We start from the raw sequence: 58,673 nt of genomic DNA, 5'->3' as shown, positions 1-58,673 counted from the left end.
ACAACGAAATGCATTTAGCATCTCCCTGGAAGAGCGACATAGCAAACGATTTGAATAAATAATAATAAGTGTCCGGGGGGGGGGGGGGTGATTGGCAGTCACCGAGGTACGTTGTTGAGTAGAGTGACAGCCGCCGGAAAGAAGCTGTTCCTCGACCTGCTGGTTCGGCAACAAAGAGACCTGTAGCGCCTCCCGGATGGTAGGAGGGTAAACAGTCCATGGTTGGGGTGAGAGCAGTCCTTGGCGATGCTGAGCACCCTCCGCAGACAGCGCTTGCTTTGGACAGACTCAATGGCGGGGAGCGAGGAACCGGTGATGCGTTGGGCAATTTTCACCACCCTCTGCAATGCCTTCCGGTCGGAGACAGAGCAGTTGCCATACCATACTGTGAAGCAGTTGGTAAGGATGCTCTCGATGGTGCAGCGGTAGAAGTTCACCAGGATCTGAGGAGACAGATGGACCTTCTTCAGTCTCCTCAGGAAGAAGAGACGCTGATGAGCCTTCTTGATCAGAGTAGAGGTATTGTGGGTCCAAGAGAGGTCATCGGAGATGTTGACTCCCAGGAACCTGAAGCTAGAAACACGTTCCACCTCCGTCCCGTTAATGTGGATGGGGGTGTGCGTGCCGCCTCTGGACTTCCTGAAGTCTACAATGAGCTCCTTGGTCTTCTTGGAGTTAAGGGCCAGGTTGTTGTCAGCGCACCATGCTGCTAAGTGCTGGACCTCCTCCCTGTGACGTTTCTGTGAACTCTCTGTGAAGTTTAGAGAAAGGAGGAACAACCTCCTTCAAACATACAATATTGTTTCATGGCTCAACAACAGATGCATGGAAGAAGCTATTTACCCCTGACTGGGATGTCTGAAGTGAGAGCTCAGAATTTTGAAATGAAGGGTCAGCCATATGGGATGGCAATGAGAATTTATTTCTTCACCTAGAAAAAAATTAATCCTTAAAATTTGCCACACAGAAAAATAGTGGAGACCATCACCAAGTATATTGAATGGGGTGAGTTGTGGGAATCTGGGACTGAGTAACTGATCAGCCACAATCTTATTAAATGGTCGAACTGGTACAAGGAACCTACTCCTACTTCTGTGTCTTCTGCTCACTTAACTGATTAAAGTATTTACTCTTGTAATATGGGAACTGTCTTCATGCTGTGCCTTTTTCACTGGTTAAAACTGCAACCCATCCAACTTCATCACGTACCGTTTTGGTCTCCTAATCTGAGGAAAGACATTCTTGCCATAGTACAGAGAAGGTTCACCAAACTGATTCCTGGGATGTCAGGACTTTCATATGAAGAAAGACTGGATAGACTTGGCTTGTACTCGCTAGAATTTAGAAGATTGAGGGGGGGATCTTATAGAAACTTACAAAATTCTTAAGGGGTTGGACAGGTTAGATGCAGGAAGATTGTTCCCGATTTTGGGGAAGTCCAGAACAAGGGGTCACAGTTTAAGGATAAAAGGGAAATCTTTTAGGACTGAGATGAGAAAAACATTTTTTACACAGAGAGTGGTGAATCTCTGGAATTCTCTGCCACAGAAGGTAGTTGAGGCCTGTTCATTGGCTATATTTAAGAGGGAGTTAGATGTGGCCCTTGTGGCTAAAGGGATCAGAGGGTATGGAGAGAAGGCAGGTACAGGATACTGAGTTGGATGATCAGCCATGATCATATTGAATGGCGATGCAGGCCCGGGTTCCTCTGGTTGGAGCGGGGCTGGGCTAGAGTTGCTGCTGGCTGTGAGTCTCGGGGATCTCCGTGCTTGCAGTCGGTGTCCCGTTGGTCCTGACGTCTCTGGCCACCCCCCTGGACTGGAGCTGAGACTGGGAACTGTACCGCCCTTGCCCCCTCCCTCTGCAACTGCAAACAACCCCACAGTTCCCAGTCTCAGCTCCTGTACAGGGGGGTGGCCGGAGACGTCACAGCCCGAGCTGCGCCGCCTTATCCGCATGTGTTGGGGGGGGGGGGGGGGGGGGGGGGGAGAAACGGACAAGTTGTCATGCACACTTGTCATTGGGCAGCCAGGGAATTTGTGTTCCCTCCCCCCCCACCCATGTTTTAAAAGCGATTCCGCCCATGCGGCCAGGTGGTATCCAATTCAGGTTGGAAGAAATGTGCTATTAAATCAATAGATGTACTCAGGGCATATCACAAGGACCCTTTCTCCTCCACCACCATGGAACTCGGAGAGATCCTGTTGAACACAGTCGGGGAGGACCGAAGGCAAGTCTGGAAGGAGTTGATAGAAAACACCAACATGACCAATAACAGCAGGAAGGCATGGGCCACAATCCGCCGCCTCGGTGAAGATCATACCACACCGCCCACGCTCACAACAGTCACAGACCTAAGACTTTTGCCTCCATCACAGTGAGGAGATGCTGGGTGGACTCACTGTGGTGGATGTTAATATGTGTTTATTGTTGTTTTATTGTATTGTATTATATGTATGACTGCTGCAATTTCGTTCAGACTTCGGTCTGAATGACAATAAAAGGCTATCTATCTATCTAGTTGCAGCACAGCTGGTGGCAAACGGTCGTAGCCAAAATCGGCGCAGACCCACAGGAGAATACCGCTGGACAGCAGTAACAGACCGCCTACAACCAGCCAGCGCCCTCACCAAGCCCTTCGACCTAGAAGAACTCGAAGCTGCAATGAGCATGCTGAAACCTGGGAAAGCAGCAGGAATCGATGATGTACTGACGGAAATGATACAGCACCTTGGACATAAAGCAAAGACCTGGTTCCTAGCAATGCTGAACTCATGCATGGCACAGAAAACAACCCCACCTGTATGGAGAAAGGCCAAGACTCGCAATTCCCAAACCTGGAAAGGACCCATCATCCCCAAAGAGCTACAGACCTATTTCCCTCCTCTGCATCACCTACAAGCTCTACGAGAGGCTACTACTCCAACGCCTTATGCCACTTATAGACTCCAAGCTTACTAAAGATCAAGCTGGCTTCCGCCCTGGCCGCTCCTGTGCCGGGCAGCTACTGAACCTCACCCAACACATTGAGGACGGTTTTGAGTGCAAACTCATCACCGGAGCAGCTTTCATAGATCTCACCGCTGCCTACGACACTGTCCAGCACCGCACCATGATCAGGAAACTGTTTGACATGACTGGTGACCTCGACCTGTGCCAAGTCATCAAAAGCCTTCTCAACAACAGGCGCTTCTTCGTTCAACTAAACGACAAGAAGAGCAAATGGAAAGCCCAAAAGAATGGCCTACCACAAGGCAGCATACTGGTCCACCTCCTCTTCACCATCTACACCAACGACCAACCACTTCCCCCACAATGCCGCCGCTTCATCTATGCTGATGACCTCTGCATCACCACCCAACAGGAGAACTTCCAGAAGATCGAGTCTGTCCTGGAAAGCGCCCTCCAAGAGATGACAACCTACTACAATAACAACCACCTGAAACCCAACCCATCAAAAACCCAACTATGCAGCTTCCATCTTAAAAATCGAGATGCAGGAAAACAACTGAGCGTCTCATGGGATGGCCACAAACTCCAACCACCTCCACCCCGTGTACCTCGGAGTCACACTCGACAGGACACTCTCTTTCAAAACCCACCTTCAGAACACCAAAGCCAAGGTCAACACTCGCAACAACACCCTGCACCAACTGGTAAACTCAAAGTGGGGCGCTGATCCACCAACCATCCGTGCAACTGCCCTAGCCCTGTGCTTCTCCACAGCTGAATACGCGTGCTCAAGCTGGAGCCGCTCCCACCACACCAAACTGGTTGACACAGCCCTCAACGACACCTGCCGCATTATCACGGGATGCATAAAGACAACGCCAGACCCGTGCCTCTACGCCCTAGCTGGTATTGCGCCCCCCCCCCCATATCAGACGATCCATCGTAGCCCAAGACGAGCGGAGAGCACAGGAGATCGATACCAGGCACCCCTTGCACGGACACACAGCACCTCCACCCCGACTGAAATTTAGAGCCAGTTTCTTGCAGATAATCCCACCTCTCCAGACAACCAAAGAAACAGCAAGGACCAACATCTGGAAAGATGAATGGAACCAGCTCAACACACGAGCCCACGACTGGATGGAGAGAGGAATCACTCCGACTGAATGCCTCGCCAGCGGGCACGACCTCCCGTGGCCAACCTGGAAGACCCTCAACAGATTAAGTGTGGAGCAGGGGAGGTGCAAAGCACTTATGAAAGCATGGAACTACCAGGCAGAAGACACATGCAGCTGTGGAGCAGTACAATGTCCCACCTACTGGAGTGTGACGACGCCCCCCAGTGCAGCCCCCAGGACCTGGCTGAACCGACCCGACCAGCTGTGACCTGCGCCAGATACTGGCAGAATGACATCTGAGATTGCAACGGAGTCGAAGAAGAAGAATAGAAGTACTGATCACAGGAGAGCAAATATCAGCAGAATATCTGGAAGAGATTTTCAATGGAAAGCGAGGCGATTGCAAATTCACTTCCATCCAGTATTAATATGCTTTTTTGACACCGTCTACGAACTTTCTCTGATGAGGAAAATAATGTATTATAACTTTCCACGTGAGCCATACGTGGGAAGGACTGAAACTACTGTTTTTGGTTCCTGTCAAAATAAATCTGCTCGTGGGTCAGCCAGGGAATTGCCCAAAGCACAGACTGCAGACATAAAACCACATACTTCTATTTCTAATATTCCCCATTTCCACTCCCACCCTTGCATAGCAACAAACAGGATCTTCAGCCTTTGACCAAGTTGCCCAATCACAACGCCCTCCATAATGTTTGGGACATAGACCCATCATTTATTTATTTGCCTCTGTACTCTATGATTTGAGATTTATAATAGAATGTGGTTAAGGTGAACCTTGTCAGATTTTAATAAAGCCCATTGTTATACATGTTGGTTTCACCATGTAGAAATTACAGCAGTGTTCATACATAGTCCTCCCACCCCCCCTCCCTTTCAGGGCACCATAATGTTTAGGACACAGTAATGTCATGTAAATGAAAGTAGTCATGTTTAGTATTTTGTTGCATATCCTTTATATGCAATGACTGCTTGAAGTCTGCAATTCATGGACATCACCAGTTGCTGGGTGTCTTCTCTGGTGATTTGCCAGGCCGGTATTGCAGCCATCTTTAGCTTATGGTTATTTTGGGCTAGTCCCCTTCGTTTTCTCTTCAGCATATGAAAGGCATTTGTTTGAACTTGAGCAGATAGGATGTGTCCATATATTTCAGAATGATAAGTGAGCCAGTACCTTCAGCAGCCATACATGCCCAGGCCATGTTTCACAGATGAGGTGGTATGCTTTGGATCTTGGGTAATTCTTTCTCTCCTCCATACTTTGCTCTTGCAATCACTCTGATACAAGTTAATCTTCGTCTCATCTGTCCACAAGACCTTTTTACAGAACTGTGGTTGCTCTTTTAAGTACTTCTTGGCAAACTGTAACTGGCCATCCTATTTTTGTGGCTAACCAGTGGTTTGCATCTTGCAGTGCAGCCTCTGTATTTCATTTTGGAAGCCCCCCCCCCCCATCTTCCACTTTCCCTCCCACCCTTCCTCCCCCTCTCTATTCCTCCTTCCTTTTTTCTTCCCTCCCCTAACAGTCTGTGGCCATAGCACTATGTATAAAGCCCATAGCGCTCCAGCTGGCCATTTTTAGAACCCATAACGCTGTTCATTAAATTTCCATGCATTAAACTGACAGCGCTGTTTAAACCTGGAGCGGGACAGGCAGATCAAAGCTTAACAAAAAATCTTGAAACTTAATATACTAATAGATTTAATCTGCTATAATTTTTAGAGGTACAGTATGACTTTTTATATCCTTGCATTTAAGCAGCAAGATGAAACAGGAAGTCGGGCTGATTTTTTAAAAATCCGCATTTTACAAAGCAAATCCGTACATCCGTATTCTGATCGCATTTCCGCACAAAATACAGAAAATCTGTACTACTTGGCAGCTCTGTTAGATCCTTCCACTGTAACACCCTTCAAATTAACCAGGTTGTTGTCAATTAAACAGAATAGGAAGAAATTGGGTCGCAGTTCATTGTGGCCACTTTTTTAAAACAAAATCCCGAAGGTACAGACGTATTAATAGAATAACTTCTGAAACCATACAAGAATGTGTTAACTGTAAACAAATTTTATTGAACTTTCATCCAGATAAAATTGCACAAACATCAATTTAGGCTTTCAAACACACAGGAATAAGAAGTGTTCCAGGTCAGTAAACCTCATTCTTTGGTGCAGAGGCTGGGTCTTACAATTCAGAGGTAAATTATATAATAGGGAGGAAAAAAATTACCCGTCACCTTACTGTAAAGACAAGCCCAAGAGGAATTTTCCTTTAAAATGAACTTTTTTTTGGTAGTCGAGGACCCCATTTTCCCCTCTCCTATAAGCAGTGGTAACCACCAATGAACATTAAATGCTGGGTTGTTGCACAACAGTAACTTAAACAATACTGCTTGGACATCTTTAAATACAGAAACAGGCTCTGTTATTTTGAGGCACTTGTCTAAGTTTGAGAAAAGGGCCTTTGACCACTTGCACCAGACATTTTAATGCTATCCCCTTAATCTGGAACAGACTACAGTTAAAATTAGAACAGAGGCAATAAGCAAAATCACATCTTACACAAATCAATAGAACTTTTGCTTTTTTATGCAGCTCTGCCTCGAAAATAATGAGCCTGGAACTTAGTTTCACTGTTTTTAGAAAACAGCGAAAACTTGTTAAGCTATATATTACGTCTTCTCAACCAGGATTTCTGGATCTTGGACCAGACACTTAAATTCTCAAGAATAAATTTTGAAAAAAGTCTGCTTAACTAGTGGTTTGAAACCCAGTTTCAGAATATAAAAAAAAAACTTAAGCACTTCATAAAATCAGTCCACAAAAACAAAATTTGTCTAAACAAACAGCATATCAGGTGCTCCCATTAACAACTGGAGTCACATCTTGTCAATGAAAAAGTCAACTCTTGTCTACATTATAACATTATCCAACTATCAGGTGTGTGAAATGGGTTATTAAATTCCAGATCAGTTTTGAGACAACAGTAGCATGGGCTACTAAAAGGACAAATCCTGCAAAGACTAAATTGGACCTACTCCAAGTGCTCCACTCACCAAATTTCTATTCTGCAGGCATATTTGTGGATTATGAACAACCTCTACAGCCTGTAACCCAACTGGTTCCCAAATCTACCTTATCTGAGCATCCTCTCTGCCAAGCATGGCACTGCCACCTCACAACCAGCAATTAACCTACACTTTAGGTATAAACAAACCACATTCAATAGAGAAAGGAAAACTGGTGGCTACTATGTTATCCACTCAATAATATCAAATGAGAAACTCCATACTTCGACAGAAATCTCACCCATTGAAAAAGGCTGCGTCAAAGTGTCCTTATATAGTAATGAACTGGCACATGGAGCATTAAGCAGAGCCAATTAGAAAATTGGTTATCCAACATCAAATTTTCCTGCTGTTTCTCTTTGATGTCATTGAGTTCATAGAAAAATAGCAAAATGACCTTTCACACAGTAAATGATTTACCAAGAAATTAAATTTAAATTATTAGTGGGAAGAAGGAGCAATGCTGAAATTGTAAACACCCATTTTTTTGGAAAATATTTCCTGAAGTTGAACTTCAGCTACTGTCAAACCAAGTGAAGACACAGCAAACAGAATGAGAATTTCTAAACTGTGGCAAAAGGAGGTAACCTAGCTAGACTAGTAAAATCTTTTACACCAACCAGTATTCAATTACTACTTTGTTCTACACTTTGTTTAAGCAGCTGATTCATGGGTTCCATTAAAATCCCAGTATAAAAAAAATGCACAATAGCCCCCGGTGCAAGCTGTTCACCCAATGGCAGGTGAGCCAACTGGGTTCCAATATGAGGTAGTTTGAAGCTGCCGCAGAAAGAACTACCGAGGTAGACAAAAGCCATTACCTGACAAGGCACGAGAACCACATCTTGCATCCCCAAAACCTTCAGAGGATAGGGTCACTTCCCTGAGAATTATGTATCATTTAGACCCTAGCCTCTAAATTATTGGCTTCTTAGGGTTCTGCAAGTTGATGTTTTGTTTAGACTATGAGGTAAGATACTGTGCCTGATTAAGTTGAAGAATTGTGAACATAATCCATTAAGCATTTTCAGTCAATTTTCTCTGCATTTGCTTGTAAGGCTGTGCGAAGTGTTTTGTGAATTCTCAAGCTAATAGACTAAGGAGGTTTGTACAAAATTGGAAAGTGATGTCATTTTGAAAACTCCCAAACCTTAAATCATACAATTCAAAGTGTATACATATCCAGATCAAGATCATATTAAGTTACCAACTGGACAACAAGACATTTAAGTCAAATAAGAATAAAGAGTTATTTAGGGGAAAAAAGGGAACTTCATCACCCCTGAATCCAACCTTTAACTAGCAGTTTTGCATCTGGAAAAGGTCCCCCAATCTTTCATATTACATATGGTCCCACTAAAACTATGTTCAAGAGACTAATTCAAAAGCAAATTAGAACTGAAAAGCCATTCCATCAAATATATTCTTATGACTTCATAGGGAACAACATGATCAGATAGATCACACTTTACATTAGCAAAGATTCCCCCAAGCAAAGTACAGTACTGGATAAAATGTGTTACTCCATTACTGCAGACTTCACTTTGAATTCTGCTTCACATGAATTAACTCACAGTATCAAAAGAAATAATTTAAATGGGAACAACCTATTTTGTTTTCAGAAGGTAAAATTTGTTTTGAAGATTGTGGATCACTGCTACCCCAACATAAGTCAATAATATGGTACATTAACAAACTGATGAATTATACGTTATTTTGGTGCTTAACGGCAGCAGGATTACCTTTTAAAAGCACCCCAGATGGGGGTGTCAAGTGTGTGCTTGTATCTTTAAATTTGTGCTAAGGAAAAGAAATGCCTTCAAGAGATTTTAAGGCAGTCCACCCAAAGTTGCAACTGCATAAATCTCAAAGCCAGAGTACAGTATTCAAAATACAATAACTAGATTTAGTAGGGTTTGAATTCTAAAGACAATACTTATTTCATATTTCAAAGAGTTGGAGAGCTTTAAAGATTTCAAATTAATGGGGTTCCTTAACAGTTTTGCGTGAATCATTAACCACTGCTCATGAACAAATTCCTATTGTGTAAAATAAAAGCCATTCTACACTACAACAGCTAACCACAATATATCAAACCAACTGTTACAGTCCATCTGAAGCAGCACATTAGCCAGTTTCATCTTTAAGGCTAAACTGATCCATTAGGGAGATCACAATTATGTAGAACACCCACATTTATAAATAGCTTTTGGATCACATGAATTATGAAGCATTTTCCAATCTTACTGAAGATCAGCCAAAAGTAATCATTCTCCATACTTGGGAACAAACAGAACCTAAAGTCACTGCCCCATCATAATAAATTGGCCACTATTTTGTTAATCACCATTCCCCCCACCATCACCAATTATTCCAACAAATAGTCAACATAGCTTTGAGTAGGGATAAAATTGCTCTGTATTTTTAGACCCTATGGTTTAGAACTCAAAACAACTTTTCCCCCCGAAGTTCTCCCAATAGTTCATTGTTGCTATTGACTGTGCTCAGCAATGCAAATTCCTTCTGGGCCAACCCCACGTTTTGATAAGCAGCCTTAGGAGCTGAACTTCAGCAAAGTACCAAAAGCAAACATTGTCACAAATGAGCACACCTCATTTTTAAACAAAAACAATTATACAAAAAAGTGAATATTTAGAATCCCTAGCCTTCGTGGATTTTAAACTACTGGACCCTTTCCTCCCCATTCATGGCGGCAGGAATGGAATATACATTTTTTGCAAACAGCAGAGGTACAAATAACAGCAGGAAGATGGCTTTAAAGATTTTTTCAAAATCTGTGCCTGTAACAGTGAATACCAAAACCAGTAAGGCAGATGATCTAATGGAGCATCCTAGCATGTCAGATGAAACTGGCCATGTTAAAATTATACAATTTTGGTTGTTAACTTTTTTTAAACAAATATTTTGTGAAATGCCTGTTTATATGCTGCAGTTCCAGACTGTATAAATACTGATCTTTTTAAACTAAAATCTGAATTGAAGGCTGTACTGGAAATTTGCATAAACTTAATTTAAAAGAGTTTTAAAGAGACATGGTCTCATCTCTAAACTAACAGGCTGCTTTTGGACTACAGAGAAAATAAGAGATTCAGAGATGGAATTAAATCTATTGAACTATCCTTGCTCCTATACTAAAGCAGATATATATATATATATATGATAAATATATATATTCTCAACTATTAGCTACAACCAAAAATCTGCCACAGTATTCATACAGCATTGTTACAATCAGTAATTCAGCCAGTCCTTGTGGGTCTTCATTTTTCAATTGCTTCAGCATATGACAAAATCATTATGCTCATGCTGAAAAGAATCAAACTATTTTCTACTAAAGGACAGAATAATACAAACCACGTTCTCTAAATCCCACCAGTAAACAACTGATCAGCTCTTCTCAAAATAAACCAGAAATATTGCAAAAAGCACAATTACGTCCAAACACAATTGCTCAATGATGGATTGGATGATTGAAGATTTTCCCATTGAGAAAGCCTGGTATTGAGAACAGTTTAGAGAGTCAAATTAGGTGCATGCTTAACCTTTGCCCACAGCATTGGTAACAGCACATGTATTAAAGCAGTCTTGCACCAAGCAACACCAGTGGGCTTTCCCCCCCAGAAATCATTTTTCACCCAATCTCAATTAGGACTAAACAAGAGCCAAGAAAAAGCTTTTTTTTTTTTTTTAAACCAGCCAATTCTCACTTCCAATGCAAAGTAATACTGCCTCCAAGACCAAATACAGCCTACTAATAGAGTAGGAAATAGATTTCATAAAGGTACCTGAGATAGCAGTAGAGGTAAATATATTTTGATTATCCCAGGTGCCATAAATATAGTTTGATCTTCAGGGTATCAAATGACAACTCCATTTTTTTTTATATACAACACCCCAAATAAACACTAAGAACCCTCAAGAGCTTCTATGTGCATCAGGCCAAATAACATTACACCCTAACAACAACAAAAAGAGGTATTTAGTTTACATTCAGGTGGAGTGTAGGGTTACATTCAGAAAGTGTAGGGCTAAACATACAAGATGTTCAATATTGAATAATCCCTGAAAACAAAATGTATGCAGGTAGACAGCCAAAGCCTTTATCAGTCACCCACAATTGGCCACTTTTAGGCTATACAAGTGGCCAATAGTCTTCCTACCTGAGAGATTTTCATTAAATAAAGCTACAGGACAACTTTAATACTAAGAAACAAGTCTTTGGATTCAGATCATAAAGGCACCAAATGCCTGGACACATTTGCACAGTTCCATGGAAATATCCAAACATTAGTCAGCCCAACATCTGCAGGCAGTGAGGTAGGTCTGCTATAAATTTATGTAGTTTTGAAGTAGTCTCACAGCTCAAGCTCACACTTTTACCAACATGAGGTAGATGACTGCAGCACAGGAAAAAAAACAAACTGTCTTCTATAGGGAAAACAATTAAGACATTGTCCCTGAGCAACAAATCCACAATATAGAAAAACAAGAACACAGCATTATTAAAATAAGAGGATACGATTGTTGCCAAAGTCGACGACCACTATCAGTCCATCTGGCATTAGGGCTATTCCAGATGGACGATCCATCTGCCCAAAGCCACTGCCTTGGGTCCCAAACTTGCACAGGAAGTTGCCATTTGGTTCAAAGATCTGAATGCGATGATTCCTGGAATCGGCTACAATTATGCGGCCTTCTTGGTCAATAGCCACACCCTGAGGGCGAAGGAACTGTCCATTACTTGTGCCTTCAGAACCAAGGAAGCGTGCTGACTGGAAGTCAGGGTGGATCACCAGCAGCCGATGATTGTTGAAATCTGTTACCACAAGGTGTCCTTCATGGTTAAAGGCCACACCACGGGGAGAATCAAAGTGCTTCCACAATGCCCCCTCAAAGCCATATTTACTTACAAAGTTCCCATCTGGGCCAAAAAGCTGAACTCTGTGATTGCGAGTATCAGACACCAGAATCTTTCCATCAGTATTGACTGCAACATCCCAAGGATAGTTGAATTGACCATTCTTGCTGCCTTTCTCCCCAAATTTAAGGATGAATTGCCCATCAAAGGTGAAAACCTGAATGCGGTGGTTGTCCTTATCGGCCACTATGATCCGACAATTCTGATCACAGGCAACTCCAGCAGGACGATCAAATTGTCCAGGTCTAGAACCCGCCGTTCCAAACTTATGGTGGTAGGTTCCACTCGGTGTGAACACCTGGACACGGTTATTGCTGCGATCAGCAATGACAATATAACCCTCTTTGTTGACACAGACGCCCCATGGACGACAAAGCTGCCCATCTTCATCCCCTTCTCCACCAAAAGAGCAAATCGGAAGCCCAATTCCCGTGTAGTTGCGACCCGCTTTGACAATTACACGAAAGGGGCTATTCTCAATATGCTGCCCACGAATAGTAACTGAGACTACATGTTCTCCTTCCAGATGTGGGGAGTAATTAACGGTATAGGTGCCATCATGATGATCAAGAACATCAGCCCGAAAGAGGCACCCATCAGGCCCCATAATCACAACAACTACCAAGTCACCACCTGACGATCTCCCTTCACCAGTATGATCCTTGGTGATCACAGTGAAGCTGCTCATCTTCCCACGCAATGCCCGCTTCAATCCCTCACCAGCAGCTGTGGATATTGGTGCATATGCACTGCTACTGATTATGCCGAGTGACTTTATGGCCTTGTATAGTACACCGTCAGGTGGAATGAAGGAAAGCATGTCATCATCTTGAGGTTGAAGGAGATTTCTAAGTTTCTTCAGGTCTTGGATTTGGACAAACATTTGCTCTTTTGCCAAGAGTACATCCACATCTCTCCCATCCAATAGCGCTTTCTGCACACAGTCTATTGTGCTCTCCAGCCTGGTGAGATTTTCACGCAGTGCTTCCACTTGGAGGTGCAGTGTCTTGGCCTTCATCTGCCGGATCTTTTCAACCTGTTGACATGAAAGATTTAAATGAATTGTCAATATTAAATAATATTCTAAATATTTGTTTTAACCAAACTAATTTTATTCTCACACCCTCAAAATAAGTTTATCATTTGGTCACTGATGTTTTGCTCAGAGATTTTCAGTATGGAAGAGTCTACGGAGCTAGAGAAAATCCCGCCTTCACCAGGCATCCACACCCGCTGCATTTTCAATTGGGATTACTCAAATTAGGGATAAAGGACTAATAGTTATGTTAATAGACAAGATTCCAGGAATCCCAACAATAATGGAGCAAGTTTAACTTATTTTTTACTTTAACCTATTTGGCTCACATTTCAAGATTCCTATGCAATTTAAAAATTTACCATCTTCAACCCACTTACCTTAAAAATAATTAATAAAAAAAAAAAATTCCATATACCTTAAAAATTAAATTGGTTTCACAGATGAACATGAAACAACTAATTTATCTTTAATTTATATGGTTTATGCAGATGAGAAAATCTTCCATCTTATCGGATCTGCTCAACAAAATTCAAAATCCACAACAATGTGGTGGAAGCTCAATCACCCAATAAAATGGTTCAAGTAGCATAGACACAGAATGCTGGAGTAACTCAGCGGGACAGGCAACATCACTGGAGAGAAGGAATGGGCGACCTTTCGGGTCAAGCTTTTCAAATCCACGTAACTGTCCACGTCTTAAATGTTGTGACTGTACCCATCTCAACTTTCCTTGAGTAACTCATTCCATATACCCAGCACCCTATGATAAAGTTGTCTCTTGTGTTCCTATTCAATCTTTCTGCCCTCCCCATAAATCTACCCTCTAGTTCTTGAATCCCCTACCAAACAGTACAGAAACAGGCCCCTCGTCCATGCCAAAAACAAGATTTTGCATTTACTCTATCTATTCTCCCCCATGAGGTCCGCGGTGGTCGCGATCCCAAGCAAGGGATCAGCTCCGGTGATAAGTCTGCGCCCCGCAATAGGGCTCAAAGTCAGCTTCCAACTCCATCGATGGAAGGCCGCAGAGCGCTCCCAAGAATGTGATCCGAAAATTAATCACATCTCCGGCAAGGTAAGAACTTGAAAAAAAGTTTCCCACGATCCCCTCTCCCACATAAAACAAACCGAAGAACATTATAACAAACTTTTAACACACTAAAAAAAATAACAAAAAGAATGAAAAAACTAACAGACTGCCGGCAGGGCAGCCATCACCTCGATGCCCCTGGTAGTACTGATTGGTACAATGCAAACACTTAGTGTAATATAGAACACATGGCCAAGTTAAAGTCAGAGTTGGCATTTAATCTAAATTAGGACAATTGTGATTTGAAATGGAATCAAACAAAGAAGTTTGAAGAAACTAGCCCAAGAAAAAAAAAAATGAAGATGGTTTGGCAAAGTTACTTTGTGCACAAACAAGCAAAGCCACAAGAGTTAACTCACTTTTCTTAACAGTTCACATTCACGTTCTTCTAGAGCCTTCTTGTGCCGCGAAGTTACCGCTTTCACTTCTGATCGAATAACTTGAGCTTTCATCTCCACTTGTTCCACCATGGCCCGAACTTTCTCTATACTGAGCTGCAAGGCGAGGAGGTAGTGGCAGTGATGATGGCGGGGAAGGGTGGAGAGAGATGCAGATAATTAACAAAAGCATAAAATTCTCTACCTACATTTACACAAACCATTCCATCCTCTGATATATCATGTAATGTAGTAAATATCAGAGCTTCGATGCTTACGAGGCCAAAATGCAAATCTGAAAATTACTCCAGATTGCAACTCTTCACCCGACTTGTCCGATGCTTTGGATTTGATCCTAAAATTGGATACCATCGTCAGCAGTTCTGAAAGCTTCTGTTCCAAGATAAATCTCTATCATTTGAATGCAGTCTACATCCTTCCTCAGGAAGCTCATATTTGAGAAATTGGCTGCCGTCAAACATAAAGCTTCCTAATTTGAGGAAGAACATTCTTGCTATTGAGGGAGTGCAGTTTAGGTTTACAAGGTTAATTCCCGGGATGGCGGGACTGTCATATGCTGAGAGAATGGAGCAGCTGGGCTTGTACACTCTGGAGTTTACAAGGATGAGAGGGTATCTCATTGAAACATAAGATTGTTAAGGGCTTGGGAAGACTAGAGGCAGGAAACATGTTCCCGATGGTGGGGGAGTCCAGAACCAGGGGCCACAGTTTAAGAATAAGGAGTAAGCCATTTAGAACAGAGACGAGGAAACACTTTTTCTCAAAGAGAGGGGCGAGTATGTGGAATTCTCTGCCTCAGAGGGCAGTGGAGGCAGGTTCTCTGGATGCTTTCAAGAGAGAGCTAGATTGGGTTCTTAAAAATAGCAGTCAGGGGATTATGGGGAGAAGGCAGGAACAGGGTACTGATTGTGGGTGATCAGCCATCTGGCTCGAAGGGCCAAATGGCCTGCTCCTGCGTCTATTGGCATACCCAATACCTACATCATCGCAGGGGACTTAAAGCAGGCAAGCTTGAAAAAGTCTCTGCCCAACTATGATCAGAACATCACCTTTAACACTAGAGGACCCAACATGCTCGAACTACTGCTATAACATCATCAGGAATGCCCACCGCTCCAAAAAGTCACCTGCACTTTGGAAAATCTGATCTGTGCTGCTTCTTCCTGCGTACAAGCAGATACTGAAATAGCACATCACTGAAGGGGACTGTGAAAAGCTGGTTAATGGAGGAAGAGAAACCACTACGGGGTAGCTTTGAGTCAGCAAATGGGGTTATATTCAAAAAGATTTGTCATTGGATCCGCAATTGCCACTGATTTCAGGAAATGCACGGACAACTGTGAATCTGCAAAATTATTCCAGGTTTACACCAACCTGAAACCCGTGGATGAAGAAGATTTATATTCTGCTAAAGACTAGATCTGTGATGTTTAGGATTGGCAGTCATATGAGAAGTCACTGTATGACCTCCCAAAAGACACTGCAAGCACAGAAAGACAATTCTGGACCAAGTTGGAGCCTCAGAGAGAGTAGCAGAAGTGTTGCGATAAACCCAATGCCTCATGCATATGTCAGAGCATACTTCAAGAGGATAAATCCACACAAAGCACTCAGCACAGACAGTGCACCTGGATGACTGCAAACGACCTATGCAAATACACTAGCTGTAGTATTCAAGGACATGCTCATCCACTCCTTTCTGAAGTCCAAGGTTCCCAACTGCTCCAAAGTACATCTGTTGTACCAGTATACAAGATGAGCACAGCAACCTGCCTTAATGACCATCATTCGGTTGCACATATATCCACCATAACCAAATAATCCAAGTCGGTTATGACACAAATCAATTTCTGCGTCAGAAATAACCTGGATCCACTTTGATTTGCTCAATTGCTACAACAGGTCAACAGCAGATGCATTTGTTGGTTCTTCACTCAGCTCTGGCCTCATCACCATGCGCCAAGACCTGGGCCTCTGTACCACCCTTTGATTTTTGCCTTCCCCATTCGCTTGGCTGTTGTCAACAGGTGCAGTATTGTGCATCTTTTCTTGGATTAGAACCCAATACTATACCGATACCTTATGCATTCACTGTACTGAAATGCTTCCTGAAGAGTTTCTAAAAATATTATTCAAATGTGCATCCATACTCTATCATTGAATTGTAAATGTTGAACTCCTGATATGAATTTTAAAAAGTCAAGCATGTTTGCAACTCTGAAGTTATTCATCGACTCATTGCAAGCTTGAACTTGCTCAATTTCTGGTGGAAGTACTTGTCCTCTGCATTTTCAGTTCTACTCAAAAGGTTAGATGCTTAAATTATTTTTACACAGGCCTGACTTTCATGAAATCTGCTTTTCATAAGGATGTTTGAAGCCCAAGGAAACAGAGGAAACAAAATCTACAATGGTAAGCAAATAATTTAATGCCAAGATTTTCATATAATATCAATTCATTCAAATTTGATTGTTGTGCATTTTCAAACACAGTCTTAAATGTTCAGGGATAATTTTGAAGGGAATTACGTAAAACTCAATGGATTAACAAAAAAAAATGTAACCTTCCATATTGAAATCTTCATTACTTTCAATGAGTAATAAATTATTATTATTTTTGAAAAGGCATCATTCCCTTCAAAACAACCCCGACAAATTTAATATGCCTTAAGTTTAAATTGAAGGAGCTTTCATTTCCAACAGCAGACAACTTTCAGAATAAAACATGAAAATTATTTCCCTGAATCACAAGCAGCCTTTGTGGATTCTGAGTGATGAGCACAAGCCTAGAAATGCAGCACAGGATATTTACAGACAAGTCATCCTTACTGACTAAAGGAGTAGGCAATTGTGTGAACAACATAGCCAGACTGTAAACTGTGAGTAATAGTAAAAGTATTTGTGGGGAGAATGAAAGCAGGGCTGAGAGAACAAGGATCGTTTTGTGTATTCATAGCAATTTTTTTTATTTTTTTTTTAAAAACAGATATCAATTAATTTACATTAAGTAGACTAATCATTCACATCAAATTCTTGGACGCTTCTCTCAAGGCCATCTCATGGATCCAATTGAAGCCCATGTTCAGAGGCACATTTGGTTAGTCTTAAATGGCTTTGGCAGAACACAGGGCTGCTGGTATTTGGAGTTGAACAGAGATGGTAAATGAGATTCAAGTTCCAAATTCTTGAACTTGGTTGTTTGAACAAAGCTACAAAAATATCCATTGTACTTGGTATCAATGGACTCTCCTTCAAAACCTTCCCTTCCCAAATTACCCCAACATCAGCACAAGTAGAGTGGGTGTCTGCTCTGAAACGCCTCCTCAGAACCTTGAGCATCAGTGAGAGAGAGGGGAGGGGGTAAGAGAGAGAGAGAGAGAGAGAGAGAGAGAGAGAGGTGGGGGGGGAGAGAGAGAGGGAGGGGAAGGGGGAGAAAGAGGGAGAATCAGCCATGATCACAATGAATGGTGGTGCTGGCTCGAGGGACTGAATGGCCTCCTCCTGCACCTATTTTCTATGTTTCTATGAAAGAGGGGGAAAGGATACGAGAGTGGCATTGCTCGGCCAACTCCACTACACTCCAAGTCTATCTTTCTTGGCTAACAACCTAACTTTTCGGTGAATTTTCGGGCCTTATTTTAGCGTAAAATAAAAATAGCGTCTTCGACGTCGGGAAATATGGTAATCTTTTCAGATCTGAAACCATTCTTCTGTACGAGCTGACCTACTGGGCATTTCCTCTTGATTTACATACCCAGTCTCTCCCAATAAATGTATTTATAAAGAATACTTAAACTGCATGTCCTGACCTCTTGAGATTGTACCTTAAATTACCAAAACACATATGGAGAGCTGTGTCCATTGAGCCAAATACTCCGTGATTCAACTTTCTAGCCTCACTGTTCCAAATTGCTGTTGATCTCCCACATCTGTTTGGTGGCCGTTGCTGCATTGCGATCATCCAAACACCATGCTCAAGGAGGAATTGTGTGCTGGAGGAACTCCTCCACCACACAAGAGCAGGAGGCAGCTCTTAAAACGGAGTTTTCCCAAAGCACCCTTCAATCATTGCAGAGTTTTTGATGCTATCGCTTAGAAATGGTTGGCCAATCTTTGCTGCCCACCTACACAATGAATACCTCTCTATTGTTCACTATTATTTACTTACTTGAATTCCCTGAATTATGCAGCAAAAGCTCACCATCTTCTTCCACCAATTCCCTTGCCACCAAACCTACCATTGCAACATGCTATCATTCAATAGCTTCACGTTGTTGCCGAAAAATAAACTTGCATCATGGCATGCCCCTTAAGAGTTGGCAGCAAAAAAAAACCTCACCAAGATGAAAAATAATAAATGCAATAATTCACAACATATTTAAAAAAATGCCAAAGCTGTCATTTTCAGCTGGACAAACATCATTTGAATAACCTACAATTTTGGCTCAATGCTAAAAGGAATAGTGTGAAGCAATTTCCAACCATCGCATTGTGAAATTAGTTTTTCCACCATATATACAACTTAGAGGTGTGGTAGCATAGATATCTTGGACAAGTATTTAGAGACCAAAAACAATCGATCAATAGACATGTTCAAATGCCAGCACAACAGCCAGGAAATTTAAATATCTGGATTTTTATTTTTTTAATTTTTTAAATCAGTCACAGTGAAATGAAACACTAACATGGTTGAAAGAACCCATCTGATTTTCAGCGACATAAATATGCCATCCTGGCCAACATGAAATACCAAACTCGACACTATGGCTGCTCTCTGAAATAACCTAGTAAATGACTCAGTTTGAGGCAATAAATGCCGTACTTCCCAGCAACATCCATATCCGGTGAATGAATACAGCCTTTCACAGCGCAAGAAAGAACTCACTGTATATGTTCAACATAAACCAGACGCTAACCCATGCTATCTGCAGAAATTATTGCTACAGTTTTCCTAATTTAGTCCCAGTGGAAAATAAAATCCAACTGTCCTCCCATAACACGCATAGGTTAACTGCCAAACTATTCTCTTCCCCCCCCCGCCCTCCCACAAATCTGAAAAACTCCAATACCCAAATCAGATAAAGAGCATTCAGAAAATAGAGCAAAATCAAATCAAAAAAATTAAAACCACCTACACACGACATTGGTGAAAATTGGTTTCTTAAATGCTCTTTCGACCATTCCTGACAAGTTAATAAACCATGCTTCGTTGAAGCCTCTCAGTTGAAAATCAGGTTTGCAGTGTGATTTTTGATGTGGCAGCAGCAGATTGGGGGAAAATAGCAATGGAAACAAGTTTAGTCTATAGGAAGAGCTTCAGCTTTGAAGCTAGCAGCCAAAATATTCAATGGCTGGCTGAAAATCAGTCAATTCTAAGCCCTTGCTAGACAAGTGGCAAGTTTATGTCTTACATCTCAGTTTAAATCGGACAAAAACAAGTGATCTTTTACTTTATGCATCAAGAGCAGTGAAATGCACAATTTCTTAAGTAAATAAAACCCATCATTGCTACAATTGCCATATGGCGGTAAATTGTATATTAAGTCACATGGAAGTGCATTCCAACATATTCTTTTAGATAATCCAAGTGGCGCTGTATAGAAGCAAAAACCATATTTCTACAAGCTCACAACCCCCAAAAACGAAGATAGCCACAGACAGCAGGAAAATGGAGACACAACACATGCAGGTGTTCCTCAAAATCATGCAGAACCCGGACAGAAATATTGTCGTTAGTTCTTCACTTCTGGGTCTTTACCTTGGAACTTCCTATTTAATTACTAGGTAGAAATAAGTTCACTCGAGGACTGTAGCAGTTGACTGCCACCTTCAGGGGCAATTAGGATAGGGCAATAAACACTAAATTTGTCAGCAATGTACACATTCTGTAGGCAAATAAAAATCAAATTTGATGTATTTACCATTAACTGTTTAACGACCCCAAAATTATTATACAGCAAAAGAGAATGAGACAATACACTGACTGCCGACACTATTGGTTTACTAACACTGAAGAGTTTAAACTATTCAACCAGGGACAAAGTCATTACAGCCACCAAGTTAAAGTTTAGATTTCACATGGAGACTTTTTACTGAGCTGAGAATCTTCATACTTTTTCCATTGCTGTCCACGTAAGTTTGCTTTTATTTTTACAGATAGACATCAACATGCCAAATACACAAATCTTTTACACTTGGCTGTTTCCCATCAACGAACTAATTTGTGTAGAAACAAGTCTGGGGAGCCAATCTGCAGTATGCTTGACATGTTATTTAATTTAACCTCCAAATTCAAGGGCTTTAACGATTGCCAATATCATAGGTTTAAGATGAGTGGAAAAATGCAACAGTAACCGTGGGTATATTGAACAAGCTACGAGAGGAGGCAGTTGAGACAGGTACTATAACATTTGGACAAGTACATGAATTTAAGTGGTTCAGAAGGATATGTGCCAAATGCAGCAGGTGGATCTAGAGGGGATATCTTGGGCCGAAGTGCCCGTTTCCATGCTGGATATGATTCTATATCTCTGTAGTGCCAGGAACAACAAAATTCTATCTCGACAAGCCAGTACTACTTTCAACATATTGAATATATCCAGTTTTCAAACTTAAGATTTTTGAAATCAATATACAGATGCACAACCTTTTATCCGAAGATCCAAATAACGAAAACCTCCGAATAGCGGACATTTTTTCAGTCCTTGAAGAAAGGTCCTTGAAAACGCTCACCGAGGGCGGCCTGCAGAGGTGACAGTGGAACCTCCGGTCGGTCCTCAAAGAAAGGGGAACTAAATCCCCATTCATAAAAGAGAAGGTGAGGGTATATTGCGCGGGAGGGTTAATAATTGACAATCTGCTGCTGTCTGCCCGCTGAGTTAAAAAGTTCCCACGGTAGACTCATGATACACAGTGTATCGTGAGTCTTGCGTGGGAACTTTTTAACTCAGCGGGCAGGGAGCAGCAGATTGTTGCTCCCTTCAGTTTCACCCCACCTACACCCCTCTGCTTCCCGGCCATGTGTGTGACCCCTTCCCTCCCCTCTCCAGCTCCCCGCCCATTGCACCGGCGTGGGGGCTTTGCACTGTCTTCACGTCGGCGATGCCAGCATACAATGCCAGTCACCGGAGACGTCAGGACCAACGGGACACCGACCCCCAGGCCCACTTAAAGCACGGAGATCCCAAAGACCCACAGCCAGCAGCAGCCCAGCCCCTTTCCAACTCCAGAGGAAAACTGCAAACTAGCGGGAGACATCAGGACCACCAGAACCCGCTCCCCGATGGGCCGCTACAGCGACAAGTGGCAGTTCGCCCACAGCCCGAGCTGTGCCCCCTCATCGGGACGCCGACCCCCAGGCCCACTGCAAGCACGGAGATCCCAGATCAGCAACTCCAGCCCAGCCCCGCTCCAACTCCAGAGGAAAACGCTCCCCGTAGGGGCAGAAACTGATGGTGTGCAAGGTACGTCTTGTTCTTGAGGTCGCGCAGCTCCGGCTGTGGGCGAACTGCCACTTGTCGCCGTAGCGGCCCATCGGGGAGCGGATTCCTCTGGAGTTGGAGGGGGAGGGGCGTATTGTGCTGTTTGATCGCCCCCTGCTATCCCAGGGACAGGGAGTCAGGACGTTCACCGAGGGCGGCCCGCAGAGGTGACAGCGGAACCTCCGGTTGGTCCTCGACGAAAGGGGAACTAAATCCCCATTCATAAAAGGGAAGGTGAGGGTACATTGCGCGGGAGAGTAGGAATCTCAAGACAAAGTTGAGTGAGCGTTCACCGAGGGTGGCCCGCAGAGGTGACAGCGGAACCTCCGGTCGATCCTGGAAGAAAGGGGAACTAAATCCCCTTCATAAAAGAGAAGTGGAGGGTATATTGCCCGGGAGGGTATATCGCCTACCTGGAAGAAACCGGACATTTTTTCCAGGATGTCGTCTGCACACCAAAGCTCACGTTTGGCGCCAAACGCACGTCGCCTCTGCTACACACGGATATAAGAGTGTGAAAATGTCGCCATAGGCTGCCTAAGGGCATGTAGCCCCGCTAGGGTGACATGAGTGGGAGAGGCGATTCAATGCTGCGGTCACATTTACAAATTCAAGAATTCATTCAACACACTGCATTTCATACAGACATTTACTCTGCAAGAAAAAACTACATTGAAGACTCAAACTCGTGACCAAGGAACTGCCGGGATCAAGGCGCAAACTCGCGACCTTGCGGATATGAGCCGAGCACGCTACCACTGAGCCAGCCATTAAATTCTACGCTAAAAAATTTCCATTCCGAAGGCCGACAAATTCCGAATTACGAAAAGTGTCTGGTCCCAAGGCTGTCGGATAAAAGGTTGTGCACCTGTACTAACAGCCTTGGAAAGGGGAAACATTCAATGATTATTAGTATGTGCTTGTTAAAATGTGTCTGATAAGTGACAACAGAAGCTAGATTATTCTGCGTCAGAAATATCAGTTCTGCTTTGAAGAGCTGAACTAGATTGATGTGCAAGCACTCAGTTCTTTTGCCTTAGACAAACTAATGATCCAATAGATATTAGTGTCCATACATCTGGACTGCACTTACGTTCACTATAACCAGCACCTGTAAAGAAACAAAGTGTATTAATAAGTAATGGCAGGTGATGATTTATACCATGGATAGTCAGAAAATGCCGGAATAACTCAGCAGGTTACACAGCACCTCTGGAGAAAACAGATAGTTTTGGACGGGACGTTTCTCGGGTAGGGTTCAGACCCAAATTGTTACCTGTCCATTTTCTCCAGAGGTGCTGCTTGACCCACCGAGTTACTCCACCATTGTGTGTCTATCACCAGTAATGAGAGTCCCAACTTTGCCATAAAATATCAGGGGTAGTTTGATGAGAATAATAATAATAATAATAGTAATACATTTTATTTATGGGCGTCTTTCAAGAGTCTCAAGGACACCTTACAAAAGTTTAGCAGGTAGAGGAAAAACATGTATGGGGAATGAGATAAATAGTAGAGACATGACTAGTACACAAAGTAAAGACAGAATTCAATACAAAACACAATACGAGGCAATTAATGCACAGATGAAAAGGGAGGGGGACATGGGGCTAAGGATAGGCAGAGGTGAAGAGATGGGTCTTGAGGCGGGACTGGAAGATGGTGAGGGACGCGGAATTGCGTATCAGTTGGGGGAGGGAGTTCCAGAGCCTGGGAGCTGCCCTGGAGAAGGCTCTGTCCCCAAAACTGCGGAGGTTGGACGTGGATGGAGAGGAGACCGGCTGATGTGGATCTGAGGGACCGTGAGGGTTGGTAGGGGGAGATGAGGTCAGTGAGATATGGAGGGGCCAGATGGTGGAGGGCTTTGTAGGTGAGGATCAGGATTTTGTAGTTGATCCAGTGGGAGATGGGAAGCCAGTGAAGTTGTTTGAGGACTGGAGTGATGTGATGCCAGGATTTGGTGTGGGTGATGAGTCGGGCGGCTGCGTTCTAGACCAGTTGGAGTCGGTTGATGTAGGTGGAGCTGATGCCAAGGAGAAGTGAGTTGCAGTAGTCCTAGATGACTAGATCTAGAAGGTATCAGCAAATGCAAGGTATTTTTCAGCTGAAAGCACCAGTCGACTTCAAGGGGGATAAAAAAAGGTCTACAGTTGAGTCACTTGAGAAGGTAAATTTGAAGTCTGGGGAAAGAGCAGAGGAATAGGTCAGAAACAAACCGCTGGAGGAACTCAACACTCCACTGAGGAGGGAAATGGACATCAGTCTGAAGAAGGGTTTCGGCCCGAAACGTTGCCTATTTCCTTCGCTCCATAGATGCTGCTGCACCTGCTGAGTTTCTCCAGCTTTTTTGTGTACCTAGGGAAATGGACATAATGTTTTGGACCAGCAAGGGCCCTTCTTCAGTAAGTGCCTTGACATGAAGCATATTCTGTCCATTTTCCAGACACAGCCTGGCCTGTCAAGCTCCTGTAGTAGTATGTTTATTGCTCAAACCTCCAGCATCTGCAGTCGAGTAGGGTTGTACGAGTAGCATCACCTGCAGCCTTTTGTCTCCAAAGGAGCTAGTACTGGCATATAATTAATGGATTAAAAAAGGCCATTCTATTCATTCTAATGCCTCAGTGCCAAGGAGTATGGTACTGCATGGAGTTTGCAAATTCACCCACTGATTGCATGCAGTTCCTTTCAAACCCCAAAGATAATATGTTAATTGCCTATTGTACACATTTTACTTGGGTGTAGTTAAGTGGCAAAATAATCAAAGGGGAGTTGGTGAGCCTGTGGGAGAAAGGTTGCTGGCATGCAGGGAAATGAGGCGAATAGCACTGATGGGATTGCTCTGCTGGAACTGGTGTGGGCTAATGGGCCAAATGGACAACTCCTTGGTCATAGAATACCAGTTAGGATCACATGTGACTTGGGGGTGTGCTGGTAAAAGCACCAGGGTATAGTATTGGAGTGTGTCATTAACCAAAGATAGAGGGATGACTATGGTGGATGAAACAAAATCAAGCAGTTTTGGCCCAGTGATATTGAGATATACGATTGCTGGAACTGTACTCATTTCAATAAGTCTTGGGATTTGCAGGTGGTGCAAAAGTGTCAATGTGTCTGGAGTAGGCTAGTATGCATAAATACACACTTCTGACTTGCCATTTAGTCCATGGTGTGCAGCTGGTGAACGTGTTGCTACATCAATATTGCTCATTTAATCTCTCAGGTGAAGGACCTTTAACCGTATGTAGAGTCACTCGCCGCCATAGATGCTGTCTTTTTGGTTTATATTTTGGATTTAAATGTGCAGATTTTTTAAATTGTCAGAATATTGTCAGGGCTTGTGACCTCTATTGTGTCCAAAACAGTTTCTTAATAGCTGGCGCAGTGGTGCAGCTTGTAGAGCTGCTGCCTCACAGCACCACCCAGGCTGTCTATGTTTTCCCTGTGACCATGAGGGTTTCCTCTGGGTGCTCTGGCTTTCCAAAGATGTGATGGTTTGTAGGCTAATTGTCCTCTAAATCGTCCATAGTGTGCAGGGAGAGGGTGCGAAAGTGGGGTAACATAGAACTAGTGTGAACAAAATATCAATGTCAATGTGGGCTCGGTGGGTCGAAGGGCACATTTCCAGGCTCTCTCTCTAACCTAAACTGTGGAGAAAGTTAAATTGGCTGATGATTCTAGGAGATTAGAACAAGGCCAAAACAAATCTTTGCCCGAGCACTTCTAGCTAAAAATGGCTATATATCAACATTGTCTTTTTCACTCATGCTAACATCTCAGACAATTTGTGATGCTGCCTCTTCCTCTAATCACAACCAAATGTGTGAAGATTACTGCATGCAACCTTTCACTTTACATATTTATAGTATGCATTGTCTTCATCTGTAGGATAAATGTATTAAAAGGTGGCATTGTTAAAATTTAATATATCAACTTTAAAGCTTTTATTATTACGTGTTAGGGATGCTTTTCGTTCTTTAGAAAAATTAAGATGATATCTAAAAAAAAAAAAAATTAATGGCTGCAACACATAATTCCTGTATATTTTCTACTATTGAGACTTCTTACTAATCCAGAAATAAACATCTAAAGATTCCTCAATGTAGTGAACCCAACTACAAAACTATTACAAATCCATTGTAGCCACCAGCAGCAGTCTGCAGGAGTTTCTGGCCAGGCTTGAAGTACTTAGAACTATTATTTTGGAGTTATTAGTTTCCCTCACTTGAGGCAAGCATTAGCTGCTTTACTTTGCAGTTTCTGTACAATCTACAATCTCCTTCAGCACCACCAAGAATGCAACACTAACATGTGATTAATGAGACATCCAAAGAAAGAAAAGTAGAATTAAAGAAAATTAGTAGTACAGGTGCACAACCTTTTATCCGAAAGCCTTGGGACCAGACACTTTTCGTAATTCAGAATTTGTCGGTCTTCGGAATGGAAATTTTTTAGCGTAGATTTTAATGGCTGGCTCAGTGGTAGAGTGCTCGGCTCATATCCGCAAGGTCGCGTGTTTGCGCCTTGATCCCGGCAGCCAATGTCGTTTTTTCTTGCAGAATAAATGTCTGTATGAAATGCAGTGTGTTGAATGAATTCCTGAATTTGTAAATGTGCCGGCAGCATTGAATCACCTCTCGCACTCATGTCACCCTAGCGGGGCTACATGCCCTTAGGCGGCCTAGCTCGGGGATTCTTGAATCCCCGCAGCTAGGTCGTGAGTTTGCGCCTCAATCCTGGCAGTTACTTGGTCGCGAGTTTGAGTCTTCAATGTAGTTTTTTCTTGCAGAATAAATGTTTGTATGAAATGCAGTGTAGGAGAGGTGTACTGACTGTGCGGGCAGAACTTTGGAAGTGATTGCCCACCAGTCTAAAAAGCCGCTGTGTCTCCCTGTCCCTGGGATAGCAGGGGGCGATCAAACAGCAAAATACCCCCCTCCAACTCCAGAGGAATCCTCTCCCCGATGGGCCGCTACGGCTACAAGTGGCAGTTCGCCCACAGCCCGAGCTGCGCCACCCCAAGAACAAGACTACCTTGCACATCATCAGCTTCTGCCCCTACGTGTTCCTCTGGAGTTGGAGCGGGGCTGGGCTGGAGTTGCTGCTGGCTGTGGGTCTCTGGGATCTCCGTGCTTGCAGTGGGCGTGGGGGTCGCTGTCCCGTTGGGCCTGACGTCTCCGGCCACCCCCCTGGACTGGGAACTGTACCGCCCTTGCCCCCTCCCTCTGCAACTGCAAACAACCCCACTCTCCTGCAAGGGCGGTACAGTTCCCGGAGGATAGCAGGTGGCCGGAGACGTCAGGACCAACAGGAACCCGCTCCCCGATGGGCCCCTACGACGCCCCGAGCTGCGACCCGCCATCCGCAACCCAGGTCCCTCTGTAGTTGGAGCGGGGCTGGGCTGGGCTGCTGCTGGCTGTGGGTCTCTGGGATCTCTGTGCTTGCGGTGGGCCTGGTGGTCGACGTCCAATTGGTCCTGACGTCTCCGGTGACTGGCACTGTGCTGCTAGCATCGCCGACTTGAAGACAGTGCAAAGTCCCCGCGCCGGTGCAATGAGCAGGGAGCTGGAGAGGGGAGGGAAGGGGTCACACATATGGCCGAGAAGCAGATGGGTGTAAGTGGGGTGAAACTGAAGAGAGCGACAATCTGCTGCTGCCTGCACGCTGAGTTAAAATGTTCCCACGCAAGACCCACGATACACTGTGTATCGTGTCTACCATGGGAACTTTTTAACTCAGCGGGCAGGCAGCAGCATATTGTCAATTATTAACCCTCCCGCGCAATATACCCTCGCCTTCTCGTTTATGGATGGGGAATTTAGTTCCCCTTTCTTCGAGGACCGACCGGAGGTTCCGCTGTCACCTCTGCGATCCGCCCTCGGTGAACGTCCTGTCTCCCTGTCCCTGGGATAGTAGGGGGCGATCAAACAGCACAATACCCCTCTCCCCCTCCAACTCCAGAGGAATCCACTCCCCGATGGGCCGCTACGGCGACAAGTGGCAGTTCGCCCACAGCCCGAGCTGCGCGACCCCAAGAACAAGGCGTCTCTTGCACACCATCAGCTTCTGCCCATACAGGGAGCGTGTTCCTCTGGAGTTGGAACGGGGCTGGGCTGGAGTTGCTGATCTGGGATCTCCGTGCTTGCAGTTGGCCTGGGGGTCGGTGTCCCGATGAGGGGGCGCAGCTCGGGGAACGGCTTCTGGTGGTCCTGACGTCTCCGGCCAGTTTGCAGTTTTCCTCTGGAGTTGGAACGGGGCTGGGCTGCTGCTGGCTGTGGGTCTCTGGGATCTCCGTGCTTGCAGTGGGCCTGGGGGTCGGTGTCCCGTTGGTCCTGACGTCTCCGGTGACTGGCACTGTGCTGCTAGCATCGCCGACTTGAAGACAGTGCAAAGCCCACGCGCCGGTGCAATGGGCGGGGAGCTGGAGAGGGGAGGGAAGGGGTCACACACATGGCCGGGAAGCAGAGGGGTGTAGGTGGGGTGAAACTGAAGAGAGCGACAATCTGCTGCTGCCTGCACGCTGAGTTAAAAAGTTCCCACGCAAGACTCACGATACACCGTGGGAACTTTTTAACTCAGTGGGCAGGTAGCAGCATATTGTCAATTATTAACAATCCCGCGCAATATACCCTCACCTTCTCTTTTATGAATGGGGACTTAGTTCCCCTTTCTTCGAGGACCGACCGGAGGTTCCGCTGTCACCTCTGCGGGCCGCCCTCGGTGAACTTTTTCAAGGACCTTTCTTCAAGGACCGAAAAATGTCCGCTATTCGGAGGTTTTCGTTATTTGGATCTTCGGATAAAAGGTTGTGCACCTGTATTGTACTTTAAAAAAGAGCAATATTTGGTTCAACAGCAACTGTAGATTCCTCAGTGGCTTTCTAGAATCATCCTGAAAAGGATCAAGTCACCAGGTCGCCTAAAGCAACTGCTCAAGAATAAGGGTGCTATATTAACAGAATAGCAAAAAAAATTAAAACGACAACTTGTAAGAGGGGAAAGTACCACAGCTTTTGATAGGCCCAAAGAGCCACAAAGTAGCAGTTCAATAATGAAGTCAGTATACAATATAACTAATACTGAAGACGGTGGCACAGCCACACCAATGTCAGCCAAGTCATCTTTCTGAACTTTCAGAATCTTGCTTGAGCTTAACAATCAATTTTTTTTTAAATGTCTTTGCAAGAGGACAGGAAAATATTTAAAGTCAAAAGACCCTGAAGGCCACTATACAACCTGACAATCAGATCAAGAGTCTGAAATAAGCACAGCTAAGTAGGGTAATGAAAATAACTTTTGACAGATGCAAAATCAAGTAGAAGCCAACTATATTTTCACCCACACAATACAGGCACCTAATACCCAGTGGTTGTGGTGAAATAGTGCTCCACAGGCTTTAATTACAAGTTTAGCACAGATATTGTTGATACTTTGCACCCATCAGACATGACATCTTATTCTGCCATGTACAAAGCAGCAATTTATTGCACCCAAGCAACGTACTAATTTTGGGCATCATCTTCAGGGAACAAAGGTTAAAATTAAAAACATAAGATTTATATTAGTTGTAATTTTTAAATAAAAATAACTATGCCGCTCTTGCCAAGATGGTGTAAAACCTAAATTTTATAACCAAATGGTTTCCACTTCCCAAAAAATGATTTGGAATTTTCAAATTATTTGCGAAATACTAAAGTGGGTGTTATGCTTAAGTAGTCCTAAATAAACATGGTTCGTGGCAGCTCATTTCTAAACCACAATAATAGAGGAGAGAAAAACATTGTTAAGTACTCTTGCCTGAAGCATCCCCCTAATAGTCTGCAGAGAGAAAACTTGAACATTGATATGGTAGATACTAAAATCAAAAAAGGTGCCCATTATGCTACTTTTAAAGGCCCCAAATGAATCAGCAGTTTTATACATAATTTTGTTATGTGGATGCTTTCATTACAAAAAACTCAAAGGTTGAATCACCAGCTCGCACAAAATTTGTCCTAGTACGAGTGGGAGGGTGTTGAGGTATTATAGAGAGGTGGGCAGGGAGCAAGGAATGGAGGAGGGGGAAGAAAGAAAGAGTTGAGAAAAGAGGACATTAGAACAAATTCAGCCAACAGATTTAGGAAAGTTTTAAGTTCATTTTTGCAAACCTGAATGGCCTGCCGGCCTTGCTGCGCATCTGCTAATAACTGTAAGGTTATTTCTTTGGAGTCCTGTACAGCATCTTGGAGGTAGACAAAGCTGTGTCCTACATGACGGCTCATTGTGCATTCTCGACAAATCGGCACAGCACAGGTATCACAATACAGACGCATCACCTGAAATAGAAGAAAGCTAGTGTTGATCATCATTTCAAATTAGACAAGACAATAGGTGCAGGTGTAGGTCATTCGGCCCTTCACACCACCATTCAATGTGATCATGGCTGATCATCCCCAATCAGTACCCCATTCCTGCCTTCTCCCCATATCCCGACTCAGCTATTTTTAAGAGCCCTATCTAGCTCTAGAAAGCATCCAGAGAACGTGCCTCCACCACCCTCTGAGGCAGAGAATTCCACAGACTCACCACTGAGAAAAAATGTTTCCTCGTCTCCGTTCTAAATGGCTTACTCCTTATTCTTAAAACAAGCATAAAAATTATTGGCAAAACTGCCCTGCAAAGGAACCCCTTTATTATGCTTAATCATCTCGCAATTCAACAATAAAAATATTTTAAATGGTCGATCACCCAAAAAAAGCACAGGAATTGTAACTGAATATTTGCCGAATATGCTTCCCACAAGACTGCTCCAACATGCAATAAGATTGTGGCTGATCTCACCATTCGTTTCAACTCCACATTCCTTCCTGACCCCCCCCCACCCCTCCCAAAATTTAAAGAATTCAAGGAAACCATCTCAGCCTTGACGATACTCACTGACCTAGCACCTAAGAAGAGAATTCCAAAGATTCACAACATTCAAACGGGGCACATATCTCAGCCTTAAATGGCCATTTGGTGGTCCCCCACTGTCAAGCCTCCAGAATATTAAACAAATAGAAAATGCTTGAAATAATTAGCAAATCTGACATAGGTGGGAAAAACAGAACTAGCATTACAGGCTAACGATTCTTCTAAACCTCAGAGGTTATAAGCTTATTTTACTCAACCTTTACTCACTTGGACAAGCACACAATCCCACGAATCAATCTAATATACCTTTTCTACACAGTATACTTCAGTAAATAGACTAATACGTCACACAGTACTAAAGGCATGGTCTCACCCATACAAACAACCACAGCAAGATACACATTTTGCAACTTCAATCTTATAATAAAGGCTAATTAATGTTCCATTTGCCTTCCTAATTACCTGCTGTATCTGCATGTTTCCTTTCAAATAATATTCTGCTTTAATCTTCTTCCTTCATAACCTTACATAGTATACTCAATTTGCCGTCAAGTCACTTGGATTTATTCCTTTGCAGATTTTTGAAAACTCCTCAGTTTGCATTCTTACTTTTACAGTCAATGAACACAGTTATTTCAAAGTTCTCAGTAAACTAAAGCCTCCAGCAATGAACCAGGTGGCATTCTACTAACAATTTGCTAATCATAAAATTATCCATTTATCCTTATCTGCTGGTTTTGTTAGTTAAACCTCTGCATAGGGTAATACGAGATCGACAATATCATAAAACCCAATTGTGGACTACATTTTGTGGCATTTTATGAAATGTCTTTCAGTAAACTAAATATACCACATCCATCCACTCCCTTAATTCAACCTGTTCATTAAACCTTCAGGGAATTTTAATAAATGTATTGAAAACAATATCCATTTCCATAGGAACGTCACAATTTTGCCTACATTTTAGGTTATCTATTTGTAATTCCCTGCTTTGCATTTCAATTCTTGCTTAACTAGCATTACATTTGGATTCCTGAGCCCTTATAGAATCATTAGGTTGAAACATTTAAATCAATACATTTACCCATCTCTGCAGTCTAAATCCCAGGCATTTTGCAGTGCACACTTAAATATCTTTAAGGCAGCAATCACATTTTATATTATGGGATACATATTATGGAAACCACCGATGTAAATAGTAAAAGAAAAATGTTGCTATTGCAGTGCAGATTGGGTGTCAATAGGTATGCAATTGAAGCTAATTTAGAAATTAACAGCTGCCAAATCTATTTTCTAACAAAGGCAAATTACGAGTCACAATGTTAATTCTCATCCTAAAGACATGTACGCAGATGCACATCATAACCAATTTGAATTAACAGCTTTGAAATTTTGCTCCCATGGTCTGTACCAAAAATACTGCAAAATTCTCACGTGATTCTTAAATGAACATGTCTATTTTCTTTTCAGCATGCTCAAAGATGCATCGACAACTCGTCTACAGATTTAACAACATATATTACCGCATGCAGAATAGCTTAAAATATAGATCCTGCCATGCAAGACAGTCTGCCGATACATTTGTAGAGAAACTGGACATGGCCTGCCAAACATCTAGAAACAAGGAATTGTAGATGTTGCTTTACAAAAAAGGAAGAGTGCTGGATGAACTCAGCGACAAGTAGAATCTCTGGAGAACATACATACACTGCCCTCCATAATGTTTGGTACAAAGACCCATCATTTATTTACTTGCCTCTGTGCTCCATAATTTGAGATTTGTAATAGAAAAAAAAATCACATGTGGTTAAAGTGCACATTGTCAGATTTTATTAACGGCCATTTTTTTTTACATTTTGGTTTCACCATGTAGAAATTACAGCTGTGTTTATACATAGCCCCCCCCATTTCAGGGCACCATAATGTTTGGGACACATAGCTTCACAGGCGTTTGTAATTGCTCAGGTGTGTTTAATTGCCTCCTTAATGCAGGTATAAGAGAGCTCTCGGTACCTCGTCTAACCTCCATTCTTTCCATCACCTTTGGAAACTTTTATTGCCGTTTATCAATTTGAGGACCAAAGTTGGGCCAGTGAAAGTCGAACAAGCTATTATGAGACTGAGAAATACGAATAAAACTGTTAGAGACATCAGCCAAACAGCCTTACCAAAATCAACTGTTAGACACATCATTAAGAAGAAAGAGCACTGGTGAGCTTAGGGACTGGCAGGCCAAGGAAGACCTCAGCTGAAGACAGAAGAATTTGCTCTATAATAAAGAAAAATCCCAACACCTGTCCGACTGATCAGAAACACTCTTCAGGAGTCAGGTGTGGATTTGTCAATGATCACTGTCTGCAGAAGACTCCATGAACAGAAATACAGAGGGTACACTGCAAGATGCAAACCACTGGTTAGCCGCAAAAATAGGATGGCCAATTACAGTTTGCCTAGAAGTACTTAAAAGAGAAACCACAGTTCTGGAAAAAGGTCTTGTGGACAGATGAGACAAAGCTTAACTTATATCAGAGTGACGGCAAGAGCAAAGTATGGTGGAGAGAAGGAACTGCCCAAGATCCAAAACATCTAAATGGTGGCCGTTTGGGAAAGGGGGAGATGCAGCGAGACCTGGGTGTCATGGTACACCAGTCATTGAAGGTAGGCATGCAGGTGCAGCAGGCAGTAAAGAAAGCGAATGGTATGTTGGCTTTCATAGCAAGAGGATTTGAGTATAGGAGCAGGGAGGTTCTACTGCAGTTGTACAGGGTCTTGGTGAGACCACACCTGGAGTATTGCGTGCAGTTTTGGTCTCCAAATCTGAGGAAGGACATTCTTGCCATAGAGGGAGTGCAGAGAAGGTTCATCAGACTGATTCCTGGGATGTCAGGACTGTCTTATGAAGAAAGACTGGATAGACTTGGTTTATACTCTCTAGAATTTAGGAGATTGAGAGGGGATCTTATAGAAACTTACAAAATTCTTAAAGGGGTTGGACAGGCTAGATGCAGGAAGATTGTTCCCGATGTTAGGGAAGTCCAGGACAAGGGGTCACAGCTTAAGGATAAGGGGGAAATCCTTTAAAACTGAGATGAGGAGAACTTTTTTCACACAGTGTGGTGAATCTCTGGAACTCTCTGCCACAGAGGGTAGTTGAGGCCAGTTCATTGGCTATATTTAAGAGGGAGTTAGATGTGGCCCTTGTGGCCAAGGGGATCAGAGGGTATGGAGAGAAGGCAGGTACGGGATACTGAGTTGATGATCAGCCATGATCATATTGAATGGCGGTGCAGGCTCGAAGGGCCGAATGGCCTACTCCTGCACCTAATTTATATGTTTCTATACCATCTCATCTGTGAAACACAGTGGTGAGGGTCTTATGGTCTAGGCATGTATGGCTGCTGAAGGTACTGGCTCACTTATTTTCATTGATGATTCTTCTGCTGATAGTAGTAGCATATTGAATTCTGAAGTGTATTTCTTGAGTAGCCAAGTCAATCACCCGATCTGAACACAATTCAGCATGCCTTTTATATGCTGAAGAGAAAACTGAAGGGGACTAGCCTCCAAAACAAGCATAAGCTAAAGATGGCTGCAATACAGGCCTGACCAGAGAAGACACCCAGCAACTGGTGATGTCCATGAAACGCAGAATTCAAACAGACAATGCCTGCAAAGAATATGCAACAAAATACTAAACACGGCTACTTTCATTTACAAGACATTGCTGTGTGCCAAAATTATGGTGCCCTGGAATTGGGGGGAGGGAACTATGTATAAACTCTGCTGTAATTTCTACATGGTGAAACCAAAAAGTATAATAATGGCCTTTATTAAAATCTGACAATATGCACATGAACCACATGTGATTTTTTCTATCACAAATCTGAAATTGTGGAGTACAGAGGCAAATAAAAAAATGATGGGTCTTTGTCCCAAACATTATGGAGGGCACTGTAGGTGACATTTTGGGTCGGAACCCTTCTTCAGACTGGTGGCAGGAATCAGAAGGGGAGTAGTGAGAGAGTCTCACAGAATTCCTACAGCAGAAATCAGAGAGGAGCAGTTCGAGATTTCTGTGTATCCATATTCCTCCGGGGTGCTGCCTGACCAGTTACTCCAGCAGTCATTTATTAAAAAATCCGAGATATCTGCCGGGTGAACCTTTCTGCCGTGCTCCCACCTAAATTGCCTCATTTGCTGTCCATATCATGAAAGCACCATTTAACAGCTCACAATAAACCTCAAAAGCAAGACATAACAGCATTTTTATCTTCTGTGAAGGACAATGTTGAAAACAAGACCTAATTGGAAATTTGATAACTATACAGAAGTGTAATACATAGGTTACTGGAAGATACAAACATCTCCATGACTGTGAATCTTATGTTTACACATTTCAAATTAACTACCCCCAAGTTCTCCATTTGAAGATTTTAAAATAGACACTTCAATATCAATTTAATTTTAAAGAGTAGCAAAGGTTTTAAATTAACAGCCATTTAAAAAATGGCAATTCTTTCTGCATTAACAGACTGCCAAGATGGAATCCTCTGATAATACTTGATTCATTCACAAATGGGTTCAGTTAATTATAAATACTACAGTGCTTCTGTCTATTAGGGAAAACAAAACTTCCTTTAACACACAGCACTGGATTTGTTGACATTCAACAGAATTAGACAAAAGAAAATTGTTATCCATCGTATTAATATGCTACAACTACAAAAAATGAAATCTATCCAACCAAGTCTGGTTCTGAGAGATTTACATAGCTGAGAATAAAAGAGACCGTTCTCTTCCAGGGCACAAACTACTAATGAATAGGACTGACGCATTTCTACATTTCATCAACAAGCGTCTACAAGCTTCCTATAGTCTGCTCCTGACTGCCAAGCGACACCACATATTCTTCAGTTACCAAATGCAACCTTGAATTTGCCATTCTATACGCTTCCATGTAACAGGAACCACAAAAACAAGTCCAAAACAGAAATGGTTAAAATTGTTTAAAATGTCTCTTCCAGAATATTTCGAAGCTCTCAATTATCTACCGCCAAGAGGTAAAGTATTTTGACTGGCTCACAAAACCAATTTTGATAAAAATCATTCACCTATTCACCAAAGGCATTAACACAAAAGTCATGAAAATCACACTTTAGTGGCATTTTGTGGCCATTTATTCAAAGAGATTTAAGACATGAAGCATGGCTACCAATTAACCACAGCAAACAGTATCCAATTTCCCAAGAATTAGTTTAGAGGCTTAATTATAAAATTGATCTTGGAGGGGGAATAAATAACATCAATAGTAGATAAAGAAGATTATTTTCACTCCTTCATTCAAAGCATGGCAGTAAAGAAAATTTTCAGTAAACTTTAATTCTTAGTCCCCTACCTGGTCGGAGAGGCGGGGAGCGGTCAATGCCTTACCGGGTCGCCGTGCAGTAAGCTCCACAGCGCTGTGGCCACCAACTCCCCGCTGGGGCTGCGGGCGGCGCTGGCTGTAGCTCCGACCCCGGCAACTCTACCCCTGGCTGCGAGGCGCTCCAAATCCAGCGCCGCCGGCGGCCGGACGCCCACAGCCCCAGCTCCGCGAATGTTGGGAGTCGGCGGCGTCGCAGCGCTGGGATACCAGCGGGGAGCAGGCAATGCCTTACCGGGTCGCCATTCGGTAAGCTCTGGAGCGCTGTGGCCGCCGACTCCCAACATTCGCGGAGCTGGGGCTGCGGGCGTCTGGCCGCGGGCGGCGCTGGATTTGGAGCGCCGCGCAGCCAGGGGCAGAGTTGCCGGGGTCGGAGCTCCTACCGGCGCCGCCTGCGGCCGAACGGAGCCCCCAGCTCCGCGATGTTGGGAGTCGCCAACCAGGTAGGGGACTAAGAATTAAAGTTTCCCCCTTCACCCCCACCACATAAAATCCCTCCAAACTAACTGACTAACATTTATGCAATGATTCCCCGGTCTCCGGGGAGGAGGCAGCCGCTCCAGGCTTTTCAAGCCGCCCGCGCTACCTACCTAATCTAGGCTAAAAATCTTCCATTCGGAAATCCGAAAATGTCCGAAATCCGACAAGTGTCTGGTCCCAAGGCTTTCGGATAAAAGGTTGTGCACCTGTAGTATCATTTAATAAAATGGAACTGAATAAAATACTCTGGTTTTGAAATTTATGCAACAGTAAAATAGGGAAGATGTGAAAGTCAAGTGTTTGGAATGGGATTTAGCAAGGACATATACAAATACACAAGTAACTACAGATGTTGGTTTACAAAAAGTGTGCTAGAAGAACTTGGTGGATCAGGCAGCATCTCTGGAGGACATGGATAGGCAACATTTTGGGTCAGGACATTTCTGCTGACTGTAGAAGGGGAATGAAAATTGGAAAAGAGGTGGGGGCAGGTCAAAGATAGCCAAGTGATAGGTGAACACAGATGAGGGGCGTTTGATTGGCAGATGGGTAGACAAAGGCGAGAAATGAAAAGATGCCAAAAGGCAGTCAAATAAAGAGAGAAAAGGTGCAAAATGTTAAGCCAGAAGGGATACAAGTGAAAGGGGAAAGGAGGACAGGATAGTGGGATAAATTAGCATGCAGCCAGGTGTGGTACATGGAAGAGAGAGAAAGGAAAAAAGGGTGAGAGGGATGAGTTGCCTAAATCGGGAGAATCCAATGTTAATACCGTTGGATTGTAAACTAACCAAGCAGAATACAACATGCTCATTCTCCAGCTTGGGCAAGGCCACATTCTGGCAATGGAGGTGGCCCACCACTGAAAGGTCAGTGTGGGAATATGATTTAAGAAAGGGTTGATGGGAAAGAGATAGTCTCAAAAAATCATGCTATCTGCATTTTATCACATGCTTGGCATACTAAACATGTTATTATAAACTAGTTTTAAATTGATCGGATTAGAAACATTTTCAAGGACAGATGGCCACATTACCTTACGGTAATGAGACAATAGTCTATTACAGTACGCAAAATATTTGACCCGACCTGTTAATATCAGGCTTGATATAAAACATACGTCCAACAAGACAAAAGAAAACAATAAAAAAAGAAAAAGACAGACGGACTGCAGGCGAGCCGCAGCTGCTTGGGCAGCGCCACCACTTCTGGATTAACACGAGGCATCAAAATTATCAAGAGGCATCTATATGAAGGCGTTCAAAATTAACACTTTATATTAATGATTTAATATGGTGTTAATACCTGACCTTGCACATACCAAGCACGTCTAGAGATTTCTTACAAAGATTAATGTAAACAGATGCTCGATGGTTGGTGCTGTTTCGGTGGCTGAAATGCTTGTTTCTGTGCTGTATCTCTGACTAACTCAAAGGCATTGTTGTTGTATACTCAGTTATAACAATGCCAAAAAAATGGACACAAAATGCTGGAATAACCCAACGGAACAGGCAGCATCTCTGGAGAGAAGAAATAAATGACTTTTCAGGACATCACCCATTCCTTCTCTCTAGAGATGATGCATTTCCAGCTGAGTTATGCCAGCATTTTGTGTCCATCTTCGGTGTAAACTAGCATCTGCAGTTCCTTCCTACACAATAATGCCAAAATGCTGTCAGTACGCCTTGGCAGCAGTCTCAGAGTCAGAAGACAATAGATTTAAATTCCACTCCAGAGATTAGAGCACAAAACCAAAAAGTTGATCATTCAGCAAGGTACCAAGGAAGTGCTACATTTTTAAAGATGTAATCCGTTCAATTAAGCTTCTTGTCTTGAATCTTTGGTTATTAATTTTGGTTTAGGTCATGTCTGCTTTCTTGGCTTTTACTTACTGACTGGCAACAATATGTTAATTTTGATTATTAAAAATGGCACAAATGTACTTCATTGGTTGCGAGCTGTAGTCGCAAATGTAATATCCGCTGGTAATGCTATTAGTTTAGTTTAGAGATACAGCATGAAAACAGGCCCTTCGGCCCACCGAGTCCACGCCGACTAGCAATACCCGCACACTAGCACTATCCAACACATTAGAATCTTTACCAAAGCCAACTAACCTACAAATCCTTGGAATGTGGGAGGAAACCCATGGTCACAGAAAGTACAAACGCAGTAAATAGTAAGTATTCCCACATGATTGTTGTCTGCTTCTTATATCAGTGCACTAGAGTGGTAAGTAAATTCCTCCAATCAAGAAATGAGACAGTGAGAATGGACATGAAATAACTTATCAAATTTAACACATTGGAGGAGGGTTTGATTGTGTTTTTTTTTTGTACTAATCACCTATTAGGGAAATGCAAACCACAGATCTGGTGTCCTACGTTCTCTAGATACGTCCATTGTTCCACCCAAATTCGAACGATCTGCTGCTGGGGTTTGTTAGTAGAGTTCTGTTCTACAGAGAGTCTTTCAGTGCTCTGAACATTGCCTGTTATAACGTCCAGATGGTGGGACCGGAAAGTGCTCTTAAGGCAAATAGAGTGAACATGGGAGAGGGGAAGGCAACAAAACAAAGAAGCTGGTAAATAAACAGAAATGTTGGAAAAATTCAAGGTCAGGCAGCATCTATGAAGCGAGAATCAGTTAATATCTCAGCTCTGAAAAAGACAACATGCAAGTCATGACAGCAGAGAAGATGAGGGAGCTTGGTGGGCAAACAGATTTCTTTCCACAGATGCAACCCGACGAGATTTTCCAACGTTTTATTATTTTCTTTCAGATTTCCAATTTTTGTTTGATTTTCATTTACTTTGGGATGGTGTTGGTTTTGAAAAAGGGAGTTAAATTTCCGTATTTCCCCAGTGTAAAGTTTCAAAATACTTATATTTGTGAAAGTTCTTCCACAATTCTATATCTTAAAACATGTTGGATAAAGTTCCCTGATATTCATCGGGCTTAGGAGGGAGAGGTAGATCAGCCATGATTGAATGGCGGAGCAGACCCGATGCATTATCCAACATTTTGGACAATTTCACAGTCGGTGTAGAAATGCACATTCGATGTTTTACATAATCGATGTACTTAGCACACTCGATTGGGTATTGACATGAATAGAGAACTGGTTGGCAGACAGGAAGCAAAGAGTAGGATTTAACATTGTTTTCAGAATGGTAGGAAGAGACTACTGGGGTGTCGCATGGTTCAGTGCTGAGACCCCAGTTATTTACAATATATATTAATGATTTAGACGAGGGAATTAAATGTAACATCTGCAAGTTTGCAGATGACAAAGCTGGGAAGCAGTGGGAGCCGCGAGGAGGATGCTATGAGGCTGCTGGGCGACTTGGATAGGTTGGGTGAGTGGGCAGATGCAGTATAATATCTGAATCCAAATTTAATTAGTTATTTATGTTATGACATCGGTTGGAAGCTGCATACCAAATCTCGTTGCGCTTATGTGCAATGACAATAACATATATTATTATTATTATTATGAGGATAAATGTGAAGTTATCCACTTTGGTGGCAAGAACAGGAAGGCAGATTATTATCTGAATGGTGTCAGATTAGGAAAAGGGGTGGTGCAACGAGACCTGGGTGTGCTCGTCACTGAAAGTAAGCACTGAAAGGTGCAGCAGGCAGTGAAGAAAACTAATGGCACTCAATGTAAGAGGATTTAAGTTCAAGAGCAAGGAGGTCCTACTTCAGTTGTACAGGGCCCTGGTGAGACTGCACCTTGGTCTCCTAATTTGAGGAAGGACATTCTTGCTATTGAGTACATTGTATGTTCACCAGGTTAATTCCTGGGATGGTGGGACTGACATGGATCGGCTGGGCTTGTATTCACTGGAGTTTAGAAGAATGAGAGAGGATCTTATAGAAACTTATAACATTGTTAAGGGATTGGACAGGCTTGTTGCAGGAAAAATGTTCCCCATGTTTGGAGAGTCCAGAACCAGGAGTCATAATTTAAACATAAGGGGTAGGCCATTTAGGACCAAGATGAAGAAAAACCTTTTCACCCGGAGAGTTGTGAATCTGCGGAATTCTCTGCCACAGAAGGCAGTGGAGGCCAATTCACTGGACATTTTCAGGGGAGTTAGATTTAGTACTTAGGGCTAACTAAATCAAGGGATATGGGGAAAAGCAGGAACAAAGTACTGATTTTGGATGATCAGCCATGATCATATTGAATGGCTCCAAGGGCTGAACAGTCTACTCCTGCAGGTACACAAAAATGCTGAAGAAACTCAGCGGGTGCAGCAGCATCTATGGAGCGAAGGAAATAGGTGACGTTTCGGGCCGAAACCCTTCTTCAGACTGATACCTGCACCTATTTTCTATGTTTCTATGATAGGCACTTATATTTTAAGAAGGCAAGATCTTTGAAAACGCAGGATCAAACAAGAACCCGTTTATAAGATTTTAATACAGTGGCTAACATAATATGTAAGCCACAGTAAACAATTAGTCACTTTGATGTCCGCCAGCCTACTGGCAACTTTCCAGATGTAAAATTTTACTGTATACCTTTCAAAACCACAACACTCTTGTCAACATGCAATACCATGCAATAAACCCATTGGCAAAGATAAGGTTTACAAGTGGCACTTCACAGCAAGTTGGTTTTGTGCCAGTAGTTATTTCTGCAACCACAAAAGGTGTTTTCCAATTAATTTGGTCACTCAAATTCTTCACATACAGAGTGATTCATAACAAGTTGAATATATCCACAATTCTTAATAACATGTTCTGCATTGTGTCCTATACCATTTTAATGACCTACATTATCCAAATGTACATTAATCATGATGCCATGCACATTAAACAATATATTTTCAAGACAAAATGCCTCCACACATTCAAAATGTACCCAGCCCATTACTCCGTATCCTAAAGTTCTGATCCCGACATCCAGCATAGTATGCCCTTCACATCAGCAGGTTGATCGTTACACTTGAATTCACTCCATAATCTGAAGCAGCTAGTTTTGCCAATTTTGGGCCCACCTCAAATATAATTGGCAAAGCTAGCGGTATAAAAAGATAACCAAGACATTCTACCCTCATCAAATTGCTGAAAACGTACTTTTCTTTTGTATAGCTCAGCAATACTGAAGACAACTGTGGTACCTTAAAAGAAATTTAAGGAATTGAAACATGAAGTGAGATTACAACTGCATTTATAAGTAAATAAGCCCATCGCACGAAATAGTCAAATACAACCATTTACAGAAAATCCATTTCTCCTTTTCCCACCTAGGATGCCTACAGTCATACCCCAAGCATAGAATTCAAAGCAAGGCATGCAAGGTCACATCCCCAGGAACACAAGGTCACACGTGACAAAAAAAAAGCATCATGCATTAATAACAAGCCGTAGAATGCATTAACATCAGCTGCTATTTTAATTGTTACTTATGCACTATTCATATAATTGCAGATGTAGAAAACAAGATGGGTTATATTCAACTCATTCTAAATACCTCTGTGCTTCATGTTAGTGACTATTACCAACAATGCTAGGAATTATTATTATATCAAAATAAACAACACCACGAAATAGAAGCAATGACAAAGAAAAATTATCTTTAAAGCTTCATTGTGAAAAATTACAACTTGTTTAAGGATTAAAAGGATAAAACAAACACCATGTTTCAGATGATAGATTGAGGGACCGGAATAGAAACTGTTCCCTTACTCGCCTTAAATAAATGATTGTGGTAGCAGCACATTAACAATAATTGGGTATCAACTTCTTCAATAAAGTATAGATCAATTCATTTTCCTAATGCAATTAATTTACTACACTTATGTAGCCCGTTATTCAATAACAGTTCATAAACTGTATTAAATTGATAGTGAAGTGTTCAGACATCAAACCAGCATAGCCCTTACTTAAAATCTCCATCAATCCAGCATTTCAATTAATGTCTTCTAACACAATGATATAGCCAACTATCCTAGCAAACAACAATTATATTGGAAGACAAGTAATTGCAGATAAATTTTCACTTTAGGAATGAACATGTTATACTGTTGATTCTCAAAGGCCGATTCCAATATAAACACAAATTTACTCCCGGCAAGTCAAATTAATTTTATTTGGGCTAGTTGCACTGAAAAAAGTTTATCCCAGCAGTCCAAATTCCAAACTAGATCTAAAATGCAAAGCATTAACGAAACATTAACCACTCATTATTTTGAATGGCCAATACAAAAACAATTATTTCTGCAAAATTAAGATTTACAAAATTAAAGAGTAAATTTGCAGTTAGATCCATCTTCAATTTACACAGAACAAACCAGCTAAATTAGCAACAGTCTCCAGAATGAATTAAAGACCATAATTAACCTTCTGAAGAAAACGGTGACGTTTCGGGTCGAGACCCTTCAGATTCTGATGAAGGGTCTCGACCCGAAACATCACCCATTCCTTCTCTCCAGAGATGCTGCCTGTCCTGCTGAGTTACTCCAGCATTTTGTGTCTACCTTCAATTTAAACCAGCATCTGCAGTTCTTTCTTACATAATAAACCTTCTTGCAGCTAGTTAACTACCGGTGAATTATATATATTTTTTAATGATTTGTGAATTTTGAGATGAAGTTTGCACTCCGAGTGATGATTGATCACACACAAGGACAAGAATCTTCCCATTTTAGCCACTTATTGTCAACATCATTTACATCATGGTTGAAAAAATAAAAATAGTTTTTGCTCGTCTTACAAATATTCAACACAACCAGTCCCAACTTCAGTGTAGAATAAACAAATTTGTCAAATTAACTTTTTTAATAAAAAACTCTCCTGCCCATTGTTCATGGGATCCCAGCTCAAAGTTGAACCAGATTAACCAGGCAGATCCTTAGGATCGAGATAGCTGGTTTCAGTCCAGTAACCATGGATCCTTTATTCTCTACCACATGCGCAACAAGAGATGTTTGACAGGCAGGCAGATGGCCAGCCCAATTCTTCCATTAGAATTCCATGTGTTCCTAATAAAATGGATTCAAGTCTCAGTTCAATCCCAAATGCTCATTCTATACGTAATTATGGGACAAGGATTCCCTTGTGTGAAGGGCAGATGTTGCACTTCTTCCCAAGGAGGATTTCAGAATTTCTTTCAACCTTTTCAGCCCATCTGGTCATTTGTAGCCATGACAAGGGTCAGAATAATGTGCGCTTCTGAAGTGCGGTGTCATTTGCTATTCCTGCTAATGGATTTGGAGATTTTGTACTGGCAGTGCTCATGGTATCTCTCCAGTACTTCAAGGTCCCCACTACAGATATCCCATCTCAGAAATTACAGGAGCCCCCACTACACCACAAACTACTGTACTCTAACTAAACTAGATGCAAGTCATTCAATATCTTTGGAGCAAGATAAAGCTTTAGGGTGACTTACAAGATCTTGCCATTAACCAATAATAAATTGCCATGGGGTACATGATCAGAAAGATAAAAGGCAACCAGTGGGAAGTATTGAGCATATAATGGGGTTTAATCTTATGTTTAAGAAAGAACTGCAGATGCTGGAAAAAGGTACGACAAAAATGCTGGAGAAACTCAGCGGGTGAGGCAGCATCTATGGAGCGAAAGAATAAGTGATATTTCAGGTTGAGACCCTTCTTCAGACTGATGTGGGGTGGGAAGAAGAAAGGAAGAGGCAGAGACAGTAGGCTGTGGTAGAGCTGGGAAGGGGTGGGGAAGGAGGGAGAAAGCAAGGACTACCTGAAATTGGAGGTCAATGTTCATACCGCTGGGGTGTAAACTACCCAAGCGGAATATAAGGTGCTGCTCCACCAATTTGCAATGGGACTCACTCTGGCCATGGAGTCCCAGGGCACAAAAGGTCGGATTCAGAATGGGAGTCGGGAGTTGAAATGCCGAGCCACCTGGAGATCAGGTTGGTTAATGCGAACTGTGCGGAGGTGTTGGGCGAAGCGGTCGCCAAGTCTGCGCTTGGTATGTAGAGCAGTTGACACCTGGAGCAGCAGATGCAATAGATGAGGTTGAAGGAGGTGCAGGATGGAGTCGAGGGGGGAGGTAAAGCGACAAGTGTACCATTTCCTGCAGTTGCAATGGGAAAGTACCAGGGGAGGGGGTGTTTTGGGTGGGAAGGGACGAATTGACCAAGGAGTCCAGAGGGAGCGGTCTCTGTGGGTGGAAAGTCGAAAGGGGAGGAGATGGGAAGAAGTGGCCAGTGGTGGGATCCCATTGGAGGCGGCAATTTTTTAATTTAATTATCAATTTTATTTTATTAAAAGCAATTGTAGAGATAAAACATTTGGCATCTAAAATTATACAATTATTGTACAGCTTCATTTTTAACCTTATAACCTAAATCATGAAATTGAAAAAAGAGAAGACAAGAAAGAAAAGGAGTAGAAAGTGAAGCGATAGATTGAAGAACAAAAAAGAACCCCTTAAACTACCAAAGCAGTGACATGGAAAGGTAAAGGAATATTTAAAAAAGAAGAAAAAAAAGTGGAGATACCTTGCCCCTCGTCCCCCCCGCCTGCCTCGCCCAACCCAACATCGGATTTAAATTTGTGTTGCACCATACTATTGTTGTAAGAATTCGGTAAAGGGTGTCCATGTCTTAAGAAATTGATCTGGTTTTTCTGCCAAGACAAGGCTAATGTTTTCCAAATGTAGTGTCTGACATATCTGTGATCCACATCTTCACTGCAGGGACTGTTGTCTGTTTCCAAAACATGAGTATTAATTTTTTCGCCATTATTAGGCTATAGTTAAGGAAACGTCTTTGAAATATTGTTAGCTTAGAACAGGCCTCTGACATACCCAGTGTGATCAGTTTTAAATCGGGATCCAATTTAGTTTAAGTATTTTAGAAAATATATCAAAAATCCCCCTCCAGAAGTTTTGTAATTTTGTGCAGGAAACAAAAGAATGGGTTACAGTCGCTTCTTGGAGGAGACAGTTATCGCAGATAGGGGACATTTGGGAAGATCTTGTCCAATTTAAGGTTTGAATAATAGTCTATGCAGTATTTTAAATTGTATTAGGGAGCGCCTAACATTAAGAGAACAGTAATGCATATATAAAAGAGTTTCCTCCCAACTATCCTTTGAAATTGTTAAACCCAATTCGTCCCATGCTCGCCTAATTATTTCCGACGATGGGATATGTACATTTAAAAGGGTATTGTAGAAATAGGATATTAACTTATTTGTATCCGCCTTTCTGTTCATGCATTTGTCGAATATATCTGGGCCCATGGAGTGACAATCTTGCGTGTGTATTTTCACATTGTCTTGTATTTGAAGATATCTAAAGAAATGACTACCGTTCAAATGATATTTTAAGAAGTAGCAAAAATGTCGGAGGATTATCTTTTGGGCAAAAATGTTGGAGGATTAATCTTATGATTGAAATGAGGACTGTCATGCTAATCTGGCAACTTGATGCGAATGTATGGCATGCTGTCCATTTAAATTTATTAAATATACAAAAACTATACAGAAATACCCCATGACCCACCCTGCCATTACAGTTAGGACTTAGGACATGGCGATGAATATAATATAGAAAGACTAAAAATGCTTATCTGAGCACAAAGCTCAAGACAAGGTCAACACAAATGAAGTGTAATTGACGCAAACATCAACCCTTTTCCACTCCATAGATGCTGCCTGGCCAAGTAGTTATTGTATTTTCTGTTCACTTTCCCCAATCACTTTCATCAATAATTAGAAAGGAGAGAAATAGTGGCTGGTAGAAAGGCTGCTACCAGAACAAGTTTGATAAGAACAAGATAATTGACTCAACTATTCTAAAAGTTTCTACATGGAGATAAGGAAAATTTGTAGCTAGCTACAAAATGCCACAACAGATATACCTCACCAGTTGCACGTGTTGACATTTATCACCCAATACCTCATTATAGTTAAGTATCTACAAGTTCTTTCCTCCACAAAAATAAGGACATCAAATCAGCCAGGTACTGTCCAAACACATACAACCCTAAATCAGGATTCAAGAAAGATGATTAAAAAACAGCTGATCTTTAATTGTATCACCATTTCCACATATTATTTGCTGATGACAGGGCATTAGCATGAATGGTTAGCTCTTGCTCCTGACCTGCTAAATGTTTCTAGCATATGTTTGCTAGAAACATGGAATTTAACTACACAAACTAAATTTCTTCTTACGTGCAGACCAGTATGAAAATGCATGTTAGAATTATTTTTATTGGTTAACTCACTAGACATGAGGCTGACAAAGGGTAGAGGTGTTGTTGCGAATGTGTTGATTGTGGAATTCCTGTTATTTATTTGGATTTCTAACTCAGGAGATGGCTGCATTCAGCCTTTCCAAACAACAAAATTTACCCACAACCCCCCCAGTAACTTTATATTAACGATTTAGACGAGGGAATTAAATGTGACATCGTCAGAAAGGTTTGCGCACTATAATGAGGATAAATGTCAGGTTATCCATTTTGTGGCAAGAACAAGGCAAAGTATTATCTGAATAGTGTCAGATTAGGAAAAGGGGAGGTGCAACAAGACCTGGGTGTGCTTGCACATCAGTCACTGAAAGTAAGCATGCAGGTACAGCAGGCAGTGAAGAAAGCTAATGGCATGTTGGCCTTCATTGCGAGAGGATTTAAGTTTAGAAGCAAGGAGGTCCTACTGCAGTTGTACAGGGCCTTGGTGAGACCGCACCAGGAGTATTGTGTCCAATTTTGGTCTTCTAATTTGAGGAAGGACATTATTGCTATTGAGGGAATGCAGCAGGTTAATTCCCAGGATGGTAGACAAAAGTGCTGGAGAAACTCAGCGGGTGCAGCAGCATCTATGGAGCGAAGGATATAGGCAACATTTTGTTGCCTATATCCTTCGCTCCATAGATGCTGCTGCACCCGCTGAGTTTCTCCAGCACTTTTATCCACCTTCGATTTTCCAGTATCTGCAGTTCCCTCTTAAACACTTTGTCTAATTCCCAGGATGGCAGGACTGCCACATGATGAAAGAATAGGTCGACTGGGCTTGCATTCACAGGAATTTAGAAGGATGAGTGAGGAACTTATAGAAACATAAAACTCACAAAGGATTGGGCAAGCTAGACGCAGGAAAAAAAATTCCTGATATTGAGGGAGTCCAGAACCAGGAGGTCACAGGTTAAGAAGAAGGGGTAGGCCATTCAGGACGGAGATGCGGAAAAAAACTTCTCCACGCAGATTTGTGAATCTGGGGAATTCTGTCAGAAGGCAGGGGAGGCCAATTCAAAGGTGTTAGATTTAGCTCTTAGGACTAAAGGAATCATGGGATATGGGAGAAAAAAAAAAAAACAGGAACAGGAACTGATTTTAGATGATCAGCCATGCACGTATTTTTTTAATGTTTCTATCTGGAGAGTTCCACAACCTTAAACCACAAATCAAGGAAATATAATGGCAAACAGACATGTCACATGTCTCCCTTTCTGTCATAGATGGGCCCCTCACAGTCCTGTAGTACTGCTCTCATTTCCTCTTACCACCCACCACCCCCGGTGCAACAAGGACAGTTCCCCTGGTCCTTGCCTTTCACCTCACCAACCTCCACATCCAATACATCATTCTCCAATATTTTCATCACCTCCAACGCGATCCCACTAATTACATCCTCCCATCTCTACTTCTTACCTTCTTCCACAGAGACTACTCCCTCTGCAACTCCTCAGTTCACTCATCTCTGCCCACCCAAGTCAGCCACTCCCCAGGTACTTTCCCCTGCAGAAGATGCAACAACTGTCGTTATACGTCCTCCATCTAGGGACCCCGACAGTCCTTCCAGTTGTAACAGGGATTCTTCCCATGCACCGTCTCTAACCTCGTCTACTACATGCAGTGTTCCTCATATACATCTATATACATATACAGTGGACTCCTATACATCAGCAAGACCAAGCATAGCCTAGGCGATCGTTTTACTGAACACTTGATCTCAGTCTGCCAGGGCTGATTATATCTCCCAGTTGCTAACAATTTTAACTCCCCTTTCCATACTGACCTTTCTATACTGAGCCTCCCCCATTGTCCAAGCGAGGCCACACACAAATTGGGAGGAACAGCACCTCAATTTGCTTAGGTAGCTTATAACCAACCCAGTGATGTGAACATTGAGTAGCAATTTTAAGTAACTTCTACGTGCACTCTACCCCCACCCCCCTCCACTAAAAGTTGGTCAATCGGTTCCACGGTTCACAATGATGTATCCCACTTGGAACCACACCGTCCTTCACCAACAATTGGCCATCCCGCCAAAGATCATCTGTTGCCGGCCCGGACTGGTGGTCTTTTCTTGCTTGCAGTTCCTCACCCCCCGCCCCCGCATCATCAGTCTGTGGAAGGATCTAAAGGTCAGAACTGTCACCTATCCATTTTCTCCACAGTTACACCCGACCCATTGAGCTACTCCAGTATTTTTTGTCCATCTTTGATATAACGCAGCACACGCAGTTCCTTTTTATTAATCACGTCGGGGTATGTGTCACATGAATAACTACGTTTCACAAGTAAAGAAAGTGCCCTATCTCAAAAGTCCAACAGAATTTATCTTACGAAACCTTTAAATGTCAAATGCAGAATACAACTTCTTACTCTATAATCCTATCTCACTATTTTCATTTATCCGTTGAGAAACATCTTTAAGAAATAGCTTGATCGAACACGCCACTGCGTTACAATGATAATTGAAACTGGGCAGCAGGGGTGGGGGAAAAAAATTGGATTCAAAATAATTTCATTCCATGCCCCACGAATGAGTAGTTCTTGCCTTTGAACAACTTACTGCAACTACCAAGATGCTTGACAATTAAGTTATTTCAAATTATTACCAGTTAGCAAGATGCCTTCCACACATGGAAAGCAGCTGAGAAGAAATGCAGTAGGCCCAACTGTTATGCTGTTTATCATTAAAGTGTCTCCTTGTTACCCCCAGAAAAATTATGAAACAGAAGACAGCCTCTGATTCAAAGGAGTAAACCTATATATAGATTTCAAGACAATGCCCCCAGTACTACATTAAAGTTAGTTCACCACCATGGGGTCCCCGATCTGCACAATCAATAAAGCTACACAGCTGTGCAACATTTTGTGGAAAAGGGTCACATTTGGGCAGATGCAGCTAGGAAGTAGTTTTTTTTTAGTTTTTTTAAATACTTAAAAACCAAAATTAGCACCATACAGTTATATTTATGAAGTCACTCAAAAATTAATAGGAAGCTTTTATCGACTTCCAATTATGTAGCTGAGTACTTCATTCAAAGGGAACAGAGCTGAGCCAGTCTTGAGCAATGGGTAGAACAAGGAAACACAACCAGGAGATAAACGCCACTTATTTCCACCCCATTGTCAAATAATGAAACATCCCATAAATCTATACCAATCTTTGTAGGGTATGTCTTTTTTTTAAATTTCCATTTAACTTATTTGCCTATCACCCGTTTCAAAATGTAACTTTTATCAATGTATACGATCTGCTAATTGATGCCACAGTATTTTCTTCATGTAACTACTTTTATTTGTATCTAAATGCATACATGCAGAGCTTTTGGCAAGCTCAGAAATGTCCATAGCTAATAATCTGTAAAACTTTCTAATGTCCTACTTTAGTACTCAAGCCTCTCACAAAATTGAGAATATGTCAAATTCACATCAGGGTTGTTCTGCTCATTGAACTTCAAATTAATCAACTTGATTTTGATGAGATTTTTAAAAAACATTCGGAAATAAACCATCAGTCTGAAGAATCCCAACCTGAAACATTGTCTCTCCATTTCCTCCAGATATTGCCTGACCCACCGATTTCCTTCAGCAATTTGTGTTTACCTCAAGATTCCAATGCCAGAGGCACAGCAGATTCGATCCTAACCTTCAGTGCTGTCTATGTGGGGTTAGCAAATTCTCCCTGCGACCGCATGGGTTTCGGCTGGGTGCCCAGTTTTCCTCCCACATTCCAAAGATGTGTGGTCCTGTAGGTTTAGCCATCAAAAGTTGCCTCTCGTGTATAGAGTGGACCAGAAAGTGGAAGAACATCTAATGTGCGAAGTGTTCGTTGGGTTGAAGGCCCCGTTTCCATGTTGCATCACTAAACCGAACCTGCGTCTCTATCTATAACTAACTCTAATGGCAAAAATAATCACCCAGAAAAATATTCATCATGGTTTCTTTGCACAATTCTGATCAGATAAAAATTCGACAGGAATCAAAAGGCTCTCTGCACCAAAATCTCAGATTTTTTTCCCCAAACTCAATTACCCTCATTAGCAACTTTGTGCTGAACTAGCTTATCAAAATCATTATATGCAGTACAACACCGTACCAACATAATGCAACCTTGCTTCCGCCAATGACCACAGGGTTGAGATGCTGGCTACCCCACTACACAACTTTCAGTTGTCCTGATTTTCCATGAAGGAGGCCTGCTGAGAGAAATGGTGGAATGAGGCACCATAGAAAGGCTGACTAAATCCTTTGAAAACAAATTTGAAGGCCGAGTCAATTGCCTTCTGTCTTCCAACCCCATTCTGCACTGGATTCTCAAACCAGTGCCAACTTATGCTACTTTTAATTTTGGATCATCGTGAATATCAAACTAGAATAAAGCTTTGGTGTTGTGAAAGTCAAAATGTTGCCACTTAAAACAGAACAAAACTGCTTTCCACACCGATATGGCTGAACCTCCATTAATGCAACAGTCCCCAAGAGAAACACAGATGCCAGAGAGTGGCTTCTTTGTGTTGAAAAATCTGTCATGTGAGCACTAGCTACTAATCTAGGAGTATAGCCACTGAAGAGCTACCCAAATGTGAAGAGAATTTAAGTTATAAAATGATATTTACAATTGTAGAAAGCAAATGAATAGTTTTAAGTTTGCCACAAAAGAAAAGTACAACTGGTTAGCTTATTCAAAAACAATGCAATAACTTGATGGGAGAAATGACACTGAGCAAAATCCATATTTGAATGCAAGTGCCATCTACAACATTCATCTAGCCTAGAAGACTCATTTTAATTCCATGGACTTCAAATTAAAACACCCAAATAATAACTATTAGTCTAATAATGATTAGTAATAAATGAATGCAATGAATTGTGTAACATTTTGTGCAATAACTAATTTCCCAATGGAACCAATGTCAGAAATTAATTGGAAATTGGAGAAAACTTGGGTAACAAGAAATCTTGTTGCTTCTCACTAATCTATGCAACATTGTAAACTTCCCTTTCAATTTGATACCATCTCTAGTTACCCATGTGGAGAGCAACTCCCACCCCCAAAGTTTAACAAATCCCACAAACATCTGCAAAAATCACTGAAGGACTTGCCAATAGCTGTTAATCAATTATGCTTCAGGTTTAACCGAATCCAATATCAACACCAGCCAGGACTACACTCTTGTCAGCACTGCTATAAAATCTCACCACGAGGAAAGATTGTTACACTCTCCCAAAAAATGTAGTAATATTAGAGATAAGATCCAGAAAAACAAAATTGTTCCAACAATGAAATAGCCCACGGTTCTGTTTCCCCCATACGTATTTGGCCCAGATTCTATTAGAAAAAATATAGGCACATAAAATGTATGTATTGGTCCAATCCATTGACATACAAACATGCAGTCAGAATTGTAAAGTAATGTTTAAAATATTCACGCATTTTAAAAAAACAGTTCATGATAATTTATCTGAAAACCACCCAGAGGCTGCAGATTTCTATAGATTTTTGATTCTTAATAGTAATAACCCTATGCTTGGACTCCATGGACTTGCGTAAAAAAACACCCTCAAAGTGCGTTTTTTTCTTCATTTAACTACCACAGAATCGATTACTATTCTTAACCACCTCTAATCAACATTTTCACTTCCTTAACAGAAAAATTCAAACCCCTTTCGGATAGCTTGTTCTACAGAGTTGCCGAATTCATTATTTTTCTCCATTTTGGATGGAAAAGATCCATTTGTAAACAACTCGATATTAACGTAGTGACATAACGCTCTCCTTTAACGAGGGTTACTAGTGAACGGTATTGCCTTCACGCTGTTACGAGAGTGATCAGCGTAGGGGGACAAAGACCTTTCGCTTGCAGCATGCGAAACATGAATGGACCTAATCGCTTTAGAGTAAATCGCACGCTCTGACTCAGCCCGCCCAACAGTAGGCACCATTTTCTTCACGAAAAAAAAGGCTGAGCAACCCTGGATTGGAAAGGAAGGAGGGCACGTGTGCGCGTACACACGCCAAATCTACAAAAAAAAGACATTTAAAATTCATCAGGGTACTGAATTAAATTTCTGCCTACTCAATATGCCAAGATTAATCGATGTGTTATTGATATGTTGTGCCATCCATACTACCAAGGACATGAATGAAGACGGTACATCACTAATGAGTGATCAGAAACACGGCCTGTTACATTACACAACTTGTGTTGCTCCGATACCACGTTTTCCAGAACATTCTTTCAAGGTGGCAACCCGTGACTCGTGACCAAGACTCATTTACCGAATTCACACCATCGAAAGATGCTTGACGTCTTTAATCCTTGTAAGGGGCAGAAACTCACCAAATAAAATTAGAAAAGGCAAATTCAATATATCAATCAAAGCTATAAATTCGAAGGTTAAAGCCTTAAAAAGTGGTCTCCTTTTACGATATTAGCAAACCAACCAATACGTGTATATCCTGCAACTTCAATTTATATTAATTATCAAAGGATAGGTGATACTAGTTTTATACGAAAAATAAAATATTCGAATTCTACCAAACTCCAGCGTAGAAACTGATTGGGCAATGTCGAAATTTATAATCGAATTTATAAACGTCGTTAAAACAAATAATCAGACAATATTATTGTAGTTATCGATGCACCAAAAGGGCGACTACAAATACCGTCAAAATGTATTGCATTGCCGTACGAGACCGAAGTAATTAAAATCTAAACTAGATGGATACGAATGTAAAACGGGCGACATCGCAACTTCTTTTTACGAAAAAGGTGAACGAATGGATGTTCAAAAACTATAAACATCGTACATGGAATGGTCTAAATACATTGAAGCAAAACGCTTTTGATACACGCGTCAAATTCTTACTGCAATTATTTTTTGGATCTTTTAGAAATAGATAATTATCCTAAACGATACCAAAATCATGAAGTATCATGATTACTAGTATCACAGTTAGCAACATCTATCGTCATTGATGAAACGAGATACAAATACGCATACAATTTACAGTGACGGGAAATCGATGTTCGATCGGAACGAAATGGCTAAACCTTCGGGAGTGTTAAAAATCTCCAGGACTTGAACCATGTAAAATTAAATACAGATTTTTAAAAAAACAATTCGACTTTTAAATTGTGCTTCTCTCCCTCCCTCCGCTTATGCCCTCCCAAAGGCAGTGTTTGCATGACTATACAATCTCGCCCGCTGTTTGCCCCCGACCTACTTCGTTGTCGTGCTGCTGGCAGTAGCTGACCCGTTCATGTGCGAGCGGCAGGCTGGTGAAGGGCTGCTGGTTGTAGTGTTGCTGCTGCTGCTGCCTGAAGCGGTGGATAACGTGCTCCTTGGTTAGGCGGACCCGCTGGTGTGCCCGCACGCAGTGGTCGCACAGATATTCGGCACAGTCCATGCAGCGGGAGGTCACCGGCGCCCCCTCATCGCAGGAGCTGCAGCCCGACGGCGAGCCCTTGGTGCGGCCCCGCCGCTGCCCACCGCCACCATCCAGCTCGTCCTCGGCCGCCGAAACCACGTCCAGCAAGTTGTTGAGCAGCAATAGGTCGGCGGGCAGCCCGTCGTTGTCGGCGGGCGGCATGCGGTGCTCGCAGATGGGGCAGGCCAGCTCGGCGGCGCCGCAGGAGTTGGCCGAGGAGGAAGAGGTAGAGGCGGCGGCGGGAGGCGAGTGGCTGAGCGGCCCGTTGCCCCCTCGCCGCCTCCTGCCGCCGTGAGCCTCCAGGCACGCCTGGCATAGGGAGTGACGGCAGGGCAGCAGCCGCAGCTCGTCGGCCTGCGGCAGCAAGGCGGCCGGGCTGGAGCGGGAGCGGGAGTGCCCGGGGCCCCGCGAGCAGCACAGGCCGCACTGCTGGGGCTGCGGCGGCTGCTCCTGCTGGCGCGCCGCGTCTGGCCGGCCCGGGCTCTGCTGCTCCTGCTGGCGCGTAGGAGGCGGCTGCTGCTGCTGCTGCTGCTGCTGCTGCTCCGGGCCGCAGAACGGCGCGGCCATGGCGGCCTCGGAGCGCTGGAAGCAGCGCGGGTAGAAGCGGCCCTGGGCCAGCTCGGCCGGCCTGGAGGGCAGCCGCTCGGCTTCCTCAGCAAGAACCGCCCCCCTGTGAAGCGACCGAGAAATCCACATTGGCGGGCCGGCGGGGGCTCATATTCCCCCGGGGAGGCGCCGTGTGTGGGGTCGCTCAGTGTGGGTGGGTAGGTAGGTGGGTGCGGAGGGCGGGCCGGCCCGGGCGGGCGGCCGGCGGGGCTCCCTTTCTCACTTCCCCCCTCCCACCCACCCCCAGTCAGGTCTACCCTAGGCCCCGCCGATACTTCGGCCTCCCACCCGCTCCTCCTCAGCCCACCGCCTCCTCTTCCTCAGTCCCCCCTCCTGCCGCCGCCGCCGCCCTCTGCTCTCTCCGCCTCAGTGTCTCCCCCGGCCGCCGCCTCGCGCCGCCGCTGCCGCACGCTCCATCTTCTGGCACTTTCTCTCTCACTAGAGCAGCAGCAGCCCGGCCGCCTCTCGTTCGTTCCGTTCGTTCGTTCTGCTGCTGCTCTGCTCCCCTACGTGGGGCGGGGTGCCGTCGCTCTACGTCACCGCGCAGCTTGGCGTCAGGTGCGAACGCATCCATCCATTCATTCATGATTTTTTTTTTTAATACACACACGCGCGCGCACGCGCATATTTCCCATTCATAATTCCATCAGCTCGTTGTTTATTCCACCCTCACTACTATTGGTGCGGTTACAGCTCGGCCCGGAGTGCTGGACACGTGCTGCAGGGATGCTAAACCGCGCTGGCTCGCTCCATCTCCTTTCTTTGTTGCCGTGTTGGCGGAATTATCCCAGCTGCAAGTAAATGATTTGTCACATGCACTAAATTACTTATTTAACAAAGACGATTTAACTTCACTGCCCGGCAAAATAATAATTAAAGACGAGCGTTCTACTTTTCATCTATGTTGCCAACCAGAATGGTAAAAGTACACATGTGCACTTAATGTAAATAGTATTGAAATCGAATGCCCTATCTGCAGTTCCTTCTTGAACGCCCTATCGGTGGAACTCGGTTAGATCTACGATCGCTGGAATAAAGAATTATAGGTTTTAATTTCACTCCAGAGACTTGAGCATGAAAGTAGAACAACCCGGGTGTTGAAATTGCCATGGAGTGTAGTCCCACTTCCTGTTTGTGCATTACAGGACATTATATCCATCTGCTTATATATTTATGCAGTATTCTGTCACAACCATCTACACTGAACTGCAATGGACGATGGAATTGGGGGGTTGAGAATCATGGAATTCATTCCCCAACTCCCACATAATTGCGTTCAGCTATAGTTATAGATCAAAGTGAAATAGGTCCTTAACTTTAATTGAGATGTGCAATTTTTTACACATCTCAATTAAACCTCAACGCCAGTAATTTTTACCGCAGTCCTTGCAAAATCTATGTATTTCTCCTCTGTAGACAGCCTTGTGATAGCATACTCTTCTTGCAATCATGTGACCAGAATTGTGTCTTAAATAACAAACGCCTCAGCTATTGAAGGAGAGCAGCTTGTTTACGACATTTGGAAATCTGTAATTCTGCATTCCTAGGTCTATTTCTCCCTCAGTACCCTGCCCTTTGTTATGCATTGTCCTATTTACTCTACTCATAACCCTACCAAATAATCTCCAATTGCCCCAGTTCTACCGACAGAACCTAATCTTCAGATGTATTTGTTACATTCAATCGAATGGGCAATTTTGCATTATCTCCAAATTACTTAATCACACCTTCTGCAGTAGAGATGATATCTATGATTTTCCACACAATATCTGAACTCCAACCAATAATCCAGAAAGCACAGATGGTCTGGAGCTTATCATATTTCCTTTTTTTTTTTAGAATTATCACCCCCATTCCCCACATCACAATTACTATACTGACAAAAAGCCTCATTGGTAATACCATAAGGAATTCCTCTAAAGAATTGTATTATTTTCAGTCACCTTTCACAGATGGAATGAGTCCAGCGCAGGCATCATGCAGTATCCCATCACCGTTCATGGTGTCGTTCACAATTTAGTCAGTAGACTTATCTCTTTTGTCAGAAAGTTGAGAGCCCCAGGTCTACATTAGAGACAGGAGTACTATAAAAATATTCTTCTGTGTGTAATGTGTCTGAGGATACGCTGAGGTTATGAAATGTATCTACTGGTCATCCTGTATAGAATCAAGGAAATGCTGCATTTTTAGCAGGTCAGCTTCTCAGGTGAGAAGTTACACTGGTCTGAAGAAGGATTTTGGCCCGAAACGTTACCCATTTCCTTCGCTCCATAGATGCTGCTGGACCCGCTGAGTTTCTCCAGCTTTTTTGTCTACCTTCAAGTTACACTAAAACCTTGACACCAATAATGCCGTCTTATTGGTCATATATGACTGTGCTACAATTTTAAAATGTATGAGAATGGTGTGCTGATCAACATTTATCTCTCAACACGATATCTGAAAGAGATTACCTATTAACAACCTTATTGCAGTTTGTGGGATCTTACCAAGTCTAACTTTGTCGATGTGCTTCCTATAGCACATCAGATATTAGACTTATCTGTGTGCAATGTGCTGGAGGATTTGCTGGGGTCATGAAAGGCACTGCAGAAGTCTCATTATGGTTCGCGATTGCTGAGGCATAATCTTTGATTCCGTGCCGCATTGTAAAATGACATAATGGCAAATTGCCAATCTCTTAATGTTGCACATAATCTTATTGCTCCAGTATGGGTGGTTTGTGATTAGTTGCTATGTGTAAAATGTTATTGAGATTGCTATTGAATCTTGTGTACATCATTGTCAAAGTCATTGTTTTTGTGTATAAATGCTGCCTTTTTTGCTGTGATTTTTTTTGTACATATCAGACAGCTTCCTGTAATATCAGTGACCATACAGCTACAAGCCCCTAATGATAAGGAATCAAATAACTGGCAGTTATCTTATGACCAGAACTTGTCAATCTAATTATTATTATTATTATTCAACTACCACACTTAATTTCTGCCAAATCTGACTCCACAACTCAAAGCATAGATCTACGCAGCATATCCTTTGTTCCTCTCTCTGCAAATTTTCCTAGCTTGTTTACAACAAAGGATTTTATTTTAACCTGAGAAACCATCAATCAGGAGAACCTGTTCTCCTTGAGTATTCTTCCGTTCATGTTGAATTGGCCGAGCCTGCTCAGTGATGATCCACAATCCTTCAAAAAGAACTGCATAAAATCTTCAGCAACTGGCTATTATTAATCCAGTTAATTTTATTGCCTTTGGTTTCCTTTGAGCATCACCTTGACTTGATCAACATGTTCAAAGAAACTTGATATAGGCGGAATTTAGGCATTAGTTTGTGTTATAAAGAATTTCCATAGCTGAGATTGTCCTGAATTTCTCAGGTAGCATCCAAAGACTGCTATACTGCATGTCTGACACCTAGTGCCCAATGAGTAGAAATTTGTTCCAATATTGGAACTAGTAACGTCATTTGATTCCTGCCCTGCCACAAAGTCCATTTCC

At 42.6% G+C, this 58,673-nt stretch overlaps 1 protein-coding gene across 1 annotated transcript; it reads right to left on the bottom strand.

Annotated features, from left to right (window-relative positions):
• Positions 1 to 6,141: 6,141 nt before the first annotated feature.
• On the bottom strand, positions 6,142 to 55,355 carry trim71 (tripartite motif containing 71, E3 ubiquitin protein ligase). Its single transcript, XM_055648687.1, has 4 exons — positions 54,364 to 55,355; positions 30,249 to 30,416; positions 14,587 to 14,721; positions 6,142 to 13,134 (listed from the first exon to the last, which is right to left on the bottom strand). Exons 1-4 carry the CDS (start codon positions 55,261 to 55,263, stop codon positions 11,683 to 11,685), a joined length of 2,655 nt encoding a protein of 884 aa, XP_055504662.1. The 5' UTR covers positions 55,264 to 55,355; the 3' UTR covers positions 6,142 to 11,682.
• Between the last annotated feature and the right edge of the window lie 3,318 nt (positions 55,356 to 58,673).

Source organism: Leucoraja erinacea, chromosome 17 (genome assembly GCF_028641065.1).
Source record: "Leucoraja erinacea ecotype New England chromosome 17, Leri_hhj_1, whole genome shotgun sequence".
Taxonomy (NCBI): domain Eukaryota; kingdom Metazoa; phylum Chordata; class Chondrichthyes; order Rajiformes; family Rajidae; genus Leucoraja; species Leucoraja erinaceus.
The sequence above is the reverse complement of the archived record's forward strand: the minus strand, read 5'-3'. Positions and strand labels throughout refer to the sequence as shown.

Bases quoted from the DNA above. Each gene is read 5' to 3' on its own strand.
- trim71 (XM_055648687.1), bottom strand. From the start codon at position 55,263: ATGTGGATTTCTCGGTCGCTTCACAGGGGGGCGGTTCTTGCTGAGGAA. The intron at 14,722-30,248 runs GTTTGCAAAAAT...CTCGCCTTGCAG, and splicing joins AAGGCCGGCAGGCCATTCAG to CTCAGTATAGAGAAAGTTCG. The intron at 13,135-14,586 runs GTGAGTTAACTC...TCATGTCAACAG, and splicing joins AATGTGAACTGTTAAGAAAA to GTTGAAAAGATCCGGCAGAT.